General features: G+C 41.9%; 1 protein-coding gene and 1 non-coding gene across 2 annotated transcripts; one reads left to right on the top strand and one right to left on the bottom strand.

The window, feature by feature from the left end:
• The first annotated feature begins 10,472 nt into the window (after nt 1-10,472).
• Nucleotides 10,473-10,579, top strand: LOC132487235 (U6 spliceosomal RNA). The gene has a single exon (XR_009531535.1). It is a non-coding gene; the product is annotated as a U6 spliceosomal RNA (small nuclear RNA).
• Nucleotides 10,580-26,625: 16,046 nt separating this feature from the next.
• SUB1 (SUB1 regulator of transcription) lies at nt 26,626-47,240 on the bottom strand. The gene is made up of 5 exons (XM_060092765.1): nt 47,154-47,240; nt 44,588-44,660; nt 42,357-42,479; nt 32,104-32,212; nt 26,626-29,681 (listed from the first exon to the last, which is right to left on the bottom strand). The coding sequence occupies exons 2-5, from the start codon at nt 44,657-44,659 to the stop codon at nt 29,602-29,604; spliced, it is 384 nt and encodes a 127-aa protein (XP_059948748.1). The 5' UTR covers nt 44,660; nt 47,154-47,240; the 3' UTR covers nt 26,626-29,601.
• Nucleotides 47,241-72,089: the final 24,849 nt, after the last annotated feature.

Genomic DNA, 72,089 nt, shown 5'->3' with positions numbered 1-72,089 from the left:
CCAGGAAGAGCAGACTCACCAGAAACCAAGCCCAATGGCACCTCAGTCTCAGACTTCTAGCATCCAGAATTGTAAAGAAAAATAAATTTCTGTTGTTTAAGCCACCTGGCCTGTGGTATTTTGCCATGGCAGCCCAAGCAGACTAATCCAGAAGGTAAGACCCCTAGCTCCTAGAACAAGTCTTGCCTTTTGCTGAGGTGCCTGTTAAAACTTGACATCTTCACAGGCTAATGTAAGTTCTCCAAGGACCTGGAAAAGAGGCATCTAACAAACTTGCTACTGGTTTGGACAAAGTGCAGTACATGTTCCAAGGCTCCCAGGGGAAAAGGCACTCCATGATCAAAAGACGACGGCATCTTTGTGCTTTAACAGCATTTCCTTTTCCAGAAAACATCTACATTTTGAGAGACAATCAATTCTTGTATCTGTAAACACCATGGTGGCTTTTTACAGTATTACTCAGCAAGCTACATATTCCTGTCTGCATCCTGTAGGGACTTTCAAGTGCTTAGCATGTTGCCTGGAACACATAGACCCTCAGTCATTATTAGTCAACTTCAACTGAACTTCAGAAGAAAATAATATGACTGCATTTCTGAATTTTGAACTTGTTAAGGGCAGCAATGAGAGTGTTGAATTTATCCCTATGTCCCATCCCCAGGGCCCTTAATAGAGGGTATGCAATTGTCGCTCAATAAATGTTGGCTTACACATTGACATTTAACAAAACAAACACCCAGCCATTTGAAATATTTGGTGAAAACTGCTAGTTCTTTTCACATTTGGATGAGGTTGCTCATGTTTGCCTCAGTTTGACTCAGGTTTCTCAATCTGGTTTTCTTGGTTTTTTTTTTTTTTTGGTTGGTTGGTTGGTTTTTGCAACATTCCTGGCACTGTGTCAGAAAAACATTATAAAACAGCAGTCTTAAGACAATCAGCAGAACATCTGAGTCATAACTAAGACATAACCCAGGAATTTGAAATGCAAATAAACCATTTTTTTCTTAAATTTTCTGAACCAGAAACACATAGTAAACACAGTCTAGTAATACAGATGGTTAAAGAGACTGGAACTTTAACATACAGCTTTTTTTTTCTGCAGTGTTGAATTCGTAAAGCAGATACTTTCTGTATGATGCTCTTTACTTTTGATAATTTGAAGGCTGTCTCTAACCCTTATAAGTGAGAACAACGGGCTGAATTGGAAATGCAATAACTTTTATCACATAACAGCATGATGATCATTAGTTAAGATAAGTGATGTCTCTATAACTAAACTAAATTGTTCCCCCTCATCCATTTCTTTTGTCGAAATGTCTGTATTGTTATTTTGAGTTGTTTTCCTGTAATATGATTTTGAAGTTGTACAATGAAGATTTGCAGGGTGTGGCAGGCAACTAAAACTGTCTGCACTGGGGCATGGAAACTGTTGACACATAAAAGTTATGGTCAGTGGGGAAAATCGTCACCTCTAATTCAGGCTCCTGGACTTCCCTGGTGGTGCAGTGGTGGAGAATCTGCCTGCCAGTGCAGGGGACAGGGGTTCGAGCCCTGGTCCAGAGGATCCCACATGCCGCAGAGCAACTAAGCCCGTGCGCCACAACTACTGGGCCTGCGCTCTAGAGCCTGTGAGCCACAACTACTGAGCCTGCGCACCTAGAGCCCGTGCTCCGCAACAAGAGAAGCCACTGCAATGAGAAGCCTGTGCACCACAGCAAAGAGTAGCCCCCACTCGCCACAACTAGAGAAAGCCCGTGTGCAGCAACAAAGACCCAACGCAGCCAAAACTAAAATAAATAAATAATGATAATTCGGGCTCCTTGATGTTTGGAGGCCGATCCCCATTGTTCTCCATCAGCCTGTGCAAACACTGGAAACTTCTCTGACTTTTGATCCTTAAAAAAAAAAAAAGAGCAGCTTGTGTTTTTGTTCGGAGGGTTTGGGATTTTTTTTCTCCTGCCACAATCTCCTTTATTTAGTCTGCCCATTTCTAGAAGCTCACGCCCAAATTCTGGACTCTTACAGACAACATTCCTACAATCTCCTCTCTCCACACAGAGGGTGATTCCACAAAAGTTGTTTGTTTCAGGTGTTTGGTCCATCTGCAGAATTTGAAATCTGGGGGGTTGTGGGCTCATCTAAAGTTGAATTTTTAAAAATTCCTTATCAGTGTCAAAAAAAAAAAAAAAAAGGAAAGATCTGGCGCCCCTGGGCCTCCATTTTCAAGTGGCAACTTCTGGCCAAAGCCATGCAGCAGCCGATTTCTGGACCACGCATCCACTCTTCAGTTTGCCCGTCCCCACCGCTCCCCTAGGACAGCTGGCCCCCCACTCCTTTTCCTTCCCTGTCTGGCTCCCGAAGGCCTTTGAGTCTGTGGCCTCTTATCCGCATCCAATGTTGGTTAGTGGACCAGGTGAGAATGATAACGCCCTCCCATGTTCACAGGTGGCTAGTCTAACCTGTGTGGTCCAGGACAACGGCCACTAGCCTCACTGAGCACTTGAAATGTGGCTAATGTGGCCACAAACAAACTTTAATTTTTATTTAATTTTTCATAATTGTTTAAAATAATAGCATATTGGACAGTACAGGTCTAGACCAAGAGAGGTCATGAGATTGAAAGACTTCGTTACCCACATGCAAGTGCTGGTCTATTATTATTTCCCTTGGGATCAGAGCAGGCATCTTCATTGCAGGCGCTCGTTCATTAGTGCGTCTCTACCACAAGGACATCACCGCCTCTGAGCAGAGAAGCTGATCAGGCCCAACGATTCAAAGTCCCCAGGCTCTCATCCTCTCTCTTCTACTCTCGATCGTCAGTGCACAGAAAGTCACTAGGATGTCATGTAAGTGCGGAAATTTAAGAGGAGACAAAAGTGACCAATTTTCAGAGCCTTCCCTCTCTACCTCTTGCCTCTTGCCTTCAAATCCTCAGACTATGGGAAGCACAGAGGGGAACTGGGAGGCATAGATATTGGCCCCTCCTCACTTGCCGGGCTGAACTGTGCTAATACATATTCTACAGACCAGCTTAGAAAACAAAGTAAACCCTTGAAAGAAAGGGTTTCTAGGAATGGAGGATGGGTTGATCTTAAGGCCTTTCCTGCGAGAGCCCAGAGCCTCCTTAGGACGCCAGTGAAGGCAGAGACCCTCAAGGAGCAATAGCAGTGGAGCGGACGGCCCCCAAGGCATAGAGGGCCGCTTAGAGAGGTGAGGAGATCAAAGGAAGAACTGCTTTATGACTCCGTCTGGACTGGCTGCTATGATTTCCTAAAGCTGGCAGTGCTTGTGCTTCTGTCCAAATGCTTGCAACAGAAGCTCTTTCTCCACTTCCCCTTCTGCTTCTAAACATGACCCAAACCTCTCCTCCCAAACCCTGCTGGATGGTTACAACACAAAGTCCAACCAATATCCAATGTGGAGGAGAAGCCCGTGCACACTGGTGCATGAGGGAATACAGCTGGTTGCACCACATAATGAGCTAGTTTGATCAGCCACTTGCCTTACTATGTTGTCCTAAGATCCTAGAAGGAGAAAAGCAAGAATAATCCATTGTACAGTGTTTACTGTACATGCTCACATATGATAAAGCATTCATTTCCCTTCCACGGTACTATTAGTAATAGCATCCCCTTTCTGCAGATGAGAACACTGAGGCTCTGAGAAGTTAAGCAGCTTGATAAAGGCCCCACTGCTCATGAGTGGCAGACCTAAGACTGAAATCCAGGGCTCCTGACTCCAAATTCTATGTGGATGTCACAGTGAGGACAGTATAAGGAGACAACAGTGGACAGGCGAACAAAGTCGTCCTGTTGTGAAACATGGAGGCATTTCTGAAAGCAAACACCACTGAAGCTCTTCGGATGAGTTCTGTAAGGCGTTCAACACGCTAGTGTGCAAGACAGGCTTGGTCCACACAGTGTGCTGAGGTCCACACGTGGCTTCTGCCCCCACCACGGGGCCCTGGTACCGTGGCCTCAGTTCCTGGAGATAAGTCTTCCTTTATAGACTTCAGAGAGGCCTGCAACTCTGAAGCAAAGCATGTGCAGTTCCCCAAGTTTTATTTCCCTCCTTCCCGTACAGCATTCCAACCGCTGGGCTAAGAATTCACAGTTAATGAGTTCCTAGATGCAGAGAAGCATCCTTTCATTCTTGGTTCTCTCACAGCCTCTCCTTGGTTCTCATCTCCGCACACTGAAGAAACCTCGCCCTGTGCACGTATTCTCGGAAGGGTGCCATGGACCGTAATTGAGTTGCTGAGGATTTCCACGAAATTTCCTGACTCTAAGACTTGTGAGACATTGGAAATGGAAGCTCTGTTGCCAAAGGCGTCTGTGGAATTTTGTCCAGTGGAAATAGAATGACAGAATTTTAAGGCTAGAAGAAAGCTTCCGAGTCTGCTCCCACCCAAGGCAGGCCCGAATTTAAACCTCTACTGACAGCACCTGACACGCTGCCCCTTCTGGATCTTTCACTCCCCAGAGAGACATGTGTAAGAAGAAAATACATAAATATTTCCTTTACTCACTTCTCTTCTTCAACTTTTCATTCTTTTCCTTTTGGAGCCAGCAACTAGGCCGTGATAGGGTTTCTAAGTACATTTCACCTTGTCCTTGACAAATCAAGAGAAGGTGTAAAGGAAACCGCAACTGGGATGTGACCGAGAAGGGTGGGCAGCGGGAAGGCTGGTGAGGACCCGGCCACGGACCTGCTGTTGGCCTCCATGCTTCCCATCGCATCTCCTCGAACCCGGCTACTTAGAACACCTGCCTGCTGGCCTGAGGGGAACCCATGGTCTGGGTCAACCTGACTGCCTTTGCCTTTGGATGGCTGGCTCCCACTGGGCCTTGGCCAAAAGCTGTGAGGGGGTGGGAGCAGGATGGAATTTGGAAGCAAACTGGGCTTGGGATACAATCTTTGATCGTGTCCTCTTTCCTCCGCCTCCTGGGAGCAAACACAAGACGCTGCTGAAAATTATTGTGTTTACCAAAAACCTATGAAGGGTGGGAGGGACCTGTTCTTGGTCTTGGCTGTACTGCGGGGAAATAAGGGCCATGGGCAGGAGCACTGAAATGTTGGGATGGACACAGCCCCCCTCCAATAAGTGGAGGACACAACCCCCCATACGGCCAAAGAGGTAGTGATGCTGTAATTAGTAAGGGGGTCCCTAGGGAGAAAGGCACGCGCTATGGAGCCAGCATCCTGTGGAGACTCCCTCCACACAACCTCTGGGGACCCCCGGGTGGATTTTACCTGGGTGTTGAAGGGTTTCCTCATGTCAAAAGCAGCGTAGATTCTTCCTTTTTAGATCTCAAAGCATAAAACTAGGTGACCCCATCGAGCAAGAAACTTCAGCTTGAAATAGAGTGTTACTTAAAGGTACCCACGTCCAAAAATAGAATTGTGTCATTAGTCACAGCGGGCTCCCAGTGTATCAAACGTTCCAGAGCAACACAGATCTGACAGACAGGTAAGAGAAGGGATCACTGGGTTGGGTGTGAGCTTTGGCTGGTTGGCCTGTAAGCGCCTTACATAAATTAGAGAATATTGGAGCTAGAAAAGTACACCTTAAAAAGTAATCCTTTGAGATAGATTGTTCTAAAACTTTGGCCCACTTTTTTTTTTAAGTTTATTTTATTTATTTGTTTATTGTTGGCTGCATTGGGTCTTTGTTGCTGTGCACGGCCTTTCTCTAGTTGTGGCGAGCGGGGGTTACTCTTCGTTGTGGTGCATGGGCTTCTCATTGCGGTGGCTTCTCTTGTTGCAGAGCAGGGCTCCAGGCATGCGGGCTTCAGTAGTTGTGGCTCGCGGGCTCAGTAGTCGTGGCTCACGGGCTCTAGAGCACAGGCTCAGTAGTTGTGGTGCACGGGCTTAGTTGCTCCGTGGCATGTGGGATCTTCCTGGACCAGGGCTCGAACCCATGTCCCCTGCATTGGCCAGCAGATTCTTAACCACTGAGCCACCAGGGAAATCCTGGCCCACTTTTTTTCTTGACAACTAGACTTGTTTCTCTTTACTGAGCTAAAAGGCATTTCTCATCCCAGTGTCTGCTCCACAGATGCCTCTGGCAACAGAGCTTCAATTTTCAACGTCTCACAAGTCTTAGAGTCAGGAAATTTCGTGGAAATCCTCAGAAAGTAAATTATAGTCCATGGCACACTTCCGAGCATGTGCACAGGGCGAGGTTTCTTCAGTGTGTGAGGATGTGGGCTGGGAGGAGAACCGAGATGAAAGGATGCTTCTCTGCCTAACCCCATGACTATATGGTCAGCTCTGAAGAAAAACCATATACAGAAAAGGAAAGAAAGACCCTGTGTGCAACTGATTCTTGCATTCATGTCTAGAGCACAGAGGAATGCAATCATGCCTTCAACAGGAGCTTGTTTGTTGATTGACAGCAAAAAGAGACTAGGTTTCACAAAATTCTAAAAGTCTAGTTAACACAAGGTTTTAGGTGATAGGCTTATCCTCTGAAAATATTAGATTTAAATTTTTCTGTTTTAGTCTTTGTTAAAAACTAGTAATACACTAGGATGACTATAATCAAAAAGACAGATGACAAGTGTTGGTGAGGATGTGGAAAGGTTGGAATCCACATAACATTTCTAACATGAACATAAAATGGTTTAGCCACTTTGGAAAATAGTTTGGCATTTCCTCAAAATGTTAAACATTGAGCTATATGACCCAGCAATTCCACTCCTAGGTATAAACACAAAAGAACTGAAAATACATGTATGCAAAAACCTACACACAAATGTCCATAACAGCATTATTCATAATAGCCAAAAAGTGGAAACAAACCAAATGTCAATCAACTTATAAATGAATAAACAAAACGTGGCATATATCCATACAATGGAATATTATTTGGCAATAAAAAGGAATAAAGTACTGATAAATCTACAACATGAATGAAACTTGAAAATTTTATGTCAAGTAAAAAAAAACAGACACAAAAGTTTACATTTTGTGTGATTCCATTTATATGACATGCCCAAGATAAGCAAACCCGGAGAGACAACCAACAAACATAAAGGTTGCCGATGGCTGAGGGGAGAGGAGGAAGTGGGAGTGACTCCTATTGGGTACAAGATTATCCCTCCATCCAGCAGCTTTTCATGAACTACAACACTTTTTCTCTCCATTTATCTCATGATTGGCTTCTCCATGAGGTCTTACCTCAGTTGTTGTGCATATGAAGTCCTTCTCTGACCACTGAAACTAGCATTGTCTTCCTTTCCATCCCATTAACCAGTTTGTACTGCTTATCACTTTCCAAAATTCTCCAGTGTATTTGTTTATCAGCTTGCACTAGAACTTATCTGTCCAATACACCCACTAAAACTTATCTATCCAACACAAAGGCCACGTTTCAAGTGTTCAGTGGCCACATGTGGCCAGCTGCTGTGATGGACGCACAGAGAACATTACCCGCACCTCAGGAAACTGTTGGGTAGCGCTGCGCTAGACTGAAAGTGCCATCAAAGCAGGATCCTTATTTTCTTTGTCACTGCGACTTCTCTAGCATCTAGAAGACTGCCTACCATATAGTAAACTCAATAAAGAATAAGTGGGACTCCCCTGGTGGCACGGTGGTTAAGAATCTACCTGCCAGTGCAGGGGACACGGGTTGACCCCTGGTCCAGAAAGATCCCACATCCTCAGAGCAACTAAGCCCGTGCGCCACAACTACTGAGCCTGTGCTCTAGAGCCTGCAAGCCACAACTACTGAGCCTGCATGCCACAACTAGTGAAGCCCGTGCACCTAGAGCCCATGCTCCGCATCAAGAGAAGCCACCGAAATGAGAAGCCCGTGCACGGCAACAAAGAGTAGCCCCCGCTCGCTGTAACTAGAGAAAGCAACAAAGACCCAACGCAACCAAAAATAAATAAATAAAAATAAAATTTAAAAAAATTTTTTAAATAAAGAATAAGTAATGACTGATTTGAATGAATGAATGATTCATCAGATGGGCAACAGTGGAAAAGGAGATAAGGGAATGCTTAAAATAGCCTGAACAGGACAGAAAATAGGAGCATGAAAACAACATATTTGTTTAGGTTCTTCTCGACATTCTCTACTCCAATATTTCATAAATTAATTATGGTAGTCTCCATAGAGAACATTTTAATTACTAGATCTTAATTTCTTTCCCAAAATTTTCCTGTTGCAGAACATGTTCAGTATTATAATTTGACACCAAATAGCATACCATTGTGAAAATGTATAGAATGCAGTGAATTTTATGGGTTTACTATTAATTTCATTTTCATATCCAACCTCTTAATTCAGTTGAGAGTACTACCGACAAAGTAGAAATTTAGTTTGAGGGAATTCCCGGGCAGTCCAGTGGTTAGGACTCGGCGCTTTCACTGCTGTGGTCTGGATTCAATCCCTGGTCGAGGAACTAAAATCCTGCAAACCACATGGCACAACCAAAAAAAAAAAAAGAAAGAAAATTTAGTTTGATAAAGATCCTCTGAAGAATTTTTAAATAATCATTTGTTTCATCAAAATTACAATGTAAGAATTGTATTTACTTTATAACTTTTTCTCTTTTAATAATACTAAGTTCTACAACAGGACTATAAGACAAAAATCAAATATTAAATAAGTAGGTGACATTTCATTGTTTTCCCAGTTTGTTCTTGTTGTTTGTTTTCATTTGGTTTGGTTTGTTTTTTGTTGAGTGTTGACAGTTTGAAAATTTTTACCCAAGGTCTGATTGTAACTTTGCTACCACCTTCTGGCAAAATAATGAACATCTTATGATCTTTGATTAGAATGAGTTTCCATAGTTTTGTTTACTTTACGTTGTATATTTATTTCACCCACATCTATCATAACAACAACAACAAAAAGCTGTTGTTAAAAGGCAAAGATAGAAGAGGAATGCAAGATCACAGACTCTCTCTTCTCCAATACCTAAAGAAATGAATTTTTTAAAATGTCTTTAACACACAATATTCAACAGTGGCAATAAAAGAACAAAATGGTGGCCAAGAAAACAAGCAGAAAATCTGGGAGGAATAATTTTAAGTGAGAATGTGGTGCTCCCTGAGGACAATGACCTTGCAGCCTTCCTCACTGATGCTGGGGTTTTCCCTCACTTGCCAGGTAGCTTGGAGGCAAGAGGCTGGGTAGAGGTCCTCCTTCTTCCCTCCAAAGTATGCCCCTTGTCACACCACATTTCCTTGCTTGCCCCTTGAAAAACTAACCTGGCGGTATCTAGCAGACACCACTTTAACCAAGCTGTCAAATTTGGTACCAGTAATGGGACAAATAAACATCATGTACCTCCTGATAAAATGTACCGAGAAAGCTACATCCCCACTGTGGTATTCTTGCCAAAAATGCAGAACTTGAACTTTTCATCAGCATACATCGGACAACCCAAATTGAGTGACATTCTGCACAAAATAACTGGCCAGTATGTTTCAAAATTTCAAGGTCAAGAAGGATGGAGTAAGTGTTTCAAATTAGAGGAGACCAAGAAGGCATGATGAAAAATGCAATGTGTGATCCTGGATTGGATCCTGGACCAAAAATAAGGACATTGGTGGGACAATGGTGCAATCTGAATAATGTCTGTAAGATTACATAATTGTATTGTATCAATGTTAGTTTCCTGATTTTTATAATCATAGGTTGTATCAGATATTAACACTGTAAGAATCTGAGTGGAGCGCTTACAGAAATCCTTAGTATTGTTTTTGTACCTTTTTAAAATCTGAAATTATTTCAGAAAGGATTAAAAGGTTTTTAAGTTACAGACTGCAGTCTGCAAGGCCCTCACCAAGCCTCCATGTTACTGTCAGTTACAGACGTCCTGGTCACTATCAAAGATGACTTCATCCACTCGATATCCTAGTCTCTCCTTTCCCCGACTACCTAGAGCAAATTTTCTGCGTCTCCTCAGCCGCCTCTGAAATCTTGAATTCAAGTACCCAAATTACAGCTTATTTACCCAAAGTCCCAGCCCAAAAATTCTTTTTTTTTTCCTGGAAAACCAAACGATTAATTCCAACAAGTACTGCTCCCAATTAGACCAACTGAAAGAGGCTCTTGACGAAAAGCGTCCAGAATTAGTCAACAGAAAACGCATAATCTTCCATCAAGATAACATAAGACCACGTTTCTTCGATGACTAGGCAAAAACTGTTACAGCTTGGCTGGGAAGTTCTGATTCATCTGCTGTATTCACCAGATACTGCACCTTCGGATTTCCACTTATTTTGGTCTTTATAAAATTCTCTTAGTGGAAAAAACTTCAATTCCCTGGAAGACTGTAAAAGGCACCTGGAACAGTTCTTACCAGGCAAGATAAAAAGTTTTGGGAAGATGGAATTATGAAGTTGCCTGAAAAACGGCCGAAAGTAGTGGAACAAAAGGGTATGTCGTTGTTCAATAAAGTTCCTGGGAAAATGAAAAATGTGTCTTTTATTTTTACTTAAAACACTGAAGGCATGTGCTCACTTCAGCAGCACATATACTAAAATCAGAACGATACAGAGAATATTAAAATGGCCCCTGCACAAGGATGACACACAAATTCGTGAAGCATTCCATACTTTTAGAGGGAGGAGATATGGGGATATATGTATATGTATAGCTGATTCACTTTGTTAATAAAGCAGAAACTAACACACCATTGTTAAGCAGTTATACTCCAATAAAGATGTTAAAAAAAAAAACAACTGAAGGCACTTTTTGGCCCACCCAATACAATTCTAGAAAATGTAAGCATTTCTTTTTGTAACTGTAATTTTTACAATAATGTTCATTTATAATCAGGTTAATTTTTTTCAATTTATGGTTTTACACTACCACCTAAACTAGTGAAGCAATTTATGTTATTAGCTTGTACCATTTTAAAGGATTTACTATTTTAAAGGATTTAATAATGTTTACAGTCATGATAGTAGACAAAATTTTGGCAGTTTGGTTACTCTCCAATTAAATAATCATTTATTTTTACTTTTTTTTAGTTTGAAATAATTTCAAACTTTCAGAAGAGTTGCAAGAATAGCACAAAGAATTCCCATAAACCTTTAACCTAGATTCACCAATTTTTAATATTTCACCAGTTTACTTTATAAATTTGTGTGTATACATATATAAAGTCAGATGTTCTTAATATGTTTATTGACAGAGCAAAAATTGTGAATGACTTAAAAGCTAATGCTTTGACATCAAGAATATTACCTTTAGGGCCTCCCTGGTGGCGCAGTGGTTAAGAGTCCGCCTGCCGATGCAGGGGATACGGGTTCGTGCCCCGGTCTGGGAGGATCCCACATGCCGCGGAGCGGCTGGGCCCGTGAGCCATGGCCGCTGGGCCTGCGCATCCGGAGCCTGTGCTCCGCAACGGGAGAGGCCACAACAGTGAGAGGCCCGCATACCGCAAAAAGAAAAAAAAAAAAAAAAAAAAAAAAGAATATTACCTTTATTATGTGGTAATATAGAAGCTGATCATAAACAACTATTTCTGTTTGCTGAAGTATGGTGGTTACTGAAATAGGAATGTTTGAACTCAGGAACAAACTCTTAATTTTAAAAGTTGGTTTCTACTTTTTAAAGATACAATTTTTAAAATTTATTTATTTGTTTTTATTTTTGGCTGCACTGGGTCTTTGTTGCTGCGTGCGGGCTTTCTCTAGTTGCGGCGAGCCGGGGCTACTCTTCATTGCAGTGCACGGGCTTCTCATTGTGGTGGCTTCTCATGTTGCAGAGCACGGGCTCTAGGCGTTTGGGCTTCAGTAGTTGCGGCACGTGGGCTCAGTAGCTGTGGCTAGTGGGCTCTAGAGCACAGGCTCAGTAGTTGTGGCGCGTGCGCTTAGTTGCTCCACGGCATGTGGGATCTTCCCGGACCAGGGCTCGAACCTGTGTCCCCTGCATTGGCAGGCGGATTCTTAACGACTGCGCCACCAGGGAAGCCCTTAATGATACAATTTGAACAGCCGTGTTTACTTATTTGCCTGATAGCTTCAGTACTTTTAATGATTTTAATACTTTCATGCAACATGTTTTTCAATGGCAAATAAAATCTAAGGGTTATAATTTGGGAAAATAAAATTTATATAGACTGTAATAACATTACCATAATTTAACAACAATTATCAATCAATAGTTTAGATACTGGATAGAATGTTTTTAATTATATTTTTCATCAAAAGATGGAAATGTATCTTGAATTCATCCCTTTCGTGTCAATATACAATTTAACTGTAACAATACAGAATAAATTGTTAGAATTAACTACTTATGAAGAATTAAAGATCAATTTTGGAAATATAGCCTCACTTGCTTCATTATACATAAAAGTCAAAAATTAGTATCTTGAACCTGTCCCTGTGAACTGGTTTCTCTACTACATGTTATTAAAACAAAACACAGAAACAGTTTATATATACATTACCCCCATCAGTAACACTGTAATCAAGTCAATCTAGATTAGATAAATTTTAACGACTGAGAAACAAGTTCATTTAACACATTAAAAACCTATTATTTCTACATAACAAACAGTGATACATATTTACATCAAATACTTGGTAGAAAACTTGAACATTGGTACATATGGTGTTTGTTCAAAACTGCATTTAGGTATTTAACATGGGGAGAGAGCTGTTTCACTGTTTAGTTTTGTTTACACTTGCAATGAACTATGTGTACAGTTTTTATTTTCATTTCCGTGTTTTGTTTGTTCTGGTTACATTTATTAAAATGTGTGTTGAATCGAATAATAAATTGCAATTTGCATTTTGTATTTTTTACATAACTTTCTTAACAATTTTTGTTGTATTTTACAAAAGTATTGGTCCACAATCGGTTGGAAACGACAAGTCTTTCACCGCAGATAATTTGAGCAGCACTGCTATCACCCTCGACATTCCCTAGATGGCCACTAGGTGGTGACCAAGGATCTTCTCCCTGATTGCTTGCGTGACCTTCGGAACGGCACCTCCAATGAAGTAAAAAGGCACTTCATATGCTACAAACGTTTCCAGTGTAGCCTGGCACAATTGTCAGAACTTTCCTATTTGTCAAGCCCACAGAGAAGGCAATTCAGTCACCCTTGCATGGGACATTTGTAAATGTTGAGATTGACTGATACAAAGGAAGATGTGGATGTTCATGTAAATATGTTTCGCCAGTTGTCGATAGGCCTCCGCATGCACAGGAACATATCTATACACTAAAGCTGTTAAAACAGCTGTCATCATGGCTCCCCGTGACCCTTACTGCCACGCCCTCAGAAGCCACTCACAGAATATTCCTGTATTTAAAAATACAGGGCTGTAGGAATTCCCTGGTGGCCTAATGGTTAGGATGCTGGGCTTTATATACTGCCAAAGCCTTTGGCTTTCCGTACATTCCTCCCCTGTAAAAAGACTTGTACCCATGTGGCAGACAAGGATGAAAACCTGTCTGTGGCCAAAAGTTGACATCACCTCATGTAATAAATTATCCAGGCTTCCAGGTCTGCCACTTGAGACTGGGATTCTGATGTCCGACTTGGGTGCCCGCCTTGGGGATTTACTCTGGCCATGCTTCAAGGTGGCCAACATCTCCCACACCTTTCAAGCACTCAGAAACGTCCTCGTCTTCCTATCTAACTCTGACCACATTTGCTTGAGCCACTTGGCAACCAACCTTGGGGGCTGAACATGCTGGGAACCGCTTCTCCGTCAAGGGACAAGTGCGGTGGAATGGCAGCCCCTGGCATTCATCCCTGCACAGCAGCAGGCAGTCACCCTAGTGATTGCCAGTAATCTCGCGTTCCCCCTGACAGCTGTGATTCTCTCTGGTACTGAGATGGGCCAAAGAGAATGTGTAGCTTTGGAGTAGAGAGGAGTTTGCCTAATTCAATTAGGGGACTAAACTTTGAAAAACTCTTCTTTCTTGGACTGATTTCTGGTTGATGATTTTAGGAGATGTTTATGGTCATGTATGTGACTGTTTTTAGATGCCACATAGCACGAGAGGAACAAACACTGTAAAACTAAGTGAACAAAGTTTTTTGCAAGACCAGAGATTTGAAGACACAGTCAAGAGGGCCAGGCAACAGAGATTCTTCCCGAAAACAGTTCTGCTAATTCTATTTGCCAATTACCAGTTTCCCAATTTGAAAAGGTATACTCAAATTAAGCTACTTCAAGGAGTATGTTTATTATTTACAAAAGTGTGGGTAAAGGTCAGGAAAACCCAAGGGTAACCACGCTATAACCCTGGACTACTAATAATGGAGGAACTGTCACCATTCCACGGCCAAAAGCTGAAGGACAGGAGCAGTTACTGGAGCCCAACACAAGAAACCCACACAGGAGGAGACTGATGTGACCCCAACTCCACCTCAGTCTCCTTTCACCATGGAGCAATCCCAACCAGAAATGAGAGGGCACAGCCCACTGATGTGATCTATACATAGCAGCCTCGCAGGACATAGAACAGGTACAATGGATCTGGAGAGATAGAACATATCTATATATACATATATATACATGTATGTGTGTGTGTGCTGTGTCTGTCTGTGTATGTATGTATGTATACACTTCACAGTACAGATAGATGATTGGTAGATAGATAGATAGGTATGAGATACAGAGCTAGAGCTAGAGATACCACCCCACGCCTTTTTGCCCTCAGCATCCTTTCTGGTCCTTCGTCTAATGGAAAGATTGAGCCCCCATCACAGAGTGGGCATGAAGTTCTATCAGCTACCATGTCAGATACCAAATTGGTATCAGTTTTCTTATACTCCCGTCTAAACCTAAAACTTGGGACCTCCCTGGTGGTCCAGTGGGTGAGACTCCGCGCTACCAATGCACAGAGCCTGGGTTAGATCCCTGGTCGGGGAACTAGATCCCTCATGCATGCCACAACTAAGAAGCCTGCATGCCGCAACTAAAGAATCTCGTGCGCCACAACTAAGACCCGGTGCAGCCTAAATAAGTAAATAACAAAACCCTAAACCTTTGCCAGCATTGTTGTTATCCATATAACTTATTTCAGAGGAAAGGGAGGGAGACAAGAGACAATTAAGTCCCATAACACACTGTTGTAGCACTCCTGACATCAAAAGGTCTACGTTGGTCATTGCTGCTGCCTTTTCCCACTGCCCATTCCATGTGCCCCTTAACCTCGCCCAGCATCTTGGCTGGACCAGGGTTCTTTACCAGATGGGGAGTCCAAACTCTTCACTGCTACAGTGTCTGTGTTCTTGGAAGTCTTTTCTCTGTGAGTCACTGCAGTCTTTTACTCACCAGGACAACTGGTCAAGGGAGTATAAAATAAGAGACCAGTAAATCCCTGGTTTCCAAACATAGTTCTCCACAGTCTGGTTTCCTCGAGACAATCAAGATCAATCAATTCAATCCGTACAAAACCTCCCTATTCTGCCTATTATAAGTCAGTGGCATGAGAAGCACAAGATGGCCAGAGGGTAATCTCCACTGCCAGTTCACTGGAACCATTCCTCCCCTCCACACTAAGTCCCCCAAACTCACATGTTCTTCAAAGAATGTAATAAAAAGGATGAAGGAAGAAGGTATCTTAATTTAAAACGGAGAGATCTGGCAATCCCCACCTTAACTAGCCTAGTGATCAAACAGAGGGAAGCAACCGGGCCTGATGTGCCTTCCGGTGTGAAGAACCTCACCTCTGTAGTATTCTTGCAAAAGACATTTAACCTGACTTGAGTCATGAGGGAATAGACAAATCCAGAATGTGGGATATCCTACCAGATACTTGGCTTGGACTCTTTAAAAAGTCACGTTATGGAAAACATAAATAGTAGGCAATTATTCTAGATTAAAAGAGACTAATAACCAAATGAATGGCATGAACCTTGATTAGATGCTGCATCGGGGAAGAAACATTTGGGGGAACAACTGGGGAAATTTAAATACAAACTGATTATTAGATAAAATTACTGAATTTTTCCAAGTTGTGCTAATAGATTAGGTAGAAGAAGGTCTTTATTCTTGGGAAAGACACTGAAGTTCAATGGCTGAAAAAGCCTAAGCCTAAGCACAGGAAAAGAAAACACAGCTGTCTGGAACATGAACTGAACTACTGTTTCTTTCTACGGAGCACCACTTTTATTTGCAAAAACAACTGACAAACTATGATTACTCTGACTTGTGGAATTAGCAGACATTTCTCAAAAAGGAACAAACTGAACTCGTCACTTCAAGGAAAACAACTGACAGCATTTGTTGCCAATGGTGTAATTCAAGCTTTGGAGCAAAAATGACACAGTGCAACTGACCTTTGCGAAACTACCACTTGTCAAGTTCTGTGGTTGCTATCAAATAGTATCCACAATTATCTGAAAAGTCTATTAAAATACTCCTCCCTTTTCCAAATCCATATTTCTGGGAGGTTGAATTTTCTTCACATACTGCAACCCAAACATCATTACAAACAGTTCAGCAAAAAGGGAAACAGAATGTTGCGAAATAATAGGTGAAGGATATAAGGGTGTTCCTTTTACTATTCGTTCGATTTCTCTGTAGGTTTGAAAAGTTTCAAAATAAAATATGTGGAGGGAGATATTCAAGTCTAAGGTCACTGGGATGGAACAAACACTCCTCAAGTGGTCACTAGATGCAAGGGGCCACTCCCACCTATGACCCCCTGATGTCACACACTTAGCAGCTACTCCCACAAAGGCTCTCGAGGCTCCTCCAGCAGACTGCAGAAATCTTCAAATGTCTTCCCGTTTATAGGTTCTCCTCCAGGAGGAGGCCCTGTAAGTCTAAACCGGGACACGTTGGGAGTTATGGAACTAGAGGAAGCAGGGGTAGTGTGGCCTGCCTCTGCAGGCAACAGAGGCCCAGGGAGATGTGGAGCCCAAATGCCACCTCCTTTCCCAACCAGCGCCCTTAGAGGTCTCATAGGACTGAGCATTGAATGGGTGCTACAACTATGCAGCCCTTGCTACCAAGCCTGGGCTTGTCCCTGAACTGCTGTGACCACATATGAGGGAGCCCTTCAAAGCTGCCACAGGGGCTCTCCAGCTCCTCATGTGTCTTGCTTCTTCTATGTTCACAGCGTTTACTTCTTCTTTCCCCAGGTGCCTTCTCAGGACTGTCAAGAGCGAGGTGCCTGGAAAATCTTTATAATCACAACTAGCCATAGTGACGAGGTGCCACAGGCATTTGGTCTATCGAAGTCTTGCCCTCCAACCGGAAGCCTTCCATGCTACCCCACTAATTAGCTTAAGTGGTTGTGACACTACCATATACCACAGTTTACTAGTGTCCCGTTGCCCCCACTCTGACGTTTCCTGGGGCCATCTCTGGTGCCTATTACTGTAGCAGTCACAGTATCAACAGGAAGCAGATGGCTCACAAATCACGACTTGAGGAGACTTTTTTTTTTCTTTGCGGTACGTGGGCCTCTCCCGTTGCGGAGCACAGGCTCCGGACGCGCAGGCTCAGCGGCCATGGCTCTCGGGTCCAGCCGCTCCGCGGCATGTGGGATCTTCCCGGACCGGGGCACGAACCCGTGTCCCCTGCATCGGCAGGCGGACTCTCAACCACTGCGCCACCAGGGAAGCCCTTGAGGAGACTTTAATAGAGACCAATTACAAATATGAGTATTAGGAAAACCAAAGGGATAGTTAATACATTAGGCTCAAAGGGACAGGAAAAGGAGTGACTACTGGAAATCATAAGAGAATTGGGTAGAGGCCCCCTTAAGAGGCCACATTTAGTTGAGGGGCACAGCCAGCCCAAGGTGACCTTGAAGGGAGAGAGCCAGAGAAATAAATATCTGACCTCCGTTCCTCCATCTCTCCAATTTCCTAGTGGGGCTCTGCACTGGCCATAGCCAGCCAGGAGCCAGAAAGCAGTGGAGCCTGTTGCCATGTCCATTCAGGCCAGCCAACCAGAGTGCGAGGGTGGAGAGTGGATCTGAAGGTGCCCAGAAGACAGCCCACACACTGTATACAGAGCCTCTAGGCTCCAATTTCATTATAACCATTAAAAAGTTGGGAGGAAAGAGAATCAAGTCTGATTTTACATAATTCTCTTCTCTTTCCCAGTGTCTTCATTACAAGTTAAGCTTTTCCTACACAGTCACAAGGCCTGTGGTACCTCAAGTTGGTGGCCAAAAGGAAATCCTAGTCATTATACTCAAGAAGAATTCAACCCACCCGTTTCAGGAGTTGTGGCTAGTGGCAAAATCTAACTGCAGCAAACCAACACCAACTTTCTTAGAGTTTAGCCTTGATTAAAGGGTTCAGCAAATTAACCTACCCTGACACGCTACCAGGTGCTGAGGATGCAGGTACGGACAACAGCCCCTTCTGCTGCTGCTGGGAATGTGGGGAAATGGTTTTGAGAAACTCAACAAGAAGTGCTGGGTCAGGGACTAATTCTAGCTTATGAGGACCGGGGGAATCAGGGTGAGGGTTACTTCCAATAGGGTCCCTTGCTGAATCAGTGAACCACAAGAGAATTCTGCCACTGTCCAAGGTATATACCATAGGAACACAGTGAGGTAAACACAGCCTCAGGTTTTGGAATCAGCCAGATGTGGATTCCAATCCTGCTTCTTCAACTTACTGTGTCGCTTTGACCAAATCAACTGTTCCCTGGAAACCTCCATTTCCACCTGTAAAATGTGAGTAATGAGAGTACCTCCTCATGGGATGATGAATATTAAATGGAAAAATAAATAAAATTCCCAATATCTGCCACTGTCAACACTTCTCCACCTTAGCACTCAACAAATGGGAGTTATTATTCCACTGGGTAGTTTACGATAAGGGATGGTTTAAATAAGCTTACAATACAGTAAGATAAAAAAGATAAAAATTTTTCAAACATGGGAGGGTCTAACTCAAATCCTTTCCAATACTTATAGGAAAGAGTCGTAAGCACTCTAGTTTTTCCCCTCAGAGACTGCTAGAGTTTAAAAGGTTGCAAAACCCAGGTCTTCCCTGGTGGCTCAGTGGTTAAGAATCCGCCTGCCAACATAGGGGACATGGGTTTGAGCCCTGGTCCGGGAAGATCCCACATGCTACGGAGCAACTAAGCCCGTGGGCCACAACTACTGAGCCTGTGCTCTAGAGACCTCAAGCCACAACTACTGAGCCCGCATTCCACAACTACTGAAGCCCACATGCCTAGAGCCCATGCTCTGCAACAAGAGAAGCACCGCAATGAGAAGCCCGTGCACTGCAACGAAGAGTTGCCCCCGCTCGCTGCAACCAGAGAAAGCCTGCGTGCAGCAACAAAGACCCAACACAGCCAAAAATAAAAAATTAAAATTAAAAAAAAAGGTTGCAAAACCCAGACTATAAAGTATTTTTTAATTTAAAGTTATAACACCCATTAACCTTCTGGAGGCAGTTTTCTAATGGAAGTGACTTGCTGACAACACTGTTTTGAATACTTCTTTACAGCAGGTAATAGCTTTCTTTCAACTTAAAAATTCAAGAACCATTGTTACAGGACTCCAATGTGTTGAAAATGTTCTCAATTGTTTCTAAGAGCTTTCTCTGCCTACCAGTTAACCACTCTGCAGTGAGCAAGAAGCATTTCTCCATATTCAGGGGAAAAAAAGTTACAGATTAAAAAAGAACCTATTTATGAGTGCCTGGATACCAAAGGACCTATGTTTCTGAACCAAGAATTTTAAGGAAAACCATAGGGCTTCTGAAATTATTTTTCAATTAATAATTTAAAAAGGGACTTCCCTGGTGGTCCAGTGGGTAAGACTCTACGCTCCCAATGCAGGGGGCCTGGCTTCAATCCCTGGTCGGGGAACTAGATCCCACATGCATGCCAAAACTAAGAGTCCACATGCCGCAACTAAGACCCGGCACAGCCAAAATAAATAAATAAATATTTACCAAAAAAAATTTAAAGAGTTAGTCTTCAAACCTCACCACCGCGATCCTAGATCGAGGGCTGAAATTCTTAAACTCCTCAAAACCCTCAGAGTTCTGCTATATATATTCTCACTACCCTTTCATCTTTTTGGATCACTCAGGTGTGAATAAATGAAAATGTTTTCTTTTTATCTTCCAAGGCCGATAGTGAATAGAGGCAACAGAGCTTATGCTTTAAAAAACAATAAACTGGGGAGGCTCATGACTGGCTCACACACCAAACATGACCACACAGCTACCCACAGTGTTGGACAAGTCCATGGTCTAAAATTAAGAAGTGCAGGGGTGTGTGTGTGTGTTGGGGAGTAACGGGGAGTGGTTTGAGAACCAAAATGATCAGATTCCTGATGTTAAAACAGGGTAAAGTAGGTAATAAATTTTTCTTTAAAATTATTAAAAGTAGGGGACCTTCAAGATGGTGGAAGAATAAGAGGTGGAGATCACCTTCCTCCCCACAGATATGTCTACATGTGGAACAACGCCTACACAACACCTACTGAACACTGGCAGAAGACCTCAGACCTCCCAAAAGGCAAGAAAATCCCCACATACCTGGGTAGGGCAAAAGAAAAAGGAAAAAAGAGACAAATGAATAGGGACGGGACCTGCACCAGTGGGAGGGAGCTGTGAAGGAGAAAAAGTTTCCACACACGAGGAAGCTCCTTCACAGGTGGAGACTGCAGGTGGGAGAGGGGGGAAGCTTCGGAGCCACGGAGGAGAGCACAGCCACAGGGGTGCGGAGGGCAAAGCGGAGAGATTCCCGCACAGAGGATCGGTGCCGACCAGCACTCACCAGCCTGAGAGGCTTGTCTGCTCACCCGCCTCACCCGCTGGGACGGGCGGGGGCTAGCAGCTGAGGCTCGGTCGGATCCCAGGGAGAGGACTGGGGTTGGCGGCGTGAACACAGCCTGAAGGGTGGGGCAAGTGCGCCACAGCTATCCCGGAGGCAGTCCGGGAAAAAGTCTGCAACTGCCTAAGAGGCAAGAGACCATTGTTCCGGGGTGCGCGAGGACAGGGGACTCAGAGCACCGCCTAAATGAGCTCGAGACAGGCGTGAGCCGTGGCTATCAGCGCAGACTGCCAGAGATGGGCGTGAGACGATAAGGCTGCTGCTGCAGCCACCAAGAAGCCTGTGTGTAAGCACAGGTCACTCACTATCCACACCTCCCCTCCCGGGAGTCTTTGTAGCCTGCCACTGCCAGGGTCCAGTGATCCAGGGGCAACTTCCGGCACGCCCCAGGCTGTTGCAACATCACGTGGGCCTCTGCCACCACAGGCTTGCCCCGCATTCCAATTTTAACTACCGTATCCCTCCCTCCCCTGCCCCCAACCTGGGCCGGAGTGAGCCAGAACCCCCTAATCGGCGGCTGCTTCAAACCCGTCCTGTCTGGTTAGGAAAAGATACCTGAGGGTGACCTACACACAGAGCGGGGGCCAAAACCAAAGCTGAACCCCAGGAGCTGTGCGAACAAAGAAGAGAAATGGAAATTTCTCCCAGCAGCCTCCGGAGCAGTGGATTAAATTCCCACAATCACCTTGATGGATCCCGCATCTGTGGAATACCTGAGTAGACAACGAATCACCCCAAAATTGAGGCACTGGACTTTGGGAGAAATTATACCCTTGGGGTTTGCTGTCTGTGACTGATTTGTTTCTGATCCTTATGTTTATCTTAGTATAGTTTTCACCACTTGTTATCACTGGTGGATTTCTTTATTGGTTTCGTTGCTCTCTTTTTTATTCTTATTATTTTCTATTTGAATAATTTTTTAATCATTTTTTTTCTTTCCTTTTCTTTCTCCCATTTCTTCTGAGCAGTGTGCCTGACAAGGTCTTGGTGAACTGGCCTGCTACCAGGCCTGAGCCTCTGAGATAGGAGAGCCGAGTTCAGGACACTGGATCACCAGAGACCTCCAGGCCCCACGTAATATCAATTGGCGAGAGCTCTCCCAGAGATCTCCATCTCAACGCTAAGACCCAGCTCCACCCAACGGCCAGCAAGCTCCGGTGCAGAACACCCCATGCCAAATAACTAGGAAGACAGGAACACAACCCCACCCATTAGCAGAGAGGCTGCCTAAAATCATACTAAGTTCACTGACACCCCAGAACACACCACCGGATGTGGCCCTGCCCACCAGAAAGACAAGATCCAGCCTCATCCACCAGAACACAGGCACCAGTCCCCTCCACCAGAAAGCCTACACAAGCCACTAAACCAACCTCACACACTGGGGGAAGACACCAAAAACAACAGGAACTACAAACCTGCAGCCTGTGAAAAGGAGACTCAACACACAGTTAGTTAAACAAAATGAGAAGACGGAGAAAAATGCAGCAGATTAAAAAGCAAGGTAAAAACCCACCAAAACAAACAAATGAAGAGGAAATAGGCAGTCTATCTGAGAAAGAATTCAGAGTAATGACAGTAAAGATGATCCAAAATCTTGGAAACAGAATGGAGAAAATACAAGAAACGTTTAACAAGGACCTAGAAGAACTAAAGAGCAAACGAACAATGAACAACACAACAAATGAAATCAAAAATTCTCTAGAAGGAATCAATAGCAGAATAACTGAGGCAGAAGAACGGTTGTGACCTGGAAAATAAAAAATGAAAATAACTACCACAGAGCAGAATAAAGAAAAAATGAAAAGAATTGACGACAGTCTCAAAGACCTCTGGCACAACATTAAACGCACCAATATTCGAATGACAGGGGTCTCAGAAAAACAAGAGAAAAAGAAAGGGTCTGAGAAAATATTTGAAGAGATTATAGTTGAAAATGTCCCTAATATGGGAAAGGAAATAGTTATGAAGTCCAGGAAGCGCAGGGAGTCCCATACAGGATAAATCCAAGGAGAAACATGCCAAGACACATATTAATCAAACTATCAAAAAATAAATACAAAGAAAAAATATTAAAAGCAGCAAGGGAAAAACAACAAATAACACACAAGAGAATCCCCATAAGGTTAACAGCTGATCTTTCAGCAGGAACTCTGCAAGCCAGAAGGGAGGTGCAGGACATATTTAAAGTGATGAAAGGGAAAAACCTACAACCAAGATTACTCTAACCAGCAAGGATCTCATTCAGATTTGACGGAGAGATTAAAACCTTTATAGACAAGCAAAAGTTAAGAGAATTCAGCACCACGAAACCAGCTTTACAACAAATGCTAAAGGAACTTCTCTAGGCAGGAAACACAACAGAAGGAAAATACCTACAAAAACAAACCCAAAACAATTAAGAAAATGGTAATAGGAACATACATATTGATAATTACCTTAAATGTAAATGGATTAAATGCTCCAACCAAAAGACATAGAGTGGCTGAATGGATACAAAAATAAGACCCATATATATGCTATCTACAAGAGACCCACTTCAGACCTAGGGACACATACAGACTGAAAGTGAGGGGATGGAAAAAGATATTCCATGCAAATGGAAATCAAAAGAAAGCTGCAGTAGCAATTCTCATATCAGACAAAATAGACTTTAAAATAAAGACTATTACAAGAGACAAAGAAGGACACTACATAATGATCAAGGGATCAATCCAAGAAGAAGACAGAACAATTGTAAATATTTATGCACCCAACATAGGAGCACCTCAATACAGAAGGCAAATGCTAACAGCCATAAAAGGGGAAATCCACAGTAACACAATTATAGTAGGGGGCTTTTAACACACCACTTTCACCAATGGACAGATCATCCAAAATAAAAATAAATAAGCAAACACAAGCTTTAAATGACACATTAAACAAGATAGACTTAACTGAGATCTATAAGACATTCCATCCAAAAACAACAGAATACACTTTCTTCTCAAGTGCGCAGGGAACATTCTCCAGGATAGATCATATATTGGGTCACAAATCAAGCCTTGGTAAATTTAAGAAAATTGAAACCATATCAAGTATCTTCTCCGACCACAATGCTATGAGATGAGATGTTACAGGAAGAAAACTGTAAAAAATACAAACACATGGTGGCTAAACAATACGCTACTAAATAAACAAGACATCACTGAAGAAATCAAAAAGGAAATCGAGCAATACCTAGAAACAAATGACAATAAAACCACGATGACCCAAAACCTATGGCATGCGGCAAAAGCAGTTCTAAGAGGGAAGTTTAGAGCAATACAATCCCACCTTAAGAAACAAGAAACATCTCAAATAAACAACCTAACCTTACACCTAAAGCAATTAGTGAAAGAACAAAAAAAACCCAAAGTTAGCAGAAGGAAAAAAATCATAAAGATCAGATCAGAAATAAATGACAAAGAAATGAAGGAAAAAACAGCAAAGAGCAATAAAACTAAAAGCTGGTTCTTTGAGAAGATAAACAAAAGTGATAAACCATTAGCCAGACTCATCAAGAAAAAAAGGGAGAAGACTGAAATCAACAGAATTAGAAATGAAAAAGGAGAAGTAACAACTGACACTTCAGAAATACAAAGCATCATGAGAGATTACCACAAACAACTATATGCCAATTAAATGGACAACCTGGAAGAAATGGACAAATTCTTAGAAAAGCACAACCTTCCAAGACTGAACTAGGAAGAAATACAAAATATAAAGACTAATCACAAGCACTGAAATTGAAACTGTGATTAAAAATCTTATGAAAAACAAAAGCCCAGGACCAGATGGCTTCAAAGGTGAATTCTATCAACCATTTAGAGAAGAGCGAACACCTTCTCAGACTCTCAAAATATAGCAGAGGGAGGAAGACTCTCAAACTCATTCTACGAGGTCACCAACACCCTGATACCAAGACCAGACAAAGAAGTCACACAAAAAAGAAAACTACAGGCCAATATCACTGATAAACATAGTTGCAAAAATCCTCAACAGGGCTTCCCTGGTGGCGCAGTGGTTGGGAGTCCGCCTGCCAATGCAGGGGACACAGGTTCGTGCCCCGGTCCGGGAGGATCCCACATGCCGCAGAGCGGCTGGGCCCGTGGGCCATGGCCGCTGAGCCTGCGCATCCGGAGCCTGTGCTCCACAACGGGAGAGGCCACAACAGTGAGAGGCCCGTGTACCGCAAAAAAAAAAAAAATTATTAAAAGTACTCAGAGTTCAGGTGGCACTTAGAAAAAGTCACCGAAAACAAAAGTGGGAAGTGATTGAAATTGTAGCTGACATCAAAGGTCAATTTAAACATGTACTGAACGCAGCCAACTCTGCATGTCACAGATGTTGCACGCACTGTGTTTCTTTCAATCAGACACCCACCCTTGATCCCACATGCTTCCACAGCTGCCATCCCACTTTTCATTCACAACCAAGCTAAGTCTCCAACTCCACGGTCAACCAGCTTCTAGGCCTTGTCCACCCTTGTCAACATCACTCGTGACCTTCGAACCCCCAAGACAACAGAAACGTCAGTGTTGTAAAAGCAAAGGAAAAAGTGAAGAACTGTGTCAGAGTGAAGACTAACAACGAAATTGGTTGGAAGCTTTTTGTTATAAAGACATTACTGGAACAACTGGCCAAATCTGAATGGAATCTCTGGGTGAAGGGATATATGGGAATTCTCTGTATCATTCTTGCAGTAACTCATTTGAGAAACAAAGCCAGAGTAGGAGCTATCAGTACACTGGGCTTAATTAGAAGAGGGCCAAACTGGAACTTCACACCACTTTCCAAAACACATGAGCTACAACACACATAATTTTAGTTAAGTTCTGGCTTGCCTGGTAGGAGAAGCCCCTTGCATACAGCATTCTGTTTCCAAGGTAGGTTTTAGTATCCAACTGTTGAGATTCAGGATAAGTGCTTTTTTTTTCTAGCAGAGTTTAGAAAAAGGAAGCGGCCTAAATCATTTCCATGCTAAAATAAGTTATCTAGCAGAAAGATAAACTATTTAAACTCTATCAAGAGCCAAAGAGTGAAATAGGAGGAGTGCTTCACTTTAGGCAGAAACAGTAGGTCATTGTTAGTCCAGGACTAAATGGCTGTAAAAGGAGGTCTGGGAAGGTCTGAACTCTGTGATGAATTTACGCGAAGTGAGTGGGGGAAAGGGGAATGCCTGTGTAGCAAGATCTTTGACACAGATGGCCATAAGTCTTGAATAAAATGTTATATAGTAAGTAATTTCACATATTTTTTTAAACGTTTCACGCTTCTCAAACTCCTTTTCTATCCCGTACCTCCTTTGAACCATACAACAAAATTGGAAAGTCAGTGATTAACTGTATGAATTCCAGTACTATTTTCTTCTTGACTAGATTTTTAAGTCAATATGTTTCACTAAAATTTAAAGTGGAACAAAACAAGAGTTATAAGAAACTTTCCATGGGTCTCTCTATCCCTGTGTAAATGTCCCTAAATAGAAATTTAAACAATGAGAGATCTCACTATTAACTAATAAGCAAAATTACTAATCAAGAAGGGAAAAATAGAGACTTTATACATAATTATAACAAGGAATAATCAGACCACAAAGCACTCATACAGGTAAAGTAAAAGAGGCCATGTACAGCTTAATATTTGCATTTTTTCATCTGGATCAGGTAGATGAAAAAAAATGAGGCCACAGCACCCAGTCCCAGAAGTCCTCAGAAGATTTAACACTCAAAGGCTAATTCACATTCCAAAGCATTCACAAAGAAAGGTATCCTGTTTGTTAATAAAACCCATTCAACAGATAACTTAGCGATTCATCTTTGGGTTTGTGAAACTGGGATGACACACAGGCCACATTTCTTGTTTTTATTTCAACATTTAAAATATTCACAGATGCAGTATATTCATTGACATCTCCATGGAAGATGTACCAAACAAAGCAGACAGGTATTCCACAATTACAGAATTACATATTTGTTACTATGTGAATGTTTACCCCTTGAGTTTATCTGGAAAAAACACCACTTTAAAGAAAAAGAGCAAAAACTTTTGAGTGTTCCACTGGATTTTCCATAAAAAGTGAGTTGCAAAGAACTTAAGGAGAGATACCTAAACATTAGCACTTTTTTAAAATTTCAAACTTTTATAGTTCTCTTCTAACATACCCCCATCAAGAACATTTAAATAATTAATACTCAATTCTTTCTCTTTTCCCCTCAATAGCCAAGCCAGAACGTACTTACTTTTCCTGTCATTTTTTCCTAAACACATTATGAAGAATAGGCTGACCATCACAGCATCTTGACTAGCTAATGAGGTAGGAGTATTCTTCTTTCAAAAGAAGTTCTTAAGCATTTATGAAGCAAAATAAAAAAGAATAAAATTATAAGAGTTTTTCTTTAGTGGTTGTTCTTTAAACGCCAAGAGCATTAGAAATTGGTCAAATGCTGCTTGTACTTTAAAAAGACAAAGACAAAAATCCACTAGAAAGGCCCTGCTACTGCACAGATTCGTGGGCTGGCGTGAATTAAATTCATTTTGGCATTACCAGGCTAAGAAACCAGTGCCTGAAAATGTCACACTTTCTTCCTGGAAGAAATCTGACCAAGAAGGTAAAGTTTAAATAGAAAACAATATACCTTATCTTTTCTTTCCAGCACAAGTTATTTTAAAAAGTCTCTTCTTTTAACGCAGTTCTCATCCTTTTCTACACACACACTAGATTAATAATTTCTGTATATTACATATCCAGTAATGTACTGAATTTACCAAGAACATTACCAGAATCTGCCAGAGAAACACTCCTTACTTGAAAGTTTTAATGACATAATACTAAACAGCTAGAAAATGCCTAGGTAACAGATTTCAGCACATCTCTGTATTAGCAGATTGTTTCAAAATGCATATACCTTGTCATTTCACATAAACCTAGGAAATTTACCCATTACTCCCTCTTCATCTACACCAAAATCAGAGTTCTGTGTTCTAACTACCCTTTCTGTATATACAATAAGGAATACTTTACAAATCTACCCAATTCAGTTAATATGTTCCCAAATAAGGGGAAAGTTTTCAAACAAGTATGATTTGTCTAAAATACGTATTCTGAACACTTTAGTACCTATTATGTGATGAAGGCTAAAATACCAGAAAAGAGGACTTATTTCTCCAATTATGCACATATTAGGGTTACTGCTAAAAAACACTTTTTAAAAATCTTAAAAATGTAAAAGAAACACTTAGAACAACTGCCAGAAAAAAAACTGATAACTCTGTGTGGCCTGGCATATGGTTTTGAAATCAAGTCCTTGACAACTCTACTATAAAATGTTTTAGACATAGTAATCATACTTGTTATAATAGTGCAACTCTCTGATATGGTAGTAACCATTTGAGATTAGCTATCAAATGTTACCAAGAATTTTTTACATGTCTTTAAACCTTTCTTTTTACTATTCTATCTAGAACTGTGTCCTATCAATGTGATCAAAATATCATGTGTTATCATTTAGTGTGAAGAGAATTCCTTCCTCTTCACTGCCACCTTTTTTAATTTCAGTTATAGTTTCTTTACATTCTTCTCCTAAGGCACACCATGCCCTATTTATTGCTGCAAAGCCCCTGAAATCTGTGCCTCAACCTACATCTGCTTCATCATTATGGTTCAATGAAAATCACTTCAGAGTGCCTGCTAAAACTTAGTAACATTAAGTCTAGAATGCCACTGTCCCATAAATGAACTGCAAAAGAACCAAGTCTACTGAAGCAAAGGCTAAAAAACACAAGTATGTGCTCTTTGTGCTCTTTCCCCTAAAAATTGACCACATTATCTACTATGACAGTTAAGCTCAGTGGTATCTCTGGCTATATATAATCCATACTCAATGTCATAAAATAAAATGTTAGGCCAGTAAGCTTTCACAATTTTTATTAAATCCTAGTCTAATTTAACAATATCTGATTTTATAGACATCATCCCATGGTGAATATGTTTAATAAGTGAAAGCAAATCAGATATCTAAGTCATTATTTTCTGCAGACTAATCAATAACAACTACACAGAACACTACAGGTAATGACATACATACATTTACTTGCTCGGAGTTTTCATACAAGCCATGTTGTTTATCAAACTATATCTCCTAATATTTAATACAGTAGAATTAGTGATTGTAGTTCTCATATAATATTTTACTTACAAGTACCTTATTGAGATAAGTAACATTTTGACAGTTTCAGACTTTCCAAATTAGCATAATATACTCAAGAAAAAGAGCAAAAAGCAAAACGAAAACTGAACATAACAAGTTATTAAAAGGACAAGGAAGTGAAGAAAAAAAAGGAAAAGTGAAATATCATTGGGGTGGGGGGAAAAGAAAAAAAATCAAACAAGTCCAGATATTTGACTAGAAGGAAACAGATTAACCATGAATTTCACAAACCAAAATTTTCTAAATTCAATGCGATGCTAATCCTTTTGAAGGTAAAAGCTGAGTTGAAACTAAAAAGTTGATAAACTGTTACTTTTGGCCTTAAGTAGTACCAACTTTTCTGATCAAAGAAGGCCACAACAGTTAAGATTGTATTACTTGATTTTATTTTGCACTAGGTGGTGGACACAAAAGCAATCCTCCTTAATAAAACTGACAATTAGCTTCACTCAGAACATTTTTAATAATGCGCATTTAAAAAGAAGTATTCATCTTACAAATTGTTCTGCAATCCAAATATACAATAGCTTGGAAAACAATGTTTAGAAAACAAAAGCCAATGTAAAAAGACAGATTAAAACAACTAGAACAGTACAGGTTTTACATTGCTCTGATTTTACAGTTTTCTTACTGCATCATCAATGTCAGAAATCTGTTCCTTCAGCTGGCTCCACTGCTCAGGATTTAAAGAAATACCTAAAAAAAAAGTTTAAAAATCAAAAATTGAATATCTACTTAAGCTCTCTTGAAGATTTTCATACTTCCAACTAAAATATTGTTTTATCTAAACTGCCATTTTGAATGGCACAATAGTACATTAAGAATCAAATCCCTTACGTTTGTTAATTACACATTCATCACAATTACCTTAGCAGGTCAATCTTATGTCCAGTTTTACTTTCAACACTGCATCCTGCGTAATGCCTATTATACCCAGTGAGCGCAAATTATGATTTGAAGATTTATCTCACAAGTGCTTGCAAACTAGCAGGCTATGTGGCCAGACCCAGATTCGGTATTTGACACCCCATTTCTACAAGCAGTTGTTTCCAACATTTGCTCAAAATTTCCACAGGAACTCAGCATGAATGACTTTGTGCTGAGTTCTTCCAGAAGCACTCACTTCACTTTGGAAAAATCCCCGAGACACAATCCAAACAGGACTTCTTAGACCGTGCATACTGGTTAACAGTGCACTCCGGGGCTTCCCTGGTGGCGCAGTGGTTGAGAGTCTGCCTGCTATGCAGGGGACGTGGGTTCGAGCCCTGGTCTGAGAAGATCCCACATGCTGCAGAGCAACTGGGCCTGTGAGCAAGAATTACTGAGCCTGTGCATCTGGAGCCTGTGCTCCGCAACAAGAGAGGCCGCGATAGTGAGAGGCCCGTGCACCGCGATGAAGAGTGGCCCCCGCTTGCCACAACTAGAGAAAGCCCTCGCACAGAAACGAAGACCCAACACAGCCATAAATAAATAAATAAATAAATTTTAATCATATGGGCTTCTAAGAAGACGTCTGCTTAAAAAAAAAAAAAAAAAAAAAGAGTTCACTCTGGAGTCAGGCTGCCAGATTTCAAATCCCAGCCTCACTAACTCTATGGCCTTTAAAAAATTAATTACCTCTAAACCTCAGTTTCATCATCAGTAAAATGCTGCTTATAACTCAAAGGGTTGTTGTGAATAATTAAATTAGCTAATGTGAATAAAATCTCAGCCTATCACCAGACACATAAACATTTAAAACATTAGCTAATGACATGTTCCTATTTAAGACATAAAAGTATGAACAGAAAGTACTTTGTGCTTTAAACTTACAATGTTCTAATGCCTGACCCTTATAAGCACAGAAATAAACTAGAATTGGAAGATTAACGAATTTCTCAGAAAACTGCTGGGAGGCCATGAAGTTGAGAGCAAAGAGGAGAATATATTAGGGCAATACTTAGGAAGGGCTAATCAAATCATTTTAGTAAATGTTCGCAGGAACAAGAAAAGAAATCTGGCATTGGCTACAGTGGGACAACTTGAATGATCAATCCAGAAGTAGCCTGAAGAAGAAAAGGGTACGAAAACATATAAAGGTTAAGTTTAATACAGTCAAAAATTACATGAAGCAAACAAGTGGTACTTTTCAAAATGACATGCAGGCAGAGTAGAAGAAAATAAGGAGGCATTTTTTTCATTAGCTAAGGATCAACCTAAAGCAGCTAACCAGCCAAACATATGAATTTCTGTTGGTACACAAATGTTCTGTAGCTATTTGGTGAATGAATAAAGCATGCTTCTGTGATGATGACATGCTTGGGACTGGATGACGCAAAAATGGAAGGAGGACAAAGACCCACTTAAAGGATACCACCCTAAAGAATATCTGTTTGGAGATGAACCAAAAGGAAACACTGTAGGGCTTCACTGGTGGCGCAGTGGTTGAGAGTCCGCCTGCAGATGCAGGGGACACGGGTTTGTGCCCCGGTCTGGGAAGATCCCACATGGCACGGAGCGGCTGGGCCCGTGAGCCATGGTCGCTGAGCCTGCGCGTCCAGAGCCTGTGCTCCGCAACGGGAGAGGCCACAACAGTGAGAGGCCCGCGTACCACAAAAAAAAAAAAAAGGAAACACTGTAAACCAGGATTTTCCATTCCTGATTTTACACCTTCCCAGTGCCCCCATTCTACTTCAGAATTGATGTAATCTTTTTAAAGGTATATTCAAGTAAATTAGCAGCCAACTGAAGTGATATTAGGGGTATTATTGGCAGGAGGGAGGGAGATATTTCAACAAGCTTTATTTAAGACATTTCATTAAAATAAGTTAAGTGTCATGTCCAAAAAGGCTACAGGGACTTCCCTGGTGGTCCAGTGGTTAAGACTCTGCACTTCCACTGTAGGGGGCACAGGTTCCATCCCTGGTCAGGGAACTAAGATCCTGCATGCCGCACGGTGTAGCCAAAAAAAACCAAAAAGGCTACAGAAGATAAAGAGAATCAACTCAAGGAGGATCTCCCATGCCCTATGCACCATCAACATTATTTCAATTTCAAATGAAGTCCAAACAATTTCAAGCTTAGATAATTTTAAATTTAATCCCAACATTAGGACCAAATTCAGGAAATTAAATCTTACCTTTCCTTCCCGGTTTCATTTCACCTTCCGGATCCATCCAGTATTCTCTAATATCAATTAAGACTTTCCCTTTAAAGTCCCGAACACTGACATACCTCATTTTCCCAATCTGCAAAAGAAACAAAAACATAAAAAGGTGTTCAACAATGGCATCCATATTTATATTCACACTTGCTGCACACTCACTCTACTTTTAATCACAAAAATAATTACTATTCTCAATATCAAAACTACACCAAAGGAACTATCACTGTTAAAATCTTTCTAAAAAGATGAAACAAAGCACATCTCACATTACCAATCACTTTTACATTAAATTGGGACATACATAACAGAGCATTATTCAGCTTTAAAAAAGAAGGAAATTCTGTCACGTGCTATTTACAACAAGGATGAACCCTGACGACATTACGCTACGTGAAATAAGCTCATCACAAAAAGATACATACTGGATGATTCCAGTACTTAATATGAGGTACCTAGGGACTTCCTTGGTAGCCCAGTGGTCAAGAATCCACCTGCCAATGCAGGGGACATGAGTTCGATCCCTGGTCCAGGAAGATCCCACATGCCACGGAGCAACTAAGCCCTTGCGCCACAACTACTGAGCCCACGTGCTGCAACTACTGAAGCCCGTGTGCCTAGAGCCCGTGCTCTGCAACAAGAGAAGCCAACGCAGTGAGAAGCCCACGCACTGCAACAAAGAGTAGCCCCAACTCACCACAACTAGAGAAAGCCCCCGCTCAGCAACAAAGACCCAACGCAGCCGAAAAATAGATAAATTTTTTTAAATTTCGTATGCTTTAAAAAAAAAAAAATACGAGGTACCTAGAATAGTCAGATTAAGATAGAAAGTAGAATGGTGATTACCAGGGGCTGGGGGGAGATCGGGAGAAAAGGGGAGTTATTTAACAGTTTGACAAGAGGAAAATATTCTGGAGCTCTGTTTCACAATAAAGTGAACATACTTAACATTACTGTATGCTTAAAAATGGTTAAGATGGTAAGTTTTATGTTGTGGTTTTTTTTTACCATAAAGATCATTACAAAGCAAAATCTTGCACAAACCACAACCATAGGAATCCACAGACTCAGCTAGCTACACTGGTTTAGCAACCATTCTGAATGTAAGAATCCAAAGTTCCAGTCAATAGTAACATGAGATAGCTTTTCTTTTTAGACATTCATTTCAAATAACATCTTTAATACACTCCACTTATAGTCTCAAACTGAGAACTTAAAACTGTCCACAGAAAACTATTTCTCAAAAACCTTCTACTGCTGCTTAACACAAACTACAGATTGCACAGGGAAGGAAAAGGCTTACTCAACCAAGTGTCTATAAGCACTTTTCAGGATATCTGATCAAAACCTCTACTACCTCTACCTATCTGACTCACTTTAAACCTACTCTTCAATCTTCCTGATTTAAATACTAGCTATGATCTTGTGCTTGAAACACATCATCATGTAAAAGTTGCTTTCTCTATAAACCTGGGTCCCTTAATGATTAAATAATCCCTTTTATTGGGATATCAAGTATTGCTAAAGTAGAAGCACAGTTGTGCTGATACAAGTACACATTTTTGGCTTCCATCTTGCCTATGTCTTCTCAGGCTGCTTTTTCTTGTCTCAGGTCTTGTTCATTTTCGTTCTCAAATTTCTCATCCCACTGGTGTGCCCCCTATTTGCAGGGTATGCCTCATGCTTTATGGAGGAAATACAGTCCATCAGGTATGGTTAAGTGCCTTCAAATCTCTCTTCTCAGTACCTACCCACATCTTCATCAATTCTTAAGTTCTTTACCTTTTGTATCCCATTTCTTGCATATACAGCTGACCCCTGAACAACTCAGAGGTTAATTCAAGTATAATTTATACCTCGGCCCTCCACATCCGAGGATTAAACCAACCACAAACCATGCAGTATTTAGTATTGAAAAATATCTGTGTATAAGTGGACCCAGGCAGTTCAAACCTGCATTATTTGAGGGTCAACTGTACATTCTTTCCCTTTCCGTTGGTTTCTTATCTACCATTTCCAAACATGCTCATTCTCCTCTTTCTATAAGGCATTTTCCCTAATCTGCATTGTATAACTTTCCTCATGTTTCCTTCCTCCCTTTATTGCTAATCTTTGAAAGGCAAGAATTGCTGTTTCCATTGATTAAACTCCCAATGCCTATGCTAAAGTCACCAGTGATCTTACTGTCATTTTTAACGGCTTATTTTTTACAGTCCTCTTTGTGTCCCCTAGTGCCTGTCATATCGGGTTCCCAGCAAACTGTTTTAATGGATGAACTAAATAAATAAGACCAAAATAATTATCACAGTGAAACTCCTAATAGTGATTTATAACACTGATTTAATACCTAACAAATTTTTAAGTATCTTAGGCACCTACAGCACTGAACATTGTTTCATTTTGGTTTTTAAGGTAAGCCCATGTGACAGATGAATAGATAAAATTAAAATACACTGAAAACCTACTAGAGTAATATTGATTACGTAAGTCAAGTAAGCATTCAGTGTGGGCTTGAGTAGGGCAAGAGACTTCAAGTGGTGGAATTTGACCTTGAAAAATGACAGGCCATTAATTAAGCAAAAGGGAGAAAAAAGTGATGAGGACAGAGACCAAGGAAAGCAGAAAGATACGATACTGATGAGATTCAAAAGGCTGAATAGATGGGAGCCATACTGAAAAGGACCTGAAAAGCCAGGAAGAGAATTCTGAAGCCTTTATAGGTCCCTGAACTAAGGACAAAAAAGAAAGAAAAAAAAGAAAAGCAGAAGCAGAAAAACAGGGTTACAACTTTAAAATTTCACTAGAAAAAAAGTTAAAGATCAAGACTGAAAGCAACCTTTTTTTAAAAAACAGTATATGAACGGCATTTTACCAGTCTTAAATTAGTAATAACAAGTACTCAGTTATTTTATGTAAAAAGCATGGGACAATACAGTTAACACAACACATTGTTAGCTAGCTTCACTTCTACCCTCGATCCCTAGAAACTTCTAACAAGCTTCGTCACCCACAGTTTCAATGAGGTGTGTATAAATGATTGTTTGCTACAGATGAACTTAAAAAGAGGCATTTTCTTTCTCTCAAACGTGACTGACCATCCACGTACTTAAAACTTTGTGAATTTACAATTTGAAGTCCCTAATCACCCTTCAAATAACTTGTGTTTGACTATTCTAAATAAGAAATAATACAAAGTAGGGAAAAGGTATAGGTCAATAAACTGACTCTCTTAAAATCTGGCAATAATGATTCAGGGAACACCAGCACCAAAGAACTGTGGGGGTGAAAGGAGGGGAAGCCTGGGGACGCAGACCGACGCTGCCCTACCAACATCTGAACCCCTTATTGTAACCAAAAACTTACTATGCGTTTTCCTTTGTATACTGCCCTTTAATATATTCAGTGTTCACTTTATTTTTTTTTTAATTTTTTTCTCCAGTGTTCATTTTAGCATAAAAAGCTTTAATGTGAATTTTCAAATAAAGATGGGCCCTATAGAAAACTGCACCACGTTTATCCCATGACTTTGCATTCTCCCAGCCCAAAGCACCAAATCCACAGTATGCACATTCATTCCAGAGTTTAAGCAATAGAGGCATTAGGAGAAAAAGAAGAGTCAGAAGGATACTTTGCCCCTAACATCAGGAATAAAGCAAGGATGTCTGCTCTCACCACTTCTTTTCAATATTATACTGGAAATACTAGCAATAAAGCAAGAAAAAGAATGAAAAGGATGATGTAAAAACAAAAATCATCATCAACCGAGAAATCTAAGAAGTCCTAAAAAATACATATGTAACATATAAATTTATAAAATATAGAATGTTATATGTATACTTACCTATATTATGTAATATCGTACATATTGTTTAGCAATGAACAACTGGAAAATGAACTTAAGAAACAACACATTTTTAAAAAGTGGTTCTGAAGAACCTAGGGGCAGGACAGGAATAAAGACGCAGACATAGAGAATGGACTTGAGGACACGGGGCGGGGGAAGGGTAAGCTGGGACGAAGTGAGAGAGTGGCATGGACTTATATACACTACCAAATGTGAAACAGATAGCTCGTGGGAAGCAGCTCAGTGCTCTGTAACCACCTAGAGGGGTGGGATTGGGAGGGAGACGCAAGGGGGAGGAGATATGGGGATATATGTATATGTATAGCTGGCTGACTTAATTATACAGCAGAAACACACACCATTGTAAAGCAACTATACTCCAATAAAGATGTTAAAAAAAATTTTTTAAATAAATCAAAAACAAAAGAAGCAATACATTTGTGATAGAATCAAAACACAAAATACTTAGGAATAAATTTAGCAAAACACATACCAGAAAAATCACAAAACAGAGAAATCAAAAAAGATCTAAATAAATGGACAGAGATACCATATTCATGAACAGGAACTTCAATATTGTCAAGTTCTGACTCTCCCCAAATTATCTTCAGATCTACCTAATCCCAATCAAAATCCCAGTAGACTTTTTGATAAAAATTGACAAGCTGATTATAAAATGTGTATGAAAATACAATACATAGAATAGCAAAAATAATTCTGAAAGTGAAGAACAGTGTTAAAGGGCTTACACTACCTGATTTCAAGACTCACCATAAAAGTATAGTAATTAAGACAGTGTGGTACTAAAGACAGACACAGAGATCAATGGACTACAGCCGAGTTTAGAAATAGATAAACATTTTGTATATTTACTGGTTTTCTTTAAAGATCCAAGGTGATTCAACAGGAAAAGAATAGTCTTTTGAACAAATGGTACTGGAACAACTCGATTATCTGTACAGGGGTGAAAAATGAGTCTCAACCCCTATCTCACACTATACACAGAAGAAACTAATTCTACATGGATTAGAGACCTAAACATGAAAGTTAAAACTATAAAAAGTGTAGCAAAAAAAACACTGGCAAAATTTTTGTGGCATTGGGGTAAAGAACTATATCTTAAGCAGGAAACAAGCATTAACCAAAAAAGCGAAAAATCGATGAAAATGGACATTTTCAAATTTAAAGATACTTAACTTAAAAAAGTAAACCACAGACTCAGAAAATATTCACAATACTTGTATCTGACAAAGGCTTTGTATTTAAAATATTTTTTAAAAATCCCTCAAATTCAATAAATCAAATGACCTTTTTTTAATAGGCAAAAGATCTGAACAGAATCTTCAAACAAAAATATAAGACATTAAGGAAATACAAAGTAAAACTACACATCCATTAATTAAAGTGAATAAAATTTTTAAGACTGGTAATACCCAGTGAAGATGTGCAGCAATTGGAATCTCATACACTGCTGGTGGGTCTGTAAAATGGTACAGCTAGTTTGGAAAACAGTTTGACAGTTTCTTAAAGTTAAAGATACACTTAGCCTATGACCCAGCAAATACATCTGGTGTTTACCTAAAAGGCGAAAATGTCCACAAAAAGACTTGTACAAGAATATTCACAGCAGCTTTACTCCTAATATCCCCAAACTAGAAACAACCCAAATGTCCACCCAAAATGAATAGATAAACGAACTGTAGTACAATCATACAATGGAATACCAACCAGCAATAAAAAAGAACCAACCACTGATACTTCAAACAAGGAATGATCTCAAAACACTATGGTGAGCAAAGGATGCCAGACACAAAACAATACAGACTGTATGATTCCATTTATATGAGGCTCTAGAACAGGCAAAATAAATCTCTAGGGACAGAAATTACATCAGTGCTTACCTGGGGAAAGGGAATGGACTATAAAGGGAGGTCTAGAGGGAACTTTCCAGGGTGATGGAAACGGCCTCGCTACAAAAGCATGTACGTTTAGAGAAAGACAAATATCATATGATACTGCTTATATGTGGAAATCTAAAAAAATGATACGAATGAACCTATTTACAAAACAGAAATAGAGTCACAGATGTAGAAACCAAACTTATGGTTACCAAGTGGGGGGAGGGAGGGAAGGGATAAACTGGGAGATTGGGATTGACATATACACACTACTATATATAAAATAGATAACTAATAAGACCCTACTGTATAGCACAGGGAACTCTACTCAGTACTCTGTAATGACCTATAGGGGAACAGAATCTACTTGGGCTGGCCAAAAAGTTCATTCGGGTCTTTCTGTAAGATGTTAGGAAAGCCCCGAAAGAACTTTTTGGCCAACCCAATAAAAAGAGTGGATATACGTATATGTACAACTAATCCACTTTGCTGCACAGCAGAAACTAACACAACGTTGTAAATCAACCATATTCCAATAAAAATTAAAACAAAAATAAAATAAAATTTTAAAAAGCATGTAGGTTTTTTACAGCTCACCAAATTAGGCTTTAAATGTGTGCATTTTATTGTCTATGGATTATATCTCAATAAAGTTTTTTAAAAAAAGAAAAGAACTTGCCCAATAGTCACCTCTTCCTTGAGGAGAAATAAAGCTGACAAATTCTTACCCCCCAAAAAAAACTAACCACAGAAAAATGAGGGGGTAGTAGTCTAGATATAAGTAAAAGTAGAATAAAGATCACTGCACTCACAGGTCATAGGAGAAAACAGGCACACAACAGAACGCACGTATTTTCACACACACATAATCTGGAGGTGAACAAGAAAAAAATAATATGTACCTCATACCGAACAGTGATTCTTAAATTTTTTTGATTTCCTGTCCCCTTTGGGGTACTGATGGTTATAAATAATCCCTTCAACACAAAAAAATCCAAAAAAAATATTAATTTCATGGACTCCCAAAATAAACCCCCAGGTTAAGAACACCTGACTCTGTAATAACATAATTTAAAAGTAACAGGTTTATCCTTAAAATCATGAAATCAACTAAAGCAGTATTACTGACCCTTTGTGCTGAACTTTGAAGACGACTAGGGATCCCTCTGAAGAAGAATAGGGATCAATGTCTCCTGCCTCAATCATTCTGACCTTTTAAGACACAGGTACTAAGTAATTACAAGATAGTTCTGCAATCCACATCACATACGTCACCTCAGGTAAATTATATCCCTTCGGCACCAAATTCTCAAAATTCAGAGCTGAAGAAACCAGACAAAAGCAAGCACCTAGTAGTATCTCCTCTCTACTCAGGAATCTGCCCAAATCATTCCACAGCTTAAAAGATCAGCAGAGTGACTTTCCTTGGGCACAATTCTCTTCAAATATTACATTTAGAGAGCTGCTTATGTTTGATGCACATTGCTTTACCAAAATTTAAGATCATTTCCTCCAGTTCTATTCTCAAGAGATGGGTATTTAGGTTTAAGGAAAAAAAAGAAACACCCTGTCTTATGGTTACTAAGCAATACTCAAACAACTTTAATTTAGATTTTAGATTTGTCTTTGGTAAAGTATACCTGATAACCCAGGTCCTTAAAGATACTAGCAATGTCTAAAAAAGTTCCACTCTGGGAGCTGTCTTCAAGGCATTTTCTTGGTAAATGAAAAATATAGGAAATATATATCTCTATTTTTTTAATTAAATAAAAAGAATTTTTTTTAACTTTACAAAGCACAATGAGCATAACTGATTTTCCTTCCAAAAACCCCATCCTTCACCTGTCTTTCCTAATAAAATTATCAAACCATTATTACTAATAAAAATGAAGTCCTCGGGCTTCCCTGGTGGCGCAGCGGTTGAGAGTCCGCCTGCCGATGCAGGGGACACGGGTTCGTGCCCCGGTCTGGGAGGATCCTGCATGCCGCGGAGCGGCTGGGCCCGTGAGCCGTGGCCGCTGAGCCTGCACGTCCGGAGCCTGTGCTTCGCAACGGGAGAGGCCACAACAGTGAGAGGCCCGCGTACAGCACAAAAAAAAAAAAAAATGAAGTCCTCATTTTAAATTACATAACCAATGTAGTCACTAGGTCTGTGAAAAGTCACTCTGAAAATCAGGCCTACATGATCCTCCTAAAGGCACTTTCAAAAGGGTGAGGAGCCTAACAGCCTTTGAGGCTTGGGAACCTTCCAAATAAGGGCTTAAGAACTGAACTCACTTCTTTTGGTGAGATAACCTCCCTATAAAAAAAGAACTGGTTTCCCAAAACTGCTCTAATAGAATAAAATCTCTAAATGTGGGCCCTAGTTTCTTTATCTGTACAATCAGGAGTAAGGGAGACAAGATGAAATCCATTAATAGGCCACAGATGCTCTATTATCCAAGTACAAGCAGGCATACGGTGAACAGAATTGATCAGAGAAAAGCCCAAGATAACTGCCAGGCAAATACTTGAAAGTTTTTACCTTTAGTACAAACATTAAGTTGAACTATTCCAAAGCAGTCCTTCATTCTATATAGGAGGAAAGTCTATGAAAGGAAGAGGTACTTTCTTGCAGATTTTACATTTCATTCTGCCCCTTAAAATAGCCTCCCACTGCACTTAGAATGAAACTAAAACTCCTAAAACTGGTCTCCCAACAGGAAAGCCCTGAAAGATCTGGCCTTCACCTTCCTTATCAACTAGACCTCCTACCTACACTCTCAGCCAACTTTCTAGGCTCCAGACACAAGGGCTTCATAATTCCTGCACAATCCAAGCTCTTTCCCACTTCAAGGCATCTGCACATTCTCTGTCAAATTAATCCAATCTGCTCCTAGTTCCTCTAAAATATACAAAAGTCAGAAGACTAAAACCCATAAAAATCGATCTGCATTTTGTCACTTTTTTTTACATAATTTTTAATTTAAAAATGTATGTATTTAAGATTTATAACATGATTCAATGTACATATTCCGAGTGAAAGACTACTACACTCAGGCTAACGTATCATCTCCTTATACTTACCATTTTTTGTACGATCAGTGCGCCTGAAAATCTACTTAGTATGTCTCCAATGTTCAATACAGTATTATGCATAGCTAGCACGTGTCTATTTCTTTATCTAGAGTTATAACAAGACAAAACTGAGTAAAAATAGCCAACTTCTATTTTCCCATTCTCACATTAATCCTGGTACTGTCTTTCAAGGACATCAGTAAGTTTAAAAAAAAAAAAAAGAATAAGTGCACACACACACAAGCCTTACTTTCTAGTCAAGTAAATGTTTGCAGTCTCATTTTGTCCAACCTTCTGACTTCGACTAATACTAATGTCTCCTTGAGACGCTTATCTTGTTCATGCTCCCACGAAGCACTTATTTTTTCCTTGCTCCCATTACTGATCTCTTCCTGTTCTCCTCCACCTTCTCTAACCCATGTCCTTTTCCTTCCACCCTGAATATCACAAGACATGTCCTCAGTCACCTCCTCTTCTCCCTCTGGTTTATACTTACTTCAGTGGAAGGTTTCAGTCAACCATACTAAGGACCCACATGAACAGTTCCCAACTAAGCCTTCTAGGTTCTAGAGCAGAGACACTTTATCACACTTACAATCAGATCCAAAAGGCCAAACTTAACCACTTCTGCCATTAAAACTAATTTATTTTCCCCATATCTATCAATGAAACCTTCATCTCTATTGTCTCTCAAATTTAAAACCAGTCTTCACTGATTGCTTCATTCCTCTAGTGCATTCTTCCTCACCAGCGATCTTAATCATCACTATTTCATCTTCTGGAAAAACCATCTAAGCCCTCATCACCTCACATAATTTATCCCCACTGCCTCTCCCATAAAGCCTTCTTGTACCATGATGCCAATAACAAGTCTCCCTAAAACAAGGTAAGAAACCCAAGGAAAGAAGCTATGCCAGTCCTGAGTAATTTCATCAAAGCCCTCTAATGAACTTCCCTCACTTTACCTCACTACTCAACCCTAATCCCCACAACAGATAAACTGAGGGCCCATTTTAGTAAACCCATTCACCCTTTCTGTTAGCAAGCCAAAACTAGGCAGGTCTTATTGCTGTTTCCCCTCCAGTAACATCCTATCCATACTTCACAGCCCAATACTAGACCTACCTCCTCCAAGCTGCTCTCTAAACGTGCAGTTCTCAATCTTTTTTTGCATTTCTCTAACTTTTAAATTCCCATTGTTTTAAATACAGCAAAACTACAGAATTCTAGATTTTAACAATCATCTAGCATCATATAAATTGCTTTCATTTCTACTAACTTGTTCTTATATTTCAAGGAATATCCTTAGTCAAGAGAATTGTAACATACATAAAAGATTATTATGCATTATCAGATTAAGGTACTTTTAACATTCTTTAGATCAAGCCAGGTAATAATTCCTCTGGAACTAAGGAAATAACCCACTTTACCTGAAACATGTTATCGTCTCTGCTGCTGCTGCTCTGCTTAGAAGATGACAGGGCTCTTGAAGTTTCACCAGTCTTTTGTTTTTTTACAGGTTTTTCTGGAGCAACTTGCTTTTTCCTCTTTAACTTGAAAGAAAAACAAGAATATGGTTAAAATCTGCATGAGAACAAAACACATCTCAGGTTCAAAAGATTCCATTACTTTTCAAGGCTTAAAGGATCAGAACACTCCATTTATTAATAAAAAAATCATAAATATATACACAAGCAAGTTTCACTTGACAACAGAACTATGAAACTAGCCTAGCACTGCTATCTAGTACAGTGTTTTCAAACTGCTCTCAGAAACCCAAAAGATATTTCAGGCATTAGAGTGGTATTCACCAGAGAAACAATTATTTTATAGACTGGGATCCCTCATAAAATTTCTTTGGGAGAGAAAAAAGATGGAGGTATGGGGGCTGCTGCTTTTGAATAAACTTAAACTTTCGGAAACCACTCTAGTCAACTAGTCAGTTACTTATTTTTACAAAAAAAATGTACTAATTAGGAAGAATACAACCAACTTATGATTATTTATGCCTGCCTATTCCAAAAAGGACTTAAATTGGCTTAGCAAGTTTATGAGTAGGCAAAGCTAAGAAAGGTATTTCGTACTGGGCACCAGAGGTCAACAACTCATCACAAAACTTCCTCATCACAAAAAAACAACTTAAGATAAACAGTAATGTGTTACACTAGCATTCAAAATCAAAACAATGTTTTAAAAGCAGCATTACTCTAAAAGTTTTTCATATAGGTTCATTCTCAAAATGAGCTAACAGGGACTTCTCTGGTGGCACAGTGGATAAGACTCCGCGTTCCCAATGCAGGGGACCTGGGTTTCATCCCTGGTCAGGGAACGAGATCCCGCATGCATGCTGCAACTAAGAAACCCTGGAACCACAACTAAGGAGCCCACCTGCCACAACTAAGACCCGGTGCAACCAAATTAATTAATTAATTAATTTTATTTATTTATTTATTTAAAAATTAGCCAACAGTCCATGAAATCCAGTAGAGTTCCCAATCCAAACAGTAGAGGGCAGTCATGTTCCTTAGTGGAAGGTATATAAACAATGTTTTACCAAATTATGTGATGCTAGGTAAAATACTGATATAATGTATGTATTTATGTACACAAACTGAAAGACTGGATTCAGTTAATGTAAGTCCTTACAGGATTAACAGTATTATTTGGGATAAATAGCAAAAATTACCTCAGCTCAATAAGCAGAAGGCAATTATTCTTTTTATCAGGGTCTATACAGTCCTTGTGGAATGGCACATACCTGGCACATAAAAGCTCAATAAAAAACTTGTTAAATCAATGTATTCAAATGCTATACTGTGTGCAAGTTAAAAAACTGAGAGACATTCCCTTCTCGATATAGCCATGCATGCTCTTTGAAGTTTTTTTTCAACCTTCCAGGTGATATGTACTTCCCTATAAAAGTCCATCTCCTCCAAGATTCTCATATAAGCTCTCTTTTCTTTTAACACTGCTAACTGAGCTCAGAGACACAACTATGTAAGGTTCTAGGAGATAAAGGACAATACTGTGTGGAAGAAGCCCTGACTACAGTGTGAGATGCTCAGTTAAGCAGAATGCACAGTTAAGCTTATAGCACAATTATCACCTAATGCAGAAAAAGCCTCTTCTATCAAAATGGGTAATTTCATGTTAGCTTTGCTGGGTGCTGATTTAATTAAAAGGAGGGGACCAGAGTAAGTAACATTCTAATTTAAAATGTACCAAGCCAAATTTTATGTAATCCTTGAAGGCTGGATAAACATCAAGGCTGAGAAGACTGTCAAACTAACATCTGCTTTCAAGGAGTTCAGATAATTTGGCTCAACAACTACAAAGAATACCTACAGATTAGGAAGATTACTAAATAATGGCAAATAGTGGCTTTGGCCTAAATCTAGTGCTATTCCCCTAGGGAGTCCTAAAAAGCCACAACAGGAAGCTTGTTAATGTCAGAAGACTTGCTCAAGTCTGACTTGGCGTGTGCGTGTACAACAAGCACCCTAGGCACTTTAGTCAAGTGGTTCAGGGGCCATCTGCACTTTCAGAAACATCCATCCAGCCTCTCATTTTAAGATTCTGATATGCTGTGCAGTCCTTCAGAACCGGATGTGGGCAATACTGCTGAATTAAGTATCACAAAAATCACATGGTGTATAGTCACCTTTTTGTCTACTTCACTGTCAGAATCACTGCCAGAAGAGCTTGAAGAAACAAGTTCCTTTGACTTCGGCATTCTGAAAGAAAAATACATTATGTAAATAATTCATAATTTGCTCTGTTACCTTCAACTTAACTCTCCCCCAATCACAGATTCAAGAAGTTCCACAGTTCTTTCTACCATTTTTGGTACTGGAGTTGTTACACTGAGCACACAAGTTATGCTCTTAATCTATGTTCTTCCAAGTTGAAAATAACATGCAAAGTGAAGAGTTCTGAACCCAGCAAGAAGAACTAAATGTCATACACATCTCATACTCTTACACCTCTCTCTTTCTCAAAGTCAGTGGGGCTTTTTATACTTCATTTTAGCAGGGTTAGATGTTTACGTTTAGGGTAAACTGCAAAAAGGCAGCTGACAGCAATCACTGTTAAAACCAATAAGAAATATGAATAATTCTCAGTACTGCTTTATACTTGCCACTGAGGAGACTTATGTACAATTATTCACTGCCGGAACTGATATCAACTTACACACAGCATGGTGAACAACTGTACTATACAGATGTCGATATTTAATTAATTTTACCATTAAAATCCTATTTTTCATATTTTGTATATGTTCTTAATTTTTTTGGCTTTTTGACCATGCCAATCAAAGGAGCAAGTACGGAATCAAAGTTATACATAATTCACAGTTCATTTACATTTTACACTGATTTTCTATTCTGGAATACAACTAAAATTTGAAGAATCTGCTTATGGGAGGGGCAAAACCTTTCCTCCAATTCCTACTATGACCCTAGTTCCCCAGGTCCCCCCAGACGGTACATAGGCCAGTACCTTGCTTTCCCTGTGGATGTTTACAGAGTGCCTGAGGGCAGAGTCTTGTGCTTCTATGTTTCCCAAAATTCAAGGAATTTCACGCTGTACCTCTTTTCAAAGCACTTATAATACCAAATGGTAAAATGCTTATTTTCAAAACAAGTATCTCTTGCTCTCTCCACCTCCATCTCAGAAGAGACTTGAGTCCTATTAACTTCTATATGCCCTAAAGGGTCCAATATACACAACATACACTATAATGTTTGCTGAAAAAAGTGGAAAAGACTTCAAAAAAAACCCATAAATAATCCAGATCTCGACTAAAGTTGCCATTAGCAAGGGCACTTAATGTATCCCAAAACAGGAAGTCAAGGGAAAAGAAATGGGCCATCCCTAGCCTAGCCACTAAATTCAAAAAGCTCAAACCATGCCCAAGCCAGCCATGTTGATTTTATCTGGCAATTTCTTGATGCCAAGAGTAGTAAATTCAGAGGGGAGCAAGCAACATTTATAGCCACGTTTTATACATTAATCCTGTTACTGTTCCGCTTTCCAACCTAATCTCCAAAATCAATTTAGTTGTTTTTCATGCTAGCTAATAATGCCAAGAAGCTTTTTTTTTTTAAAGTAATCCAACTGAACGGACCCTGTTTTTCACTCTGAAACAGTCAGGCATAACTATACCATCTGTTCATGAAAGGTTCCTGGGGGCCTAAGATCATTTCAAAGAACCAACTCGTGTTTAACACAAATAAGTCCATCCGACACGAAAACAAGGTAACGGTAACTAAAGCCAGCCTGTTTGAACTTCTATCAAAATACATTTTCACTTTTACTTAATGAGCCTTTACCGTTCAAGGGGGAAAATGCGGGGGGGGGGGGAGGGCGGCAGGCTCGCAATTCTGGCGAGGCGCTACTAACTGCGCTGGTGTGGAATATATACAAAACACAACTTAAAAAATGAAATCTCCGATCTCTGATGAAGGCATGGGGAAGGAGGGATTAGAAAACAAGAGGTGAAAATAAACTAGGACTAAAAGGCACGCGAATTCGGTTCAACACGAGGGTGATAAGCACCAAAACGGAGGAAGGGGGCCGCGCGACGCCAGGCAGCCGCCAGAACCCCGGGGCTGACAACGCCTTGGGCGGTGGGAGACAGGTCGGTCGGAGGGGGCGTGGGAGGCGGCGAAATGCGGAGGAGACGGCGTGGGAGAGGAGGGACTTGCACCAAGCGCCATTTTCTTGCCTCGAAGAGCTCACTGCCCCCCAGCAAACCAGCCGTTCACTCCCCCAGCGCCAGTCTCCCCCGCCGCACCGCCTGCCTTCCTCCGACCGGGTCCCCCCTCCTGGGGGCAGGGATGAGGACCCCGGAGAGACCTTGGGTAGATGCAGGCCCCGCACGCGCCCCCGCCCGGGCCGCCACTGTATTGTCCCGGGGGCGCCCCGGCCCCCTTCCCGCGGCTCCTCGCCCCCGCCGGGCACCGCCTCCCCCGCCGCCCCTGGGCAGCTCCCGGGGGCCAGTTTCCGGGGCCGAGAGGCCTGAAGCGCGTGGGGCGCGGAGTCGGGGACGAGGAGAGGTCCGGGAAGGCCGAGGAAGCATGGGGGAGATCAGGCAGCGCCGCCATTTCCCGCGGCCGTCGTCGACGAGAGGGACCGGGGCTGCGGGCGCGCAGCGGCCGGGCTGGCAAGGTGAGGGGCGAACGAGGGCGGTTACGAGGGGGTGGGGGCGGGGTCCGAGCACTCACGCTCCGCTCCGGTAGCCGAACTGCCTCCAGCTCGCCCGCTCGCTACTGACAGAGAAACGGAAGTGACGGCAGCAAAGAGACGCCCGCCCCGCCCCTCTGAGACCACGCGCGCGTGATGGGGCGTGGCCTCCCCGCCGAAACCAACACCGAGACCCTTTCCAGGGCCTTAAAGGGACCGCCCCTCATCCTGAACCGATGCCACGAAAGTGGGATGCAGCGAAGATTGGATTTGACTTGTGAGTGAGTGAGGGAGCGAATAAAACATGAATGACAAACACCGAGCTTTGCACTTGTTCCATAAATGTTTCTTGTAATAAAGTGAAATGTCTGAAAAAGATCAACACTTCTGGCCCATTTTCCGAGAAATGATCCTTGCCCGCCACCCCCTACTCTGGTATTTGACCCTGGCTAGTAAAATCCGAAGGAAGGAAGCCAAAGTCATAACGTTTAATGCCAGAAAGTGCGAAGAAAAGTCTTTGCAGAAGTCCTTGGCCACACACCCACACACATTCCTAAACTGAAGTCCTGGGAAATTCCCTGGCGGTCCAGTGGTTAAGACTCGGCACTTTCTCTGCCAGGGCTGGGTTCAATCCCTGGTCAGGGAACAAAGATCCGGAAAGCCGCTGGGAAAAAAAAAAAAAAAAAAGTACCTAAACTGAAGTCCTGGAGGTGTAAGGTAGTTCACAGAAGGCAAGAGAACTCCATACTACAAGCAGGAATATGGCTAATATGAGTCTTTGAATCTATATTTAATGAATGCCGACTATAGCCAAGAATATATATTCAACACACATTTATCAGACACTCACTATGTTCCAGGTACTGCAGTGAGGCACTTTACAGATCATTATCATCCTAACAAGCACTTTCCAACGTCGGAATGGTGATTCTCTCCATTTTCTAGATGAAGAAACCCAGGGTCAAAAAGTTTAAATAAGCTCTGCTCTAGGTTATATAGGGAGTGAATCATGATTCAAACCCTGCACTGCCTGAGTCACAGTGCTGCAGACTGAGGCAGATTGCAAATGCTCTAGGCCACTTCTATTCATTCAGTGTCAGGTTAGATGACCACTTTTTAAAAACGAAACACTTGCTGTATAATTCCTTTTTACAACATTCCAAAAAAAGGCAAAAATAATCCAAGGGGATCTAGGTCAGGTTACCCTTGGGGGATATCACTTGGAGTGAGTATGACAGAACCTGTGGGGATGCTGAATACATCTTGGTCTGGGTGGTGGTTAGACAGGCATGTACGGATGTAAAAATTTCACTTAATATTCATGCGTTTTACGTTATACAAGATACACTTCAATGAGAAAGATGAAAAAGTCAAAAATAAAAATATGAAAATTAGACTGTAAAAAGATGAAACTCACTCAGGAACCACTGTTCCAGCATGGTAGCTTGCCAGCCTGGAGTTTACACACCCAAATGCAGTTAAGGAAGCACCTTCAATGACTATGGCCAGCTGACGTAAGTTCCCTTGGACTTTGTAGGGGGTGTCGGATTGGATGAGTTCATACAGTGGGGTAACTAGAAGATCAGCAGGTGGCCTGGGCCCTGGTAGCCATGGATATGGTTCTCTCTCGAAATCTGGATGCTGGATGAGAAAAGACAGAGTTCAGGGCACTGGTTGGAGTCATGTGACTCACAACCTCCTCTCCCTATCTTCCAAGAAAGAGCTACAACTCTCTTTACTCAAGTGTAGGAAACTGCCCCAAAGGTCCTTCCCCAGTTTATTCACTCATTTCATAAACAATGTATTCAGCACCTATACGCCAGTGCTGCTCTAAGTGCTGGGAATTCAGGAATGAACAAGGCTGACAGGGTCACTGTAAACTCATGGAGCAGACAATAAGCAAGTAAAGAATTAAATAGAGTTGGTAATTTCAGATAAGTGCTATAAGAAATAAAAGAAAAACAGGATGATGCAGTAAAGAGTGTTGGGATGAGGTTAATTGAGATCTGAGAGGGATGAAGTGGGAGTGTTCGGGCAGGAACCCTAATGAAAAGAGCAGCCAGGGTAAAATGTAGGTGCTGGGGGTTCCAAGCAGAGAACGCAGCTGTGCAAAGATCCTAGGGTTAAGGTGAGTCTAAAGAACGGAAAATTCTCTTGATGTAGAACTCCACTGGAGACCATGGGCTGTACAGAGGTGGAGCCCACACAGCAGCTCCCTAGGCTCAGTGCCAGGGCTACCCAGGCCCCAGGAAGCGCTGGCTCTGCAGAGCTACAGGAGCCCAGTTCTGGCCTTTCTCCAAGATCCAAGACAGCACCTCCTCACCTATCACTACCTCTTCCTCCTCACCTATTACTCCTACTAATTAGCACCAAGGAATCCCGCAGCTTCCCTCCAGCTGGGTCTGTGCTCAGAAGAATAGATCTATGTCAGCCAAGAATTTGTTTTTTGAGGTATCACTCTACATGAAATAGTGCAAGACTCCATATAATTGTCAACTGAAAGCTACAACCGTAAATACTATCAAATGCTTCACAGAGAGCTGGACCTCTGAATTGGAATAGACTGAGGATGCTTTGAAGAGAACAGCCTTAAGCTTGACCTAGGGAGATGAGAGAGAACATTTGGAGTGGGAAAAGAGGAAAACTCTGAGCTAGGTATGACCACAAAATGAGTAAGGCACATTGAGAGTCTATGAGCAGTCAATTCTATCAGTGTAGAGTTCGCATAGAGGAAGGCTAGGAGATTCATCTGGAAAAGTGGGGTGAAGCCAGATGGCGAAGGGCCCTAAATGAAGTCCAAGGAGTTTGGATTTTATCCCATGTGAAAAAGAAGAGAGTGAGTGTGGAATGTCTTGGGTGATCTAAAGATTGCAGGCACCCCCCCAAATATGCCACTTTGGCCCATCGATTATTTTGAATTAAAATTACTTAAGAAACAGCAGATATAAGAAGGACATTCAGGGACTTCCCTGGTGGCACAGTGGTTAGGAATCCACCTGCCAATGCAGGGGACACGGGTTCGAGCCCCGGTCCGGGAAGCTCCCACATGTCGCAGAGCAACTAAGCCCATGCACCACAACTACTGAGCCTGTACTCTAGAGCCCACGAACCATAACTACTGAACCCGCATGCCACAACTACTGAGCCCGTGTGCCACAACTACTGAAGCCCGTGCACCTAGAGCCCATGCTCCGCAACAAGAGAAGCCACCGCAATGAGAAGCCCGCGCACCGCGAAGAAGAGTAGCCCCCGCTCGCCACAACTAGAGAAAGCCCACGCATAGCAACGAAATCCCCACACAGCCAAAAAATAAATGAATAAATAAATTTATAAAAAAAAAAAAAAGAAGGACATTCTGACCCTCTTTGTCCCTTTGAAATCAGGAAGTAAACCTCCCATGTGAAAGGTACCCTCCCTGTACCAGGAAATAGAGAAACATCCTTATCACCAGAGACAGGGACTTCAAGGCCAAGAAGGCTGTATAAACAAACCTTGTTTCTTCTTTACTAATTTACTACCCCAAGCACAAACCTTTTTTGTCTTGTCAGTTCTTCACAAATTTATTTTTCCTTTGTCTAAAAAGTATAAAAATTTTCCTGCTTTTGTCACTTATTTGAGTCTCATGTTCCATGAGCTCCCATATATACAAATTAAATTTTTCTCCTATTAATCCGTCTTGTGTCAATTTAATTATTAGATCGGCCAGAAGAACGAAGAGGGGCAGGGGGAACATTTCCCCTCCCTGACAGGTTGAAAAAAGAAGGAAGCGCTGGGGCTTCCCTGGTGGCGCAGTGGTTGAGTCCACCTGCCGATGCAGGGGACACGGGTTCGTGCCCCGGTCTGGGAAGATCCCACATGCCACGGAGCGGCTAGGCCCGCGAGCCATGGCCGCTGAGCCTGTGCGTCCGGAGCCTGTGCTCCGCAACGGGAGAGGCCACAACAGTGAGAGGGCCGTGTACAGCAAAAAAAAAAAAAAAAAAAGAAGGAAGCGCTGGAAGCTAGAACACTGTAGAGGAGCTTGCTCTAACTGCCCTGGTAAGACGTGATGAATTCCTACAATATCAAAGTGACTTTCATTTGGACTTGGCCCCGGCTGAGATGTCTGTGCACATGTGTGGGTCCAACAGAGGGAGCACTGGGAGTAATAAGGCAAAGAAAGATCTGTTCTTCTAAACTTAAACCACTAGGTCCAAGTAACTCTGCTTTGAAACCCATTGGCCTGAATGCAGAGAGGAGCGAGGCAACCTTCCTTCTTTGCCACTGATTATTGCACAGCTGTGGAATTGTGTGGGCTCAAGGCGGCCACCAAAAATAAATTCCTAGGCCCCAGTGTGCAACAAGAGAGGACTCCGTACCCAGGAGAGAGAGGAGGCCGTGGACCCCAGCAGGACAACACTTGGTAAAAACAGTGTTCAGTGGTGACCACCACGCCCTGGATCAATCTCACTCCCAGCAGCGGGAGATACGAGAAGAGCCTTCTCATGGCCACTATAGCAGTAAATGTACGTGGTGCAGAAGCCCAAAGTATGAAGAGAAACAGCAGGTAGAGAGATGGTTAGGGATTTGGCAAAGTAGAAGCAGAATCCTGAGAAGCTCAGAATACAAACACGAGATGCCATGGAAGTCTGGGAGGTGCAGGGGATGTGGGTGAATAAAGAGGTGAACAACTGAGTCTACATATGGAGCAATTAAATCCATGGTGCCCATCCACCCCATCCTCGTAAGAGAAAGAGAGTTGTATCTTTTCTGGAAAAGTCAGAGAGGGGATGGTATGTGTGAAGAGACAGAGAGGCAAATAGACTTGCAGGAGACTGAGTTGAAGTCTGAACATTAATGTGAAAACATTCCTCCCCAGACTCTTTCCTCTTCTAGTGCTCTTTGACTTTTAAAAGAATAAATGCAGACAAAAATACAAATTAATTCCTTAAAAAACATATTTTGTGAAACTCTGAATCATAATGAAATAAAGTAACCATAAGCAGATGTAAACTCTTATATATAGGATGGATAAACAGCGAGGTCCTACTGTATAGCACAGGGAACTATATTCAATATCCTGTGATAAACCATAATGGAAAAGCATATGAAAAAAAAGAATGTCTATATGTGTATAACTGAGTCATTTGCTGCTGTAGAGCAGAGACTGGCCCAACATCGTAAATCAACTATACTGCAATTAAAAAAATGAAGGAAAGAAAGAAGGAAGAAAAAGGCCATGAAAATAAACATTGAGCTGGTCTGCTGGTTCGGGCCCCTGCACACCTTCACCCCTCTCTCACACACGCACCTACCTAAAAAAATTGTAGGAGAGGCAAAAGTTTACCTCCACCCTCTTAGGGTCTTCACTGGGCCTGAGAATTAAATAAAGATAAATAAACTGGAGGGAAGCATACACATGTATTTAGCATACGATTTACATGACACAGAAACCCTCAAAAGGAAATGAAGACCCAAGGAAGTGGCAAAATCTAGATGCTTTTTTACTAGGTTGAATTAGGGGTAATTGTGGCAAAATAACTAAATTACGCGGAGAGGCTAAAGGAAGGTAAGAATTATTTGAACAAGGTCTATTTGTACGAATTTTCTCAGTCTCAATTTCCAGGCTTGATGACAGGTAGGCTACTTTCCTTCTGGTATGGGAAAGACATCTTCCATATGAGGCTTTTATTCCCTGCTTTTAGAAAGAAAAAGGGGAGGGAGGATCAGAGTATCCTTCTTGTACCTGCTGGTTTTTAAAGTGCCTTTAGCTCAAAATAACGTTGATATCAATTTTAAGGCATATTTTAGGGTGACATATCTGGCCCACTTCAAAATCATGCTTAACATTCGAGGTAAACCAAGAACACGTAAATGAATATAGCGCCCTTGGCACCTCCATCTCTTGCCCCTTTAACAGCCGTTTTCATTCAGTTTCTGTGTCACTGAGGGAACTGGGCGGAGTGCCTGTGGTAGGTTTGGGTTTCAATTCTCTGAGCCCCAGGAGGTGGAGAACGGTTAAGGAAGTATGAATTTTTAGAAGCAGGGAGATGTGATGCTTTGCATGCAAATTTAGTTGGCTCCGTTTTCCTGCGTTGTGGTTCCTGGTGAAACTATTAGCAAATCTTTGTTCAGAAGTGATTTGCATTACTTTTAAGTAAATATCATTCAAAAAATAAACAAAAATAAATGTTTACATTTGAGTGAAAGAGAAAAGGGAAATTTTATTTACAGCAAAATAGGACAGCAGTTGCTTTCAAATTAGAGCGAGGTGTAATTCACGTGCATTTGCAGAGGATGAGGGTGGGGAGTTGCTCCTTTTACAGAAAATTCCGAGAGGGAATCTTTGGAAGTGAAAGGACTCCCCTCCATCCCCACCCTGTCCAGGCCTGGGTCTGGAAGCAATGAATAATACAAAAAGGAGGCTAAGTAAATGAATTGAACTTGGAGTATCTGTAGGTAGACCAGAAAGGGAGGAGGCTTGGGGAGATGGGAGGAGAAGAAAAAGAGTGAGGGAAACAGCTCAGCAACTGTGAAAGTGCAGATCTTGAGGAAGAGACAGCTAGCGAGAAACTCCTGGAGACCTGGAGAGGTTGGGGGGACTTTTAAGTGGTTCCCCGCCCTTCACTGCACCGCTCACACCCTCCATTACTCATTTCTCCCAAACGTTCAGAAAAAGCTTTATACAAGCAGCAGGATATTGTTTTGAAACCTTACCCATTGTGGCTCCATTTCCAGCACTTCCTCCTTTCTGACCTTCCTTCTCCCACATCCCCACATTCTCAGCTCCAGCATTACACAAAGAGCAGGATGTCGGAGCGGAGCAAAGGGGTCAGATTCTTGGCTTTTTGGCGTTTAAAATCTTAGGATTCCAGGCATAAATGATAGATTTGAAATAACATGTAATTAGTCAAATTCTATTCCTTCTCCCCCTACTCTCACTTCGAGATTTTCCCTATTCTCTAGACTAGGGAAAGGGAAAGTCAGAGAGAAGAGAAATGAAACTTTTCTTTAGTGCCTTTGAAAAGCAGCTCTGGACTTCCCTGGTGATGCAGTGGTTAAGAATCCTCCTGCCAGGGGCTTCCCTGGTGGCGCAGTGGTTGAGAATCTGCCTGCTAATGCAGGGGACACGGGTACGAGCCCTGGTCCGGGAGGATCCCATATGCCGCGGAGCAACTAGGCCCGTGAGCCACAACTACTGAGCCCTCGTGCCTAGAGCCCGTGCTCCGCAACAAGAGAAGCCACCGCAATGAGAAGCCCGCGCACCACAATGAAGAGTAGCCCGCCCCCCCCCCGCTCGCCGCAACTAGAGAAAGCCCATGTGCAGCAATGAAGACATGATGCAGCCAAAAATAAATAAATATTTTAAAAAAGAAAAGAAAAGAAAAACATCTCTGCTCCCTGTCTCCAGACCAGCCCTGGGGAAGATCCCCGCAGAGCTTGGGGATTGGGAGCAAAGCGAACCAGTGCCTTGCTTTCCAGATGGGCACCCTGTTAGAGGTCCTCTGCATCCCCAGGGTGTGGGTAGAGATGTCTATGTGACACGTCAAGGATGGCAAGCCTAAGGCAGCCTCACTGAATCCTGGGACTCCTCACTGCAGGACTCAGCAAAATATCTTCCTCACTGCCCAAGAGTAGCAAAGATGTGGCCCCGACAAGCAGCAGACCTGGAGGCTTTGCAGTCAGGGCAAGGAGATCTCACCAGCCTTGATCTGCAGAGAGTGAACAGAACAAAGAACATCTCAACAAATGCCAGGGTGAAGAAGTAAGAAGGACAAAACCAGACAAGATAAACTCAAGTGAAGATCAGTGTGAACAGATGAGGAAAGAAAGGCCACACCCCACCACCACCCTCGAAGCTCTGACACCATCTAAGCCCACCCCACCCCTGCCCAGAATTTAAAGGGGAGAAAGACAGAAGGGGATAAATCATGAGTTTAACCTGAAATGGGCTAAGATGAAGCTTCTGAGTAGATAGAATGGTGATCACGAGACACAGTCGTAGAAAAATTAAGAAAGTCACCTTTCTCTTCAGCCTGAGTTTGTAACATGAGAGCCACACCTGAAACATACAAAGAGGAGAGAACAAGAAATAAAGGAAGAGGGGCAGTGTGGTGTGCGAGGGATGGTGTGGGCACAGGGGGAGGCCAGTAGCCCCTCACTTAGGCTAAAAGAGGGAAGCAGACCACAGCACCAAATGACCAGATCTTAACTCTCTCCAAAAAATTTTTGGAAAACTAAGGGAGAATGCTGGAGGTCCCATGGCACATGAGGTGGAAACAACAATCATTCCATTTGAATATTAAAGGATTGGTGGCTCTGGAAGTCTAGAGGTCTTGGGAACACCTAGGATGGGGCCAACTGGATCTTACATGCAAATGGGAAAACAAATGACAGGGAGCCCTGGGCATCCCTCCAGTGCAGTGATTCTCAAGAGTTGGGGAGGGAGAGGTACAAGGTAAAGAGGGTGGTAAAAAGGAAGCATCCATCTTTGCAGGGTATGATTTACATTGCTCAGACACAGTGAAGTGAGCAAAAGCTAAGGGGAAAAAGTCATGTTTCACAGGCTTTAAAGGAGATGGGAGATCTCCCTTTCCTATCCTGCTAAAAGTCTGGAGAGTTAGGCCTAGAGACAGAATGGGAAGGAGGAACCAGCAACAATATTTACCTGGTGTTATGTGGGCTTGGCTTCAATGGGACATAACAATGCAACTCAATGGGCCATAACAATGCAACTCAATGGGCCATAGCAATCAAAAGCAAAGAGAGGGCTTCCCTGGTGGCGCAGTGATTGAGAGTCGGCCTGCCGATGCAGGGGACACGGGTTTGTGCCCTGGTCCGGGAAGATCCCACATGCCGCGAAGCGGCTGGGCCCGTGAGCCATGGCCGCTGAGCCTGCGCATCCGGAGCCTGTGCTCTGCAACGGGAGAGGCCACAACAGTGAGAGGCCCGCGTATCGCAAAAAAAAAAAAAAAGCAAAGAGAACAAAATTCCTCTGTCAGCAGCTATAGGTAATGCTGGTCATCTGAAGACCAAAATGAACAAGATGATATGAATGAGGCAGGAGAAGGAAGGGCTGTATTTGCTCCTGAATGGGCAGGGCTAAGACCTACTCACTAAAATTCCCTTCTTATCAAACAAGCTGCTGCAGGCCTTCTATGTATCTGCTGAAATTAACTTTCATAATACACTATTAAAGTTAATAATTTGTAATTCCAAAAGTTTAATACTCCTTCTCACTCAAGTAATTATAAATAAACATGAATTATATGTAAGGTCATATGCAATGAGTAACAGGAATATGTTTAAGAAAGCTATTTAAATACAAACTGCTAAGCATTTTTCCCCTAGGGTGACTTTTCTGAACTTGGTAGTAGAGCTATCCTTAGATCCAACTTTCATTGTCACCTTTTATAGAAGAATGCATTGTATAATGGCAAAAATAAACATACCAGTTTTACTAGGTGAATAGCATAACTCATCTTACTATCTATACCTGACTTCTTTAATGTTCAATAAAACAATATAATTAGTTTCTAGAAAATATGCCATAACTTACATCCAACTGAGTGTTTTCCCCTTCAAAAGTCATCTTCTTGGAAGCTATATTATCATCGCAATGACTCCGACATTGGTCAAAGTTAATTTTAGAACTCTGTTTTAAGAATAGCTGTCAGAGCTTGAGGCATGGTTTTGTTTTTTGTTTGTTTGTTTTATTGTTTTTTTTAACATATTTTTTGGAGTATAATTGCTTTACAATGGTGTGTTAGTTTCTGCTTTATAACAAAGTGAATCAGTTATACATGTACATATGTTCCCATATGGTTTGTTTTGTTTTGTTTTGTTTTGTTTTTTTGCCGTACTCAGGCCTCTCACTGTTGTGGTCTCTCCCGCTGCAGAGCACAGGCTCCGGATGCTCAGGCTCAGCGGCCATGGCTCACGGGCCCAGCCGCTCCGCAGCATGTGGGGTCTTCCCGGACCGGGACACGAACCTGTGTCCCTTGCATCGGCAGGTGGACTCTCAACCACTGTGCCACCAGGGAAGCCCCCCACATGGTTTTTTATATGTCACTTGTGACAGGAAATCTTTAGCTTTTGAGGTCAATTTATATTTGTAAAAAGGAAAAAAAATTATCAGATCCATGATCAGTAATACAAGTAATTAAGACATTCATAAAATGATATTTTTATATGGATCATTAATGGCCCTGCTGGCAATTCAAAAAAAAAAAAAAAAAAAGGTGATTGTAAATGTGTTATCAGTGTTTCAACAAGCTCCCAAGAGTTTACCGTGGAGGACAGTCCATTTAGATGTCATCTTGCTTAGGTAAACTTTTTGGAGTGCTCAAAACTTAACATACATCCTATATTGCTATGCCTGTGACAGTCAATGAAACCAATATGAAAATCTAATCCAAGCATTCTCCTCTTTAGCTGGGGCCCAATGCTAGGATTTACCTGGCTGGGTAACCATCACATCCCTAGGGAGACTGTCCAGAAGCACAGCATGAACTAACTATATCAGCCAACAACTTAGGCATAGTGATTAAAAAGACAATCAAATACTGTCGTGGTCTCTGCTGAAACAAGAACTCAATCCACCAACAGCCCTGCAAAGCCACGTAACCCGAGACCTCAGGGCTGAATGATGCCTGTGCTGAGAAAACAAAAAAACCCAATCTGACCACACCTCAGAATACTGGAGTTCAGGATAGCTACATAGGATATCTGACTCTGGACCATCACAGAAACCAACAGCCCAGGGTCAAGATGACAATGCCACTTTATCTCATTCAGAACTGTGGTCTTTTCACATCACTGTCTCTTTAGTAAACATGTGTTGTTCAAAAACATCAGCTTATTACTTTCAGTTTCAAAAATTTAGCTATGTTTAATCAAGCAAGACAAGTGTATAACTTCTTGTGTCTCTGTTTTTTAAAAGGCCTACTTTTTAGTGACACCTTACAGGGACATCCTTAATCCTCAGAGACTTCTGCTAGATTACCAGGCCTAGACTGCAAGACCTAAATAGTTTTGTTCTTCCACAGTAGGATCTAGGCTTTATATCCCCAATGATGCTGAATTTGGAAAGTCAAGTATAAGTATGTCTAAGTCAGACTGGGATATAGAACCAATTAGGAAAACATGGACCTACACACAGAGGGACATAGCAAGGTGAAGAAATCAACACCATCATCTCTGTTTTAATTATTTTTGGTGAAAAACATGAATGATTTTTCTCACCCTATTTAAAAGGCTATTTTAGAAATAATGCCATTTGCAGCAACACGGATGGACCTAGAGATTATCATACTAAGTGAAGTAAGTCAGAAAGAGAAAGACAAAGACCATAAGATATCACTTATATGTGGAATCTAAAATATGACACAAATGAACTTATCTACAAAACAGAAACAGACTCACAGGCATAGAGAACAGACTTTTGTGGTTGCCAAGGGGGAGGAGGGGTGGGGGAGGGATGTATTGGGGGTTTGGGGTTAGCAGATGCAAACTATTATATATAGGATGGATAAACAACAAGGTCCTACTGTATAGCACAAGGAACTATATTCGATATCCTTGGATGAACCATAATGGAAAATAATATGAAAAAGAATGTACATATGTATAACTGAATCAGTTTACTGTGCAGTAGAAATGAACACAACACTAATTCAACCATACTTCAATAAAATAAATTTTAAATTTTTTAAAATTTTAGATAAATAATAATAAATAAAAAGCTATTTTAACTGGTTTAAAAAACATTGGTAAATAATTTCTCCCCAGATAATTTTTTAAATGTATTCTCTAAAAGAAAATCAACTGTCATAATTATGAAACAAATTCCTCAACAATTCTCCTTTCTATTACTCCACTGTTTACCTTTCTGCTTTTCCTTGTTTTTAGTTGCTGCTTAAAATTTGCCTCCAAACGAACTTCTAGAGACATCTTACCATATTAGATTCTGCTAAAATATTACCAGATTACTCATTACTCAGACTACTAATTTCTTTGCTCTGAAGATCTAGATCATTTTTTTTAATGAGATATTTCATCTATGAATTTGAACAGTTCTTCTCCGGGACAGTCCTCTAATAAAATTTGCCCATTTTAAACACTACACTAATTCACATTTCTTTAGGTCATTTATGCAATTTTAAAATTTATGCAATTTGAATTAATTCTTTAGTATTCTGAACCTAGACTCACCTATAAAGCCAAATTAGGAGCCCTAACTCAATAGTGCAAATGTCTTTGTGTCAACTCTACACAGAAAGTGGAGATTTCTTCCTCATAGTATAATATCAAAGTGTTGCTGCCAAATCCAAGCAGAACCTTAGATTTGCAAAAAGGATCATATTCCATTGTGATCTGATGTAGAAAGGTTATAGAACCAGAAAATGTGTCTCAACAGCAATTCTCCAAGAGGGACTCAGAGAGTCATGCTTTGTGAAGAGACACTTAGAGAATGAATGGCTGGTCCTTCTTCAGGCCCTCTGGTGCCAAGTCTACCAGGAATTAACCGCTCTGATCTGAAAAACCAAACACTAGTAAACTTACTGAGTACCTTCTCTGTGTTAGTCATGGAGCTTGACTCTAGGAACAAAGAGGCCTGATGGGAAGTTGGTGTCATTGATAAAGCACCTACTATGTGCCAGGCACATTACACATGATATCTCATTGAGTGTTCACATCAGCCCCGGGAGGGATGGTATTTTATCCCCTTATACAAAGAAAGAAAAGGCAGCCAGGTTGGCAAAAGGAGTTACCCAAGTTTGTGGGTTGAGCTGTGTCCCCAGAAAGCACATGTTCAAGTCCTAACTCCCAGTACCTGTTAATGTGCCCTCATCTGGAAATAGGGTCTGTGCACATGTAACCAAGTTAAGATTAAATCATCCTAAATTAGGTAAGTCCAATGACTGGCGCCTTTATAAGAGAAAGGAGAAGGAAATTTGTATATAGAGACATGGAGAAGAAAGCCTTGTGACAACCGAGGCAGAGATTGGAATAAAACATCTACAAGTCAAGGAACACCAAGGATTGCCAGAAGTAACCAGAGGCTGGAAGAGGCAAGGAATGATTCTTCCCTGAAGGCTTCAGAGGTAGCATGGTTCTGCCGACACCTTGATTTTGGCTTTCAGCCTTCTAGCCTCCAGAACTCTGAGAGAATAAATATTTGTTATTTTAAGACATGCAGTCTGTGTACTTTGTTTTTGGCAACTCTAGGACACGTAAACATCAGCATCACGCAGCTGGTGAACAAAGGTGCTGGAGTTAGATCTCAATTGCTTCTACCCAGATATGAAACATAACCCATAGTCCATGATACCAAGGAGGGTTTTTATTGCCACCTGATTCCCAAACCTACTCAGGGCTGCTCCAGACTTCATCAGCTGAATATAAGTACTAAGCTAGCTGAATTCAAGGTAAGAAGGGTTACAGGTACCCAAACTCTATGTTATTGTCACTCAGAATTGATACATGGGGAGCTGTATAGAGTGATAGAAAAATGCTAAAGAGCCGAGTCCAGAGGCCAAAAGTGATATTGACCAGAAAAGGGATAGGGCAAGTCATTTCACCCCTTTGAGCCTCAATTTCCTGCTCTGTCAACGGTCAGACGAAATATTACGTGTGATTCCAGACAACTGTGTAACCAGTTGGCTGTAACCACCATGGGCTGTTTTTATTTTCACTTTTGCTTCTTTGTTTGGTGTGTAAGTTTTATTTTGATTGTACCTTTTTTTTAATGTTTTTCCATTAGATTGGTCACATCCACAATTAAAATTTTCTCTGTTGTATCTGTTCATTCTCAGGCATCAGGTGTTAAGATAATGGAACTACGGGCGTAACCAGTTTAATTGTACTTTGCTTTACTGTGCTTTGCATATATTGCATTTCTTACAAATTGAAGGTTTGTGGTAACCCTGCATTGAGCAAGTCTATTGGTGCCATTTTCTAGCAACATTTGCTCACTTTATGTCTCTGTGTCACATTTTGGTAATTCTCACCATATTTCAAACCCTCCAGCAGCAAAAAAATTACAACTTGTTGAAGGTTCAGATGGTTAGCATTTTTTAGCAATAAAGTATTTTAATTAAGGTATGTACATAGTTTTTTTAGACATAATGCTATTGCACACTTAATAGACTACAGTATAGTGTAAACATAACTTTTATATGCACTGGGAAACCAAAATATTCACATGACTCGCTTTATTGCTATGGTCTGGAACTGAACCCGAAATCTCTCTGAGGTATGCTTATATTTCAATTTTCATGCAGTGCACAGTATTTCTTGCTCCTTCTAAGGTGATAGCAGCTCACACTTTTAAGGAAGGACCCAAGCCGGAACGATGCCCTGGTAGCCACAGCAGGTGCAAAAGAGAACTGGGCTGTTTCGAAATAAGAGCAATGAACCGTCTCCAAAATAAGTATAGTACAGCGATTAACCTTTTGGAACCATCACCAGAGCAGAGTAACATAAATACTAAATCGGGCTGTTTTCCAGGATGACCTTTCTTTAAGAATGTAAAGTAGGCAAAAATGTATCTGCTTCTGCAGCTGTCACTCTGAACAGAATCAGGCAAACTCCCCCAGGGACACATCCTGTCCAGTCGGACAGGTGTGGAAAGTAAGCATTCTTAGCTAAGAAGAAGAAGTAGGCTATTTTCACTTTGACTTGCCCTTCTTTGTGTGTGCCCAAAACAGAGCTATTTATAAAATGTTCTGAAGTGAAAGATTAATACAGTTGAGGAGCTTTCGAGGTACCCTCCTGAATACTGGTTCCATTTCTTCTCTTGCAGCCACAAGAGCTTCAGTGACTGCCAGCGGGAGAATAAGAAGGAGGTCAGCGCAGGTGAGAAGAATCTAGAAACTGGAGCTCTTCCTTCCAGCCTCCCTGGGGAATTGTCTCCCCAACGTGGAGGAGGAGAGCCCCGAAGCCTCACAGCATCACAACAGCTTCCTCATGTAGTCTTCAATACACAGCCAGGATTACTATCGATATTATTATGGCTGTTGTTACTATTTTGTCTTTTTATTATTCTGGTGTGGTAGAATCTGATTTCCTGAGCTTAAATGTGGGATGCTTGTGACTACACACACACACACACACACACACACACACACTAAATTAGGTTATCGAATTGTTGAATAAACAAGGATTGTTCTTTAACTCTATAGTAGGTGCCAATAAAATCAATAAATATTGAGTGAGTCTTATGAGCCAGATATTCTCAGCCATTTTGAGACAAGCATTATTCATTCAAGAGATAATTAAAGTGACTGCTAACTGGGTAAAATGTTTCTTTGGGGGATGATGAAAATGTCCTGGAGTTAGTGATGATTTCTGTATAACTTTATGAATATATTAAAAACCACGGAACTGTATACTTTGAAAGGGTGAATTTTATGGTAGGTGAGTTATATCTCAATTTTTAAAAAGGTAATTAAGGAGTAGCTAGTATGTGCCAGAGATCCTGTGCTAGGCACTGGGTAACAAATAATTAATCCTTTGAGCCTCCTACTGTGTGTCCTTTGCATTCACCCTCTTATTTAATCTTTATAACCTCCCTAGAGGAAGGGAGTATTAGTACCTCATTTTACAGCTAAAGAAATGGATGTAGAGAGTCTTTTGCTTAAAATCATACATATAAAATTAGGTAGAATCATATGAAACTGCCATTTGTAGGCTACTTTTGTGTTCAAATGTCAGTTTCTTACAACTCAATCTAATAAGTAGCTCTATTTATCCAAGTTCTTAATCACACACATCAGAAAACCACTCTAACAAGACTAGTCATTTGTAAACAGTAAGGGCCTAGTTTCCTGAGTGACAGTGTGTACCACAAAGGGCTTCATAGGCCCAAGAAGTAAGCTTCTATTGTTGAGGCCACAAAGACTTTGAGTTTCATCTGTTGTGGCACCTAGCACCACTCATCCTAACCGATACAACAGGTCTACAGGACCCCAGAGCCTGTGCTCCTACCCACTGGTAATTTGCCTCCTTCAAGTTGTTTAGAACCTGGTGAGAGACCCATGCACAATGTACTAGAATACTAGAGTCAGAGATAGAAATGAATAAGTTCCACAAGAGTGGAAGAAATAATGAATCATAGAGTTAATGAAACAGAGAACACGGAAACAGGGGCTTAACCAAAGAAGGAGCTTATTCTTCTCACGAACCAAGACGCCTGGAGGTAAGAAGACCAGGACTGGAACACTGTCTCCATGATTCCATTTGGGACCCAAGATATGTCTACCTTTCCACTCCACCATCTTTAGCATGTGACATTCTAAGAAGGATAAGTCCAAGGACAAAGGAGCATGCCAGATAAATCAACCCCCAACCCCTTTTTAAAGAGCTTTCTCTGAAATCCCTCCCAGAGAAGACCGTTGGCAAGAGGCTACTTGTAGCCTCAGGGGAGACTGTGAAACGTGATTATTTTTAAGAGAGTCACATTTACCACCATATACAAAATTAGAGCTCTGTTTGTAATGAAAAGCGGAAAATGAACAACTAACACTGTCTGTCTTATTTAGGAAGAAAGTTCAAAAGCCCGGTAGACCAAACATTAGCAAAAGTCTACTACAGGGATCAGCCAGAATTAAAACCCAGGTTTGATTGCCTCCAAACCAGTACTTTTAACCCTGGACTATGCTGATTCCTTCACGGAATGCATGGTCTAGTAAACTATTTACTAAAATACAAGGATAGTGTATTAGTTTCCTGTTGCTGCTATAACAAATTACCGTAAACTTGGTGGCTTAAAATAATGCAGATTTATTCTCTTCGAGCTCTGCAGTCCAGAAGTCTGAAATCATTCTCACTGAGCTAAAGTCAAGGTGTTGGCAGGGCAGTTTCCTTCTGGAGGCTCTGAGGAGAGAATCTGTTTCCTTGTTTTCCTCACTTCTAGCTTCTGGAGGCTGCCCACATTCCTTGGCTCAAACCCCTTCTTCAAGTCACTCCAACCTCTGGCTTCTACCATCACATCTCCTACTTCTGTAGTCAAATCTCCCTGTGCCTTCCTTTTATATGGACACCTGTGATTATATTTAGAGCCCATCCGGATAATCCAGGATAACCTCCCATCTCAAGATCCATAAATCACACCCACAAAGTCCCTTCCTTTGCTACATAAGGTAAAATGCGCAGGTTCAAGGGATTAGGACACAGATTTTTTTGGTGGCCATTATTTAGCCTACTACAAATAGTAAGTTAGAAATTAATAAGTGCAAGAAAAAAAGGATGACAACATTGGCAAATGCCTTGAATAAGGAACAAACTGAGAACCACAGGGATTCAGAAGATCAAAAGAGAAATACTGCTTGGATAGTCAGAAAGAGGAGTATAAACAATTTGGAAATGGAAAATAATACAGACATCTTAGGGAACCAAGTAAAATAATCCTGGACAAAGAATAGGATGTGTCAGAGCTGGAAGGAAGAACTTGAGAGCCTTGTTAGGGTTTATCTCCAAAGCTGGACAAAAGGAGTTTTGAGATCACTCACAGTCCTGGGGAAGTCTGCTCATAAGCATCCTCTGATGTTCTGCCAATGGCATAAGGCAGCTCCAGCTCCTTGTGAAGGTTGAGGAACCTCAGGGTCAGGACTAGAATGAAACAAGAGAGGTGCCTGGGGCACTATCAGATTGGTGCTGCCCTGAACCTGAACTTGCAGGACCCTGAGACTGAGTGTCTCCATTAATTTTGTGCCCTAGACACCTCACTTTCTCTTACCCTGGTCCCAGCCCTGGGAACTTCTAGATAAGCAAGGCTTGCTTGGGCTTTGAGGAGTATACCCAGGCCTGAGCAATGTCAAGAGAGATATTTTAAGCTGTATACTTTATCAACGCCCCCCCCCATCATGACTCCTGACAGACACCTTTATTTCTGAGTCTAGACAATTTGATGAGGCAAGGCATCCCCTCACCCAGGGGAGCCCTCAAACAAAAGCTGGATGTCTCCTGCCATTTGCTTTAAGTTAACTTTCCTCAAAGTTCAAATGCCTTCATAAAACCTAAAAGGGGGACTTCCCTAGTGGCGCAGTGGTTGAGAATCCGCCTGCCAATGCAGGGTACATGGGTTCGAGCCCTGGTCCAGGAAGATCCCACATACCGCGGAGCAACAGAGCCCATGGACCACAGCTACTGAGCCTGCGCTCTAGATACCACGAGCCACAACTACTGAGCCCGCGTGCTGCAACTACTGAAGTCCATGCACCTAGAGCCCCTGCTCCGCAACAAGAGAAACCACCGCGATGAGAAGCCCGAACACCGCAACGAAGAGTAGCCCCCACTCACCGCAACTTGAGAAAGCCCGCGTGCAGCAACGAAGACCCAACGCAGCCCAAAAAAACGTAAAAGGAAGCCCCAGCCTGATGGATTCCTCCCTGCACTGGGGCCTGCAGGACCCTTGCACACTTCTCTTTGAGGACCCAGAGAGGCACGTAGGAAGCCTGGCTGCTCACACCCCCACGTGACCTTGATCTCGCGGACTGCCTGTGCGCGGCTCATTTGTTGATTCAGTGGCAAAACAAAGCAAGTTGAAAAAGACATAAGGGTTAAAGGTATCAAAGTCTAAATAGGAGTATTTGTTTTTATTCCTTTTAAAAACTGGCAGTTTCTGCTGGGGAGGCTGTCCTGGAGAAAGGAGAAGAGACACCAAAAATGCAGGAGAAAGAGAGAAGTCAGGGAAGTTTGTAATTACACTTTAAGTTCATGTTTCCCACAAGGACTGGGAAGAGGGGACACTGTGAAGGACTGATGATTTGTTCTTGGGAAGGTTTTCTCAGCCCCGGCAGTGCTGCATTTGGAGCTGGATGAATCTTTGCTATGGAGGCTGTCCTGTGCACTGCAGCACGTTCAGCAACATCCCGGGTCTCTGCTCACTGGATGCTGACGGCTTCCCTCCCCAGTCACGACAACCAAACAAAGTCTCCAAACATTGCCAAGTATCCCTCCGCTAGGAGTGGTAGGGCAAAATAGTCCCTGCTTGAGAATTCCAGTTTTAGGGGGTTGTCAGGGCTTCAGCTGACTTAAGCAAAGTGACTTTCCCATTATAGGACGTTCCTGTGAATTCTGAATGAGAAGAAAGGAGATAGCATTCTTTTTCTTTTTTTAATTTTTTTTTGTTTTAAATAAATGTATTTATTTATTTTTGGCTGCGTTGGGTCTTCGTTTCTGTGCGCAGGCTTTCTCTAGTTGCGGCGAGCAGGGGCTACTCTTCATCGCGGTGCTCGGGCTTCTCATTGTCGTGGTTTCTTTTGTTGTGGCTTGCGGGCTCTAGACATGCAGGCTCAGTAGTTGTGGCTCACAGACTTAGTTGCTCCGTGGCATGTGGGATCTTCCCAGACCAGGGCTCAAACCTGTGTCCCCTGCATTGGCAGGCAGATTCTTAACCACTGCGCCACCAGGGAAGCCCAAGGAGATAGCATTCTTTACGATGACGTATCACTGAACAGTAACTCATCATTCTAGTCATCCTAAAATGATATCCAAAAGAATATTACAAGTGTTTATTTTACGTATTATATGGGACCTTTGACTGAGTGGAGGAGGAAGGAGGAAGGGGTCCTGTTATCCCCTCAGAGAGACCTCCAAACACCACGTACTGCTCCACGCACAAAAACGCACCACAAACGTTCCCTCGTCCTACACTTCTCGTCTGAAAAATGATGTCAACAGCTACAACTAATAATCTTCCAAAATTTATAAATCCGAGAATTTCAGTGGAAATCATCAGCTAGCTGGTAATTTATAGATACATTAGTACATATCTATATTTATAGTATTAGATAGATAGATAGTATTGTTTGTATGTTGCTATAGCAATCCGGCCACTGGAGTTAGTTTTCCTCAGGGTACCAAAGGTAATAGTAAAATGGATGGCGTTGGTATAGCTTTGGGTGCTTCAACACAGTCATTTCACTAGATGCTCACAGTAAGGCAGGAAAGTGATTAGTGTCACTTCTTGTGCATCTGGCATCCATGATGGTACAGGGATAATGGATCCTTAACCGCCTCTATCACCAGAAAGGATGTGCAGGGGGAGAGATTGCCTGTCAGACTTGCGCCCTCTGCAGCCCCTGTGTCCTGTCTCGCGGCTTTCAAGGTAATCACATGGCTCAAAAAGAGGCCCAGGCCTGCCAGGCCCACCTTCTCCCTCCCGCCCCCTGTGCCAGCCCAGCCTCCTCCCTCCCTGATTCCGCCTGCAGCTGCCACTCTGCAGCTCTCTCCTCTCAGGAACATCCATTTAAATTGCTTTAAGCCAGGCCTCCGAGCATCCTTAAAGCACGTCCCCTGTTGCCTCCTATACAGCTGGCCTGGTGATGAGCTCTAGTATAGAGCAGAGATGGACCGTTGTTGCCTTGACACTCTACCCCATGAATAAGCCTGGGAGGGGGGCTGTTATATGGCGGATTCCCCACAAGAGTGGGAAAAACAGCATCAGAAGGATGAATAGACAGAAAGCTATAATGGGGGAAAAGAGCACGATTTTTTAAAAAAAGGTTCTTTCAAAGCAGGCTGCTGTAAAGATTCCTGGTACAGTTTAAATTGGGCTGTCAATGTGCATTGTATTTCTTTCCATGCCTCCTGTTGGTTTTTCCTGCAGGCTTGTCCCCAGTGAGACCAGGCCTGAGAGCTAAGCCACTCCCACCAGCTGTAAATATCCTCCCTAACACCGTGCTATAGGGAGCACAAAAGCCATATATCCTTGGACTTTAGGGTAGTTGTGTCAGTCAGTGTTCTCCAAAGGAAACAGAATCAATAGTGTGTGTGTGTGTGTGTGTGTGTGTGTGTGTGTGTGTGTAGAGAGAGAGAGAGAGAGAGTGGGAGGGAAAGAGTAGTGAGAGAGAGACAGAGAGAGATTGATTTATTTTAAGGAGTTGCCGAATGTGATTCTGGGGGCTGGCAAGTCTGAAATCTGCAAGGCAGGCTGGAGACCCAGGGAAGAGCCGATGCTGCAGTCTTGAGTACAAAGGCAGATTGCAGGCAGAATCCCCTCTTCCTTGGGGAATTTCTGTCTTTGCCCTTAAGGCCTTCAATTGATTGGGTGAGGCCCACCCACATTATGGAGGGTAATCTGCTGTACTCAGAGTCTACTGATTTAAACGTTAATCGCATCTTTAAAAAGCCTTGGGACTTCCCTGGTGGCGCAGTGGTTGAGAATCCACCTGCCAATGCAGGGGACACGGGTTCAGGCCCTGGTCCAGGAAGATCCCACATGCCGCGGAGCAACTAAGCCCGTGGGCCACAACTACTGAGCCTGAGTGCCACAACTACTGAAGCCTGCGCGCCTAGAGCCTGAGCTCTGCAACAAGAGAAGCCACCACAATGAGAAGCCTGCGCACCACAACGAAGAGTAGACCCGGCTCGCCACAACTAGAGAAAGCCTGTGTGCAGCAATGAAGACCCAACAATGAAGACCCAATGCAGCCCAAAATAAATTCATTCATTCATTCATTCATTTAAAAAAAGCCTTTACAGTAACATCTAGACTGGTGTTTGACCTGGACATGGACTAGTCAGGTTGACACATAAAACTGACCATCACGGCAGTCCTACAATCCTACCTAGTGGAATGGGACTAGATTCAATAGGACTTGAACCAGAGCTGAGGTACAGGCAACTGCCTCTAGGGAGCCTCTCTGTAATGGTCTGGGTTTGGGGAACCCATGGGTAAATGGGAGGTTCTGCCTTCCACATGCCTTCTCCACTGCCATCTTTTTTATTTCTTTTTATAAATTTATTTATTTATTTGTTTATTTTGGACTGCGTTGGGTTTTTGTTGCTGCACACGGGTTTTCTCTAGTTGCCCCGAGCAGGTCTACTCTTTGTTGCAGTGCGTGAGCTTCTCATTGTGGTGGCTTCTCTTGTTGTGGAGCACGGGCTCTAGGCATGCGGGCTTCCGTAGTTGCAACACGTGGGCTCAGTAGTTGTGGCTCGCAGGCTCTAGAGCGCAGGCTCAGTAGTTGTGGCACATGGGCTTAGTTGCTGCACGGCATGTGGGATCTTCCCGGACCAGGGCTTGAACCCGTGTCCCCTGCATTGGCAGGCGGATTCTTAACCACTGTGCCACCAGGGAAGTCCCTCCACTGCCATTTTGTTCAAGCCTGCTCTACAACTACAAGTCCTACTGGAGCTCCCATTTCCTTCTCAAGTGCTCACAAAGCCTGCACAACCCCTCCTGCATGTGGGCTTGCTAGCCTTTGTCACTTGTTCAAAGTCAGGAGGGTCAGCTACAGCCTTCAAGTGATTCTAGGCCAAAAATTACTGCAGTGCCACTGTGAGGAGCCTGGAGTTATTCTGGGGTGAAGGGGCCTGGGTTGGGCTCACCAGCCAAGATAAGAAATACAACGTGGGCTTCCCTGGTGGCACAGTGGTTGAGAGTCCACCTGACGACGCAGGGGACACGGGTTCGTGCCCCGGTCCGGGAAGATCCCACATGCCGCGGAGCGGCTGGGCCCAGGAGCCATGGCCACTGAGCCTGCACGCCCAGAGTCTGTGCTCCACAGTGGGAGAGGCCACAACAGTGAGAGGCCCGCGTACCGCAAAAAAAAAAAAGAAATACAATGTAACAGAAAGACCGCTATTGTGGGAGAAGGGCAACCTAGCCCCATATTTGTCACTGACAAATGTCAGTTAAGCATTTTACATCTTTAGGCCTCAGTTTCCTTGTTTGTGAAATGATAGGAGTAGGCCCAGTGATCTGTAGCTCTAAGATTCTTTGATTCCATTAGCGTGTTGGCACATGGCCTCTGACTGCAGGATGCCCCACCCAATCCACGCCCAACCTGACCCATATTTTAGGAGGAAGCATTTTGGATAGCTACTATTTATTCTTCTGTCTATTCATGTATTAATTCAATACATTTGTGCCTACCCTATGGATGAAAACCTTCCATAGTATTATGACAGATACAAAGAAATTTAAAACAGTATCCCTGCTTCAAGGAACTTAAAACCCAGCTGGGGAATAACTCAGTTAGGATATATTTGGCTGCAAGTAACAGAATTCCTGAGCAACGATGGCTTAAGCCTTGTAGACCTTGGTTTATCTGCAATAACAAGAAGTCTGGAAGTCCGCAGTCCTGGAGCTGGTTTTGGGGCTCAGTGATACCTGCTGTCATCAAGACACATCCTCTTTCTAACATCCTTTCGGCTTCTTGTCCTTAGGTTTGTGACCTCATTGTCATGTAGTGGCTGCTACAACTCCAAGCTCTACATCTTCACACTAGTGCTCTGAGAAGGAAGGTAGAGGCATAAGGGGAAAAAAGAGTTTTGCAAGATAGGCTCCAATTTTTTTCTTAAAGGAAAAACTATTTTTGCCAGGTGCCCATCAACAGACTTCCCCTTTATCTTCTCAGCTGGAATTGGGTCACACTCCCAACCCTAGTCTCATCCTGAGAAAGAGAAATGGGTTCCATCATGATTCACCTCTGGGTACCTCTGTGATAGCTGACCAAAGAAGGAAGGAAATGGCTCACAGGGTAAATACATATATATCAGTAGAAGCGTGAATCAACAATACGATCCTAGATTAAGCAAGAATCAGCCTTGTCAATAGGCCAAAGTTTGGGTCCTGGTCCCCCACCTCTCCTTGTATGTATCTATATGACGTTGGTTAAGACACAAGCTAGAGGCCTGGGGTCCTTTTCCCTCCTCTGCAAAAATAACAATGGAGAGAATGGAGGGCATCTAGGTGAATTCTCCATCCCTACCTACTTACAAATAAATTCTGCTCTAGTTCTAGATAGTGGGATAAAAGTGTATTAGAGCAGATAATTAATGTATCAGATGTGGGCCCTGGCACTGTCTGTCCTTCACCTCTGAAGGCCAGGCCAGTCCCTCCAGCCCTGCAAGATCAGGCTAACCTCATCCTCTGGTTAACAAAGAGGCTCCAGAGTGAGAGGTAGCTCACCTAGGCTTTGAACTCTGGCCTGGAAACATCTGGCAAATCACTGGGGTGTCCCAGTTTCCTGCCCTCTTAGACGGCAGCAATCATATCTACCTCACAGGGCTGTTGAAAGGACTAAATGAGAGAAAATACATTAAGAACTTAGCACAGTGTCTGGCACATAGCAATTAACTGAAAATTGTTGAAGTTAAAATTATGATCTTACTTCCCTAAATGGATTCTAAGATTGAAGCAAGGACTATGTTTACTATCTTGTTCACATGTTTTCTTTACTGACAGCCCCCTTCCCACCCACCTTGCATGATATGTCAGATGTTCATTAAGAGTGAATGAATGCCACCTGACACCCATTAGGATGGCTACTACCAAAAAAATAATAAGTGCTGGAGACATATAAAGAGAAACTGGAACCCTTGTGCACTATGGGCAGAAAAGTAAAATGGTGCAGCCAATATAGAAAACAGTATGGTGGCTCCTCAGAAAATTAAAAATCTGATTCAGCAATTCCATTTCTGAGTATATACTCAAATTAATTGAAAGCAGGAGATCAAACAGATATTTGTACACCCATATTCATAGCAACATTATTCACAGTAGCCAAAAGATGGAAGCAACCCTAGTGTCCATCAACATGGATGAAGGTATAAACAAAATGTGGTATGTGCATACAATGGAATATTATCCAGGCCTAAAAAGGAATGAAATTCTGACGTATGCTACAACATGGATGAACCTGGAGGACCCTATGCTAAGTGAAATAAGCTAGTCACAATAAGATACATACTGGATGATTCCACCCATATGAGGTACCTAGAGTAGTCATTTTCATAGAGACAGAAAGCAGAATGGTTTCTGGTAGTCGGTTTCTTCTGGTGGTTGCCAGGACCTGGGAGGAGGGAAGAATGAAGAGCTGCTTTTTAATGGGTGTAGATTTTCAATTTTGCAAGATGAAAAGGGCTCTGGAGGTTGGTTGCACAACAATGTGAATGTACTTAACAGTACTGAACAACACACTCAAAAATGGTTAAGATAGGGGGCTTCCCTGGAGGTCCAGTGGTAAAGAATCCACCTTCCAATGCAG

This window comes from Mesoplodon densirostris, chromosome 3 (assembly GCF_025265405.1).
Source record: "Mesoplodon densirostris isolate mMesDen1 chromosome 3, mMesDen1 primary haplotype, whole genome shotgun sequence".
NCBI lineage: Eukaryota > Metazoa > Chordata > Mammalia > Artiodactyla > Ziphiidae > Mesoplodon > Mesoplodon densirostris.
Note: the sequence above shows the minus strand (reverse complement) of the source record. Positions and strands in the feature narration are given on the sequence as shown.

Coding starts and splice junctions, on each gene's coding strand:
- SUB1 (XM_060092765.1), bottom strand. CDS start 44,659: ATGCCGAAGTCAAAGGAACTTGTTTCTTCAAGCTCTTCTGGCAGTGAT. Junction 42,480..44,587: donor ACAGTGAAGTAGACAAAAAG/GTGACTATACAC, acceptor TTTTCTTTCAAG/TTAAAGAGGAAAAAGCAAGT. Junction 32,213..42,356: donor GAGACGATAACATGTTTCAG/GTAAAGTGGGTT, acceptor TTTCTTTTGCAG/ATTGGGAAAATGAGGTATGT.